The following is a 60948-nucleotide window of genomic DNA, read 5'->3' on the forward strand; positions in this document are numbered from 1 at the left end:
CTCTTGGTGAGAGCAAGAAAAGGGTAAGCAGCCCTGTCACTCACCTTCCCCTCGCAGGGATGTTTCGGACTCCTCTATCACCTCTCCAGGGTCGCGAGTCTGCCAGCTCTCAAAGCGTGTGCAGCTACCCAACGACGAGCGACTCCCCATTACGCGATTGGGTGCAACATTTTTTCTATCCAGCTGCGAGAAGTGTGCTAGCCATACAAGTTTCGGCTGGTCCTGGCTGAAAAATACTATGGCTCGACCAACCCAAAGGAGTTCCTGCAAATCTACACCACCATGGTGCAGGCCATGGGAGGCAATGGGAAGGTCATTGGACACTATTTCCCAACCACTCTGGCTGGTTTAGCACAATCATAGATGATGAACCTCCCCTGTGGGTCGGTTTGGTCCTGGGAAGATTTATGCGACAAGTTCCATGGAACCTATGCCCCACCAGGGGTCAAGGATAACTTTATCAGGTCAGGTAGTGGCATAGCGAGCCGCTGCGAGACTACATCCGATGTTTCATTGAATTCCGAAATACCATTCCAAAGATCACGGGCTAGTGGTCATAGCATTCCAGAGGAGGGTCAGAGACCAGAAGATGGTCGAAAAGGTGACCACCAAGGAAGTTCGTAGCACCACCAATCTCTTCAAGCTCATAAACAAATGCGCGCAAGATGCAGAGGCCTGAAAGTGCTAGATCGGCGGGAAGCAACAGCCGACCTCCGACCAGCCCGCTTCTTCCAAAGGGGTCAGCCAGAAGGAGAAAAAGAAAAACAAGCGCAAGGCTAGACCATCCGACGTCATGCCTGTCGAGCAATCTGGCCAACTGCTTCCACGCTTTGAGAAGAAGGGCAGAGGCTACTGCAAGATCCACCATACCGACACCTATGACTTGACTGAATGTAAGGTCATGTGAGGCATCATCAACCAAGAGCTTGGAGAATGCAAGCCCAGGAGTAATGATGATAGTGAGGACGGGGCCAACCCCGATCAGTTGGCTCTAGGCTTCCAGCAGACCGAGCACATGATCCACCATATCTTTGGGGTGCCACAATGTATTCTTCGAATAGAGAGTACAAGTTGGTGGTCTGTGATCCTGTTCAATGTGTCAGACTTTGGGACCACTTACAATGTGATCCTAGGGTGAACAGCGATGGCCCAGTTCATGTATGTCGCCCACTATGCATATCAGGCAATCAATATCTCTAGTCCCAAGGGAGCCATCACTATTTTTGGAAATCCAAAGATAGCCTTGCACTGCGATAAGAGGAGCCTCAAGATGGTCGAGCTAACTCCCAGGTCACATCCTGAGAAGACTGGACCCAGTTGTTGCTCAGTGAAGGTCCATGTCATCGCCAATCCTAGCAATTAGCTTAAGGCAGTTTGCATAGACAACACCGACACATCCAGCATGGTCCAGATAGGGGCCAACCTTGATCCCAAATAGGAACTCGCACACACCACTTTCCTCCAAGAAAAAATAGATGTCTTTTCTTGGAGTTCATCTGATATACCCGGAGTCCCTAAGGACGTGATTGAGCAAAAGTTGTCTGTGCGACCTGGCACGCAACCAGTCAAGTAAAAGGTGCGTCGGTTCACACCTGACCGAAAGGAAGAATTTCATGAGGAAATTGACAAGCTCCTAGAAGCAGGCTGCATCTGAGAGGTGCAGTAACTAGAATGGCTGGCTAACCCCGTCATGGTCCGAAAGCCTAATGGTAAGTGGAGGATGTGCGTCGATTTCACCGGCCTCAATAAGGCGTACTCGAAGGATCTCTTCCCTCTTCCCTAGATCGACCAGCTTGTTGACTCAATTGCTAGTAGCACTTTGCTAAGCTTTTAGATGCCCGTTTGGGGTGCCATCAGAATAGTATGAATAGGGTAAATGAGGAGAAAACTACTTTTGTAATGCCCTTTGGGTTCTTTTGCTATGTAAAACTGCCCTTTGGTTAGATAAGCAACGATGCCACTTACCAATTATATATTCAGCTCATCCTTTGACCACAGCTCGGTATAAATGTCAAGTCATATGTTGATGACGTAGTTGCAAAGAGAAGGACCAAGGATGACCTGGTTGCAAACCTCCAAGAAACGTTCGACAACCTTCGAATGTACCGCATGAAGCTAAATCCGGAGAAATGCACGTTCAGAGTCCCATTAGGGAGTTTGATATTTAGTTCATCCCCTAAATGGCTATCAAGTCCTAAGCGTTGATCAATTTTGTGGCGAGTGGTCATCCTTTGAGCCCGAGTAGGAACAACAATAAGAGGCGAAAGAGCATTAGACCATGCACTTCGATTGGTCGTTCACAGTGAAGGGAGTAGGGCTGGAGCGGTCTTGACTTCACCTACCTGTGACACCCTCAGGTACGTAGTTCAATTATGTTTTCATGCTACTAACAATATTGCAAAATATGAGGGTGTCTTATCACGAATGAGGGCAGCCTCCGCACTTGGTATAAAACACCTGCTAACGAAAGGGGAAATGCTACTAGTCGTAAAACCAAGTGCAAAAGGATTTTCAATGCTCTGACCTGACAATGATGTCACACCTCGCTGAAGTGAGAAAGCTGGAGCGACGCTTTATCAGTTTCGAAGTTAAGTGTGTCCTGCGCAGCAAAACTTCCTTGTCGATGAGCTGGCCTGCCTAGCTTCTTCTCATGCACCTGTCCTGGTCAGAGTCTTTGAAGAAAGACTCACATGAGCATCCACCACGATCTCAGGCTAAGGCGAAGGGGATGCTCTGCTTGGAAATGGAGCACTCGAGGTAACGCCTTTGGAGGCAATGCCTCCTTTGGTGTAGTCCTCGAGCGGCCATCATGTGGTCGCCTAGCTTGATTCAGGTATGACATGGATGGATCAAATCTTAGTATACCTTCATAATCCAGCAATCCCTGATAATAATGCGTCAGCAGAAAAGGTCACGTGACAAGCCTGAAGATACTCCCTGGTAGAGGGACACTTTTACCACTGGGGAACAGTGGCCTTTTACTGAAGTGCATACTCAGGAAGAGGGGAGCGCACTGCTCCCTGATATCCACGGAGGCATATGTGAAAGCCACTCTTCATACCACACTTTAGTCAGAAAAGCATTCTGATCAGGATTTTATTGGCCTACGGCCATCCATGATGCTTGTGAGCTGGTGAAACGATGCGAGCCGCGTTAGTACCATGGTCGATAGACCAACCTGCTAGCCCAAGCACTGTAAATCATACCACTCTCTTGGCCCTTCCCTGTCTGGGGGCTCAACATTGTGGGACCGTTCTCCAAGGCCCCTAGCAATTTTGAATTCCTATTCATGGCAGTAGATAAATTCACTAACTGGATTGAGGTCGAGCCAGTTAGGAAGATCACCACCGTGGCAGCGATCAAGTTCATATGAGGGCTAGTAGTGCAGTTTGGCAGTCCAAATTGTACAATCACAAACAACGGGACTCATTTCATTAGTAGCGCTTTTAGAGACTACTGTGAAGAGATCGAGACCAAAATATGCTATGTGTTGGTGGCACACCCCCCAGAGCAATGGGCAGGTCAAAAGGGCAAATGAGATGGTATTGCAAAGGGTCAAAACCTGAGTCTTTGATCAGCTTCAGAGCTACTCCAGACGTTGGATGGACGAACTCCCCACAGTACTCTTGTTGGTGCGAACGACCCCTAGTAGAGCCATAGCTGAAACTCTATTCTTCCTAGTCGTTGGTGCTGAAGCAATGCTCCCCTCCAAGATCACCCTCCAGTCTCCTTTAGTAACTAGCTACTCAGACGACTCTAAGACGAGAGGATGATGTAAACCTGATTAAAGAGTTCCGTGATCGCACTCTAATTCGAGCAATCCGATACCAACAAAGCCTCAGGTGCTACCATGACTGCAAGGTGCGGGAACAGACCGTTGTTGTAGGTGACCTCATCCTAAGAAAAACTCAGAATAAGACAGGTCAGAATAAGCTCTCTCCCAAGTGGGAGTGGCCCTACACAATGGTTGAGGTTTCCCTGGTGTAATCAAACTAGTGATGGAGGATGGCTGTGAACTGCACAATTCTTGGAACATAAATCAGTAGCGCAATATGTGTAAGGCTGCTTGAGCATGAGCATGTTTGTCTATTTTGCAGGATCTCCCCGACAAGACTGAACTGCCCTCGGGTGTAAGTTTTTATGACACAAATACCAAATGCTCTATTTTGTAGGATCTCCTTAACAAGAAAGGTCTCCCGTTGGCTTGTAAGTTTTTTCGATTCAAAAATTAGACCGCCTGATCGACAGCTTTGCTAACGACTAGACAGTCGGGGGCTAGAATAGTTTAGGATTCCTTTTCTTGCTGCTAGTCTTTTTGCCTGGTCGCTCATGTGGTGAGTACCAAATCGAGGGAATGAATGAAAACAGCCGCTCACGCAGTGTCAGGAATATGGGTTGCTGAGGGATAATGACCATGAGGTCACAAGTCCTTACTCGGGTCGAGCGCTAGTCGCCACCGAAGGGCTTGTTCTACTAAAGGCTGTCCTGGACCCTACAAACCTATCTAGCGAGCGGTATGGAAAGCATTGATCCCCTCTAAGAAATAACAAGCTTACTCACCACAAGAACACAGGGAAAAGTTATACAAAAGTAGATCCTTATATTAAAAGGTGACCACTCAGGTAAAGCCCAGGGACTGGTTCTAACGATTTTATTTAGTGCCCCTCAGTGTACAAAAATGAGTCTGCATGGTCCTCGAGCTCCGCTCAACACTGCCAAAGCCTACAGAACCAGAGCAAGGTCAAGGTCGGAGAAGTGATCACTGACACATGCAAGGGAAAGGCAAGTGCCAAAGACTCCGACCTCAAAAAGGTGGTCGCCGACGGTCTCGTGAAGCCTCTGCTTGAGGTCACCTACCACCTCAGAGACCACCAAAAACCAGTCGATTTGACCGATCATGGTATCCGGGAGTGGGGTAGACATGAATGCCGGTGGTCCGGAGCAGCGAGTCAAAGGGGTTCAATGTCCAATTAAGGCAATCGTAGAAATACGCTCACCACTGGTCATTTTCTCTTATCATCCGTTCCAAGTCCCTTTGCACCACAATCAGCTCCTCCTGACGAGCTGGTCAGAAATAAGTCACAGAGCACGCAGGAGTCACCTAGTCAGGTATTACTTGGCTAGTTTAAAACGTGCAAATTTCTCGTGGGTTTCCCTAAACTTTTTTGCAAAAGTTTACATCACTTTCTGGTCTTTGCAGGTCGTAAAGCATTAGCTTTCATCAAACGAGTAAGAAACACCCCTCCCAAGAAGGAAGTGAGTAGATCATTCGCTCTAGCCCTCCGTCTCGGGCGTGACACCTCTCTCTTGTAGTTCATCTAGCTGGTATTGCAACTACCGTTCTTTTCTCACATACCCACGACTGCTGACTTTGTAGGGATAGAGGTTCTTCTTCAAGTTTGCTTTCTTCACCTCACCCAACCTTTGTGCTTAATCCGATAACTTGTACTTCGCAAAGACTTGCCAATGATATACTAGTTGTGACTATTTGCGAAAATCTGACATTGTACCTTTCTACACATACGTCCTGTTCACCGTGCCCTTCCAATTCTTAAATGAAAGGCCTATGATCATTAGCATCTTATACTTAACTACTTTTGTATTTGTCACTTTAGGAAAGTCAAACTTCTCTAATATCTTTGGCCACAAGATGTCATTCTTGATCAAATCAAGAACCACATGCGGATCACCTCGTTCACTAGTCCATAATCTGTAGCTGATGGGCACATGATCCTTAACAGGCACCACGAAGATCACTCTACAATTTTTCTCTCTCAATCGCGAACTCAAGTTCACACTTGGCCTCCCTTTTCTGACTGCGCAAATAGTTGGTGTCCTCGATGGTCATGGTCACAGGCTCAGAGCGAGCTAGAGGTTTGGTCAACTCAGGGACTTTACAACCACAACAACGACACAAGGCCATCAAAGAAACAAAAAAACTTCATTCAAAGTATGATACAAGCCTATGTTATAATATGATATTTACTCTTCAATGGTCTCCACCTGGAAGAGAGACCCTACATACTCCATCGCCCCTGACACTGCACTTGCAGCCTCGCCTCGACTTCAGGACTGACAGTCATGACCTCATCCTAGATGGCCTCAAGGTTGAAGTTGGGGTTGTGGCTGCAGTAGCACTGGAGCACATACCCCGCTGCATCTTTTGCCACCTTCACCACATCCTATGTAGCCCTCACCACTAGGATTATTGGGAGCTGGCTTGATGGCGTAAGCCTAGCCCTGCGTGGACTCTACCTTCGACTCATTGGCTTCTAGCCTGACGCTCCTTAGAGGCCTCCGCATCACCGTGAAGGCATCCCGAAGAAAGCTATGGTTCATATGCTCATCCTCCATCAGCTTGTGTCACACCCGGTTTTAACGACCAACACCAGATGCGGCTTATGTGTGCCCAAGATGTTCAACACACATAAGGACGTCACAGGCGAAGTAACAAAAGCAATACTTTTATTAAATAACGTTAAACTCTTACATCAATTAACATATATTGTCTTCTATGAAGACATCTGCAGCGGAACAGAAGCACTAGTGCCCAACAACACCGTAGGCAACCGACCAGGAGACACGCGCCTAGAACATTACAACCTCGTCTTGATAGTCTTCAACATCTTCACTCACTGAGCAACAGCATACATGTCGCATGGTGTAGGAAAAATAACAAGTGTGAGCACATGACGCGCTCAGCAAGTGTGGGAAAAATAATGATATGCAAGCTTATATCAAGAATAGGCTTACAAATGGTATTTTTGCGTAAATGCGAGTAATGAAAACATATTTGGACTCAAAAGAATTAAGCAATTATTAAGTGAATGTAACCCATACAATCCAACACGCAGCATATAAGGCCCCCCACCTTGCATACCATAACCGTCTAGTACTCCCTGTACTATAACCAAAATCACAACCATCTAGTATTCCCTGTACCAAAACCATAACCACAACCAAACTCATAATCACAACCATCTAATCATGTGAGGATCCAAGTCTCTCATGACCATGAGAACGGCTGATATATCAGATTTTACACTCTGCAGAGGTTGTACAACTTTCCCACGAGTCGTGATTTCATCACCTGCAAGCAGAGGACTAAAGTCTCCATGTTGCAATGCCGGCCAAGCACTATACACACGCCAGTGGTATGTTGCCAGGAGATCACTACGAAGCCTTTACAAAGAATCCTCCCAGTATATGTCACCAACACTCCAGGTTTCACCGCTAGGTGCTACCACCTAGAAGCCCCCTCTTGTGCCATGTGGTTTCTGAGAATTACCTTCCCTCATCCATGCCTCCCATCTGGCCCACACAATACTGGAAGAACCCTAATTAATCGGCTAACCCTTCCCATATCAGTCTCGTGTTTGTATGGAACTTCTCGGGTTGTCGCTCCACGAACCGGTCCTTACTTAGGTTACTTGAGCAAACACTAAACCAACATCATAACCATGACAACCATCAAAACTACTTTGCTCAAGGCCTAAGGTTCCACGTTGCTAGACCATTAACCAGTTAACCACTATTGTTGCATATGTTCATTAGTCAAGTATATGGCACTTCCCAATATCTCAAAGGCATGGCTAAGCAATCTACTCAACAAAGACATCTAACCATAAACCATCTAGGTTCCAAGGGATGATAAGGGAAAATCTAGGAAAAATTCTAACATAGGTGACTACCCATCATATTGACTCTGCATGCAATTTTGTAAAACAAAACAATTAAAAACATAGGTTCAATATGATCAAGGACACTTGCCTTTTACCCAATGCTGCTCAGTGTTGTCGAAATCTTGGTCTTGAAGTCCCGCGAACTGCTCCAGAACGTTATCGACTAATCGCGAGAACTACCGACAAACAACACAAAGGAAGGCACTAAGAATAACATACCAAACATCATTAAAACACTTTAAAAACACTATGGTTGGATAGGGATGAATTTAGGAACATTTAGACACAAGAATCACCTAAATCGGAGTTAAGATGAAAAGAGAATGAGCTTTCGAGAGATGGATTAGACTAAAAAGAAAGACTAATTTACTGGAGTTATCTTCCTATAGGAAAAGAGTTTATTGTGCAATTACTGTGTCAGGCTTGACAACATCCTTATGCAAGATTCAAGAAGTTTAGGGCAGACTAGACTTCGCTGACTGGGCTAAGGAGAATGATGTGGCGTTGACTTGGCATGCTATGCAAGTACCATCTTGGATTAAAGAAGGGATACGCTGAGATCTAGTATCGATCACCTATGATGGATCAAAAAGGCTAAAGTTTACGCTTCTAGGTTTAGGATACTACTGGTGACTATATGTAGCGGTGGTGGTTCGGGTTTTGTCGGAGATGGCGATCGGGCATGTGGCCACAAACATCGATGTCGGCTTCAGTGGCGTTTCAGTGAAACGAGGGAAGCATGGCGTAGAACGCGTAAGGACTAACTCAACGGTATGGTTGGTTTTGGAAGGGGTCATCCGAGGTAGCGGCAAAACAGCGATGACTGATGCTAAGTTTGGTGGTGATTGCGAACAGATGCCGGAATGAAGACGCTCGCGTTCTAGGAGATTGGCTATGAATTTTGAGGAACCGTTTGAACAAGGATGTTCATATAATCCGGGAACACAATGCTATGGCATGGTTTTGGGTAGATCATCCACTGAGAGAAAGAATGATCAGCAGACATGAAATAGGTCATGGCTGCGATATGCTGTGGTTGGCAATGGCATCCTGGTCGTGTCACTGCACAAACGAGGATGGGCTCCTAGGGTAACGTAGAAGACTCCATGGGACACGCCGTGATGCAGTTGGTGCATCCATACAGCTTTCGGATTGACAGGGGACGCGAAAGCAAATCTGATGCGCGTGCAGAACACGTCCAGAAACCGGACAGCGGGTATGTCGACCTTGATTTTGATAGTTTGGCTAATCTACTGGCCGACCTGGTTGGTGAGGGCGTGGGAAACATCATGGGACATGCACCGGTGAAAGAGCATGGCAAACAATGCACTAGTTGGCCGGGAACATCGATGTCAATCAGCTATAGCGCGGCTGTCTTGCGGCTGTCCGCGACGGTGACGACCGTGGCGGCTTAGATCGGGCTTTGGCCGGGGCTAGGGTTTGGCTAGGGACTTAGTATGATGTTAAAACAGTAATAAGGAAGGATAAGAAGGGGTCCTCACGTTGCTTTGGTGGTCGAGGAAGGAGAATTTGCGGAGAAGACGTAGTAGCACATCACGGGCGGCGGCGGCGGTGGCTCCGGCGAACGGCGGCGCTCCGGCGATGCACGGACAGAGCAGCAGCGACTTCTAGGGCTTGGGGGCATGGAATAGAAGTAGGAGAGGGCGTGTAACTCATATATATATGGCTAGGGATGGCTGGATGAGGTGGAGTCCAAACCGAACACGAATTGGATTCGAGTTCGAGTCGGTTACGGATCCTTTTTCGCAGCTCTGTATTCCGAGGATGATATCTCCATCATCCAGACTCCAAATTGGACTTTTCTTGATTCTAAACTGTAGTACTCGAAATGATCTACAACTTTGGTAGTCATTGAAACTTCTGAAAACGTCATCTCGATTTCCAAAAATACGCCACAAGATAAACTGTTTTAACTCGGACTTCTCTGCGTAGCACTGATTTCGAGGGCCATAACTCTTAGCTTTGTTATCCAAAAGAGGACTTCCATAGGTTCAAATCGAAGCTCTCGATGAGACCTACAACTTTGGTATTGTAAAGATTTGCATTTGACGCCGTTTTGAATTCCAAAACGTCATGAGAAGTTGAGGCTGTCCAGGACTCCGCGAAAATTTACAGATTTCGTGGATCCTTTGTTAGGCCATCTAGAAGACTTGGCTAATGGTTTGGACTTGAGCAAAATTGAGCCCAAAGACACTGTAGGTATATTTAGGGTTTAGAAAAGAAACTTTTACAGAGAAATTTGAATAGAGTTTGAATTTGAATTGAGCTTGAAGTGAATTTGAGAGAATCCAAAAGATAAGGTTGAACAAGAATAGGAGTAGATGAGGAATTTGAATTTAGATTTGGGTAAAATTTGAGAAAGATGAGAGATTGACTTTAAACAAGAATTTGGATATTATTTGAATTGAACTGGAGAAGGATCAAATATGATCAAGGATTGAATAGATGATGAATTCAAAGATTTTGAATTCCAACCATTAAGATCCTTAACTTATTCACTACTGAGTTTTGTAAAAACCTTTTCAAAATCTTTTTCACTCAAAACACTAAAGAGAAAGAAAAGAAAAAGAACTCTAATGCATTTACCTGGCTCCTAACAAAACTCAGCATGTAATTCACAGAAAATAATAACCTATATTGATTGATTGATTAAGAAAATAGGTTTTAAACCTATACTACTAGTGAAGCTATTCAATACTCTTGGGAAATTTTAGAAATTTGAGAAATCTGAAGATCAGGGTGCTACAGGTGGATTATGGTTGTTGCTGTTGTTGTCCTCATAGCTATCACTGATGTTCCTTCTTGTGTTAACCATCTGATAGGGATTGAGGCATAAGGATGGAGCAAGAAGAGAAGGGACTAGAAGGAGAAAACCCAGCTATACTATTTACTATAGAGATACATAAGGAACGCTGTTGTTAGCAAATGCTAAAGCATCACACAACGCATTCCAGCACTGAAACAGAAAACCCAAATCACACAAGGCACACCACACAAGCACACACTACTAACAGCGCTCTAACGTTTACGAAGATTAGGGAAAATCCTCTTATAACTTGAAGAACTAAAACCGGGAGCAGCACGGAGGTAGATCTTCATGTCTTTAGTGTTGTGGTAGATGAATCTTCCTTGTTATGATGGATCTTCATCTTTATCATATAAATCTTCACTTAAGGTAGGAGCGCCAATAGATATCTTAAAGTGCATCCTCCTGGAATAGAGTAACTGGGATGGTTCAACAACTAATAGTTTGAAAAAAGGAGTGTCGGAAATTCATTTTTCTCAATAAATTGAAATGGGTAAGTAAAGAGAGAAACTGAGAGGTCAGAAAAGCATAGGGACGGATTTTCAAAATAGACTTTTAAAATATGACCTTATGGCACGACCATTCTATCTAGCCTTGCGTTCTACGGCCAGTATGGCTCTGATATCACCTCTGTCATACCGGTTTTAACAGCCAAAACCAGATGCGGTTTATATGTGCCCAGGATGTTCAACACAGATAAGGACGTCATAGGCGAAGTAACAAAAGCAATACTTTTATTAAATAACGTTAAACTCTTACAGCAATTGATATATTATCTTCTATGAAGATATCTGTAGCAGAACAGAAGCACTGGTGCCCAACAACACCGCAGGCAACCGACCGGGAGACACGCGCCTAGAACGTCACAACCTCGTCTTGATAGTCTTCAACATCTTCAACTCACTGAGCAACAGCATACATGTCGCATGGTGTAGGGAAAATAGCAAGTGTGAGCACATGATGCGCTCAGCAAGTGTGGGAAAAATAATGATATGCAGGCTTATATCAAGAATAGGCTAACAAATGATATTTTTGCGTAAATGCGAGTAATGAAAACATATTTGGACTCAAAAGCATTAAGCAATTATTGAGTGTAACTCATACAGTCCAACACGCAACATACAAGGCTCCCCACCTTGCATACCATAACCGTCTAGTACTCCCTGTACTATAACCAAAATCACAACCATCTAGTACTTCTTGTACCATAACCATAACCACAACCATACTCATAACCACAACCATCTAATCATGTGAGGATCCAAGTCTCTCATGACCGTGAGAACGGCTGATATATCAGATTTTACACTCTACAGAAGTTATACAACTTTCCCACGAGTCATGATTTCATCACCTACAAGCAGATGACTAAAGTCTCCATGTTGCAATGCCGGCCAAACATATACACACGCCAGTTGTGTGTTGCCAGGAGATCACTACGAAGCCTTTACAAAGAATTCTCCCAGTATGTGTCACCAACACTCCAGGTTTCACCACTAGGTGCTACCACCTAGAAGCCCCCTCTTGTGCCATGTGGATTCTGAGAGCCTTACCTCATCCACACCTCATATCTGGCCTACACAATACTGGAAGAACCTTAATTAATCGACTGTTGTGCACATTTCAGTGATGCAGGCCATTGCTTCTTCTGTTGTGCACATTTCAGAGTACGAAGAAATAATACTCACATTATTTCCTATTTTCTAAAAACCATTTACTTATCTCATATTTAATTTTTTTGTAGATGGATGATTATGGGTTTCAGTACTGAATTGACCTACTAATAGATCCACACATTCAAGAATACATCCGTCACCTACACATCAGAATACATCCGTCACCTACACATCATTATCGAGGAACTATAGGAATAATTGCGCCAAGAGAGATGCAGCAACGTCAGAAGACGTTATATCCCACCTCGCATGGCAGGTCGGAGGAACAACTGGGAGTATTTAGGATGTGTTCTAGCGGTCAGCCGAGGATTTGATTTTGTATTTGATATGTACTCTGTTGTTCGTAATTGAATAAATTGTATCCCCGTGTCGTGTTGTCATCACATGGTTCATGCTAGAGCTGTAATTAATGTTAGTCCCCTACCTGCATTGTTGTTTTGAGAATACGTAAGACTTGTTACAAATATGCATCATGAAAGAAACATGTAAGTTACATATGCAATGGTAAAATTCACCATACTAACATAGTAGAATACGATAGCAGAATAAGGTAGTAGCATCATAAGATAGTAGCATCAGAGTAACTAAACTACTCCGTAAACTAGTGCCTAAACATAAAAGCTGAACAAATGACAATTAATCATAAAAGCAACACAGATACTCCTCCCCTACCCTGACCCCTCCCCGGCGCCCTGTCTCTAGCACGCTTACACCTACGTGCTGGCGCTGGAACGTCGATCTCGTCCTCCTCCCGAGGATGCTCGTAGGTGCAAGGTGTGTACCAATCTGGCGCATGGCACTCATGTCTAGTCAACTGGGGACCATAGATGCTTTTTATCTCCTGCTACGTAGTCTGAGTGGGATGTGGTGCACCGTACAACTATGATGAGCCCAGCACTTCTGAGGCCCCTACATAATCAAAGAATGGGTTCCCGCTAAAGTGCGGCGTAGCCCCGGAACCTTGTGTGGTTGTATCGATACGGATCAAACCTGCATTTATATCATGCACAAACAACTGAGTATTGGTGGAGAATGCGTAATGAATCTAACATTATAGAAAAAAGAGCCGTGACATACCTAGTGTGGGAATACACACAGGCGTGCCAAAACCAGAGCCTCATGCATGCATAGGATGCGGAGGCTGAGGAGTATCGTAGGCATGCCAGGTCAATCTAGGGCCTCCTGTGAACTACGGGTGGCCCATCCAGAGCCTTCTGCCTGCACAATTAGTCAAATCGACACCATATGGACCATTATGCATTTTACCATTTGCACAGAAACTATAAGATTTCTAGCGTAAATGTGCAACAATATTACGAAGAAAAAATTACGTGCAAAATATTTAATTTTAATGAAATAAAATATTCTCAGCCTAAATAAAAAAATTCTTATAGTAATAAAATTACCTGATCCGAGGGCGGAGGCTGAGGACTAGCATATTGCTGGTGGACGAAGACGGAGAAAGGTCGTGGGGGTCGCTGAGTGGGACGCGCAGCCCAAGGGTTGCATACAACAATGTTGGGCTGCCGGCACGATGTGCACTCCACGATACGTTGGGCCTTCGTGGAAAGGTAGGATTTTTTTCAATGATATCATTGATCACCATCCCACATGTGCCTTGCTCGCGCAGTCTCATAGCTGAACTCGTCGCCTCCTCATGAATCTCTCTCGTGACATCGAACTGCGGTACACGACTAATCATTGGCAATAGTAGTAATGTGAATGTTGAAAGCCGTAAGAATTTGAAATTTTCACGTACCGCAATGTGTAGCACAACTCCTGCGTGTCCTGGGTATAGGGCAGAAGTGCTAGTAGAGGAACAATGTGGGGGGTCCACGACATGAAGAAGATGTGTGCGTGTCCATGTACTGTACCACAGTAGGTACTGCTGGTAACTGTAGTTGTCATAAGGGGCACCAAACTCGATCACGTTTGCAAGAGCATTGCCCCACTACTGCACCCAGGGCTGCAACCTGATGGTCAGGTCAACCATGCTCCTTGGTGGTCCCTTAGTCAACAACCTACAATGCAGTGTCAATTACAGGAAATCAATACACATAATAAAATGGGGTATGTGACATTACAACTCATGTGTGTACGGAAGCAAGAACACTCTCTCCCAGCGGGATCAGGACCTCCTGGCGCCATCCAAACTGGCGCATCACGCGGTGCACAGCATAGTCTTTGATGAATACGTCGAACACCAGTTTTTTCCTCATCAGCCAAAATGCTGAGTCCCTGAAGCACAATTCGGAGATCCCACGACCAGCGGATCGTCATAGCACGAAGTCGACGGTGTACGACTCCCAAACGACCATATCAGCCCTCAGGTGGTTGAACCTCTTAGTGAAAGCCTCATACGCTGAACGAACCTAAACTCCTGCCCACTGCGGCTGCAAAATTATAGTTCATCTAAGTTAGGTTATCAATGTTACAACACTAAAATTTTAATGGTACTATGAAGGGCGTACCCGTCGGTGTGTCCACAGTGATTCCATCGTAGGCTTGTCGATGTCATCTCCAATGTACATCTCTGAAGTGTAATGCATACGCACCACGAGTGGTCATCTAACCTGAAAGTGCTCAAACAACCACATCTGAAGCATAAGAGGCATACCCGTCAAGTTGGACATGTTGTGTGTCCTCACACAGGCATCGCACAGCGCGCGGTAGGTGGCGCAAAGAACCGCCGAACCCCAAGACACCTGAGGCACATCGACGACTGCTGCATCAGCAATAGCCCAGGCATAGGCTATCCAATGTGCATCCACAATGTTGCCATGGCTGGAGGTGAATATCACCCAACCGAACAACCACAGCAGGTAAACCTCCAGGTGTCAAGCAACCTGGTACTCCGTGGGATCCTCGGCCATCCTTTCCACCTGCATAATTCGATTGATTGTTATTACCGATAATAAATAGAGAAAGGATGTGCAATATGAAATTAGAGAAGCAACAAAAATATTACTAACTCTGAACTGCTCCAACCATTGCTTCTTGGGGCCATGCTTTTGATGCTCCTCAATGGGCGACACGTTCAGTGGCTCGGGTATAACTCCCTGAAACCTCTCAAACAAGTCCTACTACCAACCAGCTGGAGTGACCGAGGGACAGATCAGTTCACCAGAAATCGGTAATCCGATCAGCATGAAGACGTCCTGCAGCGTGACTGCCATCTCTCCAAACGGCATGTGGAACATGTGTGTCTCCAGCCTCCATCGATCCACCAAAGCTGAAATAAGGGAAAGGTCATACGGGAACCAACATGACCGCTCCATCAGGCCCCCGTCCTCCTGACCCTCAGCCACCTGATGCAGACCCACGTCCTCATCTATGGCCTGAAGCATCTGTGCAAGCGGAAGAAGTCCTGGGCAACCCAACCTACAAATACATGACCTGATTAGTTACGATAAATTAAATCATCTATGTAAATTGAACAATTTGTACAACATGTCAAACTAGTCCGGGTGCAGTCGCCAAGCCGTCTTTGGTGCATGAATCCATAAAACAGGAATACTCGAAGCATCACGTGTGGCGTGTAAGAAGCCACAGTGACGCTTGTCCACAGAACGATCGAGAAGCTCGTATGATGCCTCCATTTCTTCAAAAACAGACCAACATAGAACACATAATTATTGTAAATTGATGATCACATAATTAATACGTCAACAACATAAACCATACACAAGCTACTTTATATGATAGAGAGAACATAAATGAAAACAGTTAGTTTTTACATCAACAACATAAAAATTACACAAATAATACATCTGAGTTTTTACATCAAGAACATAAAAGTCACCCAAATAAATAAAGAAACACATTGTTCCTAAATAGCATATCCAGCAAGGTCTACCCCAGTCCCGTGCACTACTTGTCCTCCACGTGAAACTCTCCCACGTCTACTACCGGTGGATGGTCCTGCTCCAGCATCGCCACGGTTAGAGTGTGGGCATTCCTTTGCCTTGTGACTATACTCATCACACTCACTACACCTCCTGACAGGGTCACCAACTTCAGCTTCATTCATATCATTACGAATACGCTTAGTCTGCGGTCGACCACCTTTTCCATGGGGATGTCTAAGTAACATCACAGGGGGCAGACATATCGGCATATCTCTATCGTAAACTGCGAAGTCACCATGCGCACTGAATCCACGGAACTCTTCAGTCCAAGTCAGCACCATATTTTCCTTCAAGTAAAATGGTGACACATATACTGAGCTTCCCACACCCACTTGTGATAATGCAGCCAGCAAATGAGAACATGGGACATGTAAAAGCTTTGGTTTGTTGCAGGAGCATTCACACCATCCATTGAAAACTTGCCCTGCGTTCACCTCATGAGTGACAATTCTGGTATCGCTCCCCACTCCTCCTTTTGATCTCAGGGTTATCTCGAAGTGGTGCTCATTGACGCCCATGCTACGAACCATATGTTGTACTGCCTTCGTGTTCTTCTTTTGGAGGTACTCCATCATCCATTGGGCGTACGGTGTACGCATTGTTGTACAGTGACTCATAGCAGCAGCATGCCTCTTCTGGTAGTAACCAATAATACCGTACAATATTCCCTCAACGAATGCAACAATAGGGAGTCCACGCAGCCCTCTGATGACCCAATTGTAAACCTCTGCTATATTGGTAGTCATGACACCATACCTACCAAATAACATCAAAACAAATAGGTATCAAGTTTCAAATATAATAGCTCACACTATACATATTCGATAAAGACATGGCCCAGTACACGAACCTAGCACCTCTGGTGTCATAGAGTAAGGACCACTTCTCCTTTGGCTCTGTCTCAATCCAATGCAAGAAACATTTGATGTTTCTTGCTGACCTTCTTCTCATATTAGGAGGATCAATGCCTTCTCCAAGAGGAGGCAGCGCCTTCGGTACAGTGTCATCACCAGTAGACAGCTCCTTATTTCTCTCCTGCACATGCATCCTTGTTTCCTTATCCAACTCCTTCCACAAAACATCAAACTTGTGAATTTGGTTCTGGTTGCACAGCCTCTTGAACATGTCCATCAGTGCTTTGCTCTTGAATTGCTTGTGGAAATTTGCTCCCACGTGACGCATGCACCACCTATTTTGCAGGTCATGCCAAGGGAACAGCTCACTTGAATCTTCTTGCAGTGTCTTTATAACAGATAAGATCCCAACATGTATGTATTATGCAAACGTTAGGTCGATCACAGACAACCCCAACCTTAAGATGCCTAAAAAATCAGAGCCAGCTCAACCTACTCTCACCTTCCACAAACACAAATGTCAAAGGAAGTATCTGGTTATTTGTATCAACACCAACTGCAGTGAGAATCTGGCCTTTGTACTTCCCAGTCAAGAATATACCATCCACGCAAAGCAAAAGACGACAATGCTGGAAGGACAGAATACACTGACCTAAAAAAAACACCCCGGAAAATCCTAGGCTGGTTTTCATCAAGTTCAGTCTCCTTGAAAGCAGTATATGTGCCAGGGTTCCTGACCTTCAGAATTTCAAGCACGCAGGCTAGGTTGCAATAAGAAGCCTCATATGTACCCCCACCGCTTTTCCAAGGCTTTCTGCTTTGCATGCCAAGCCTTTTGATAAGTAATCTCATATTTCAACTATCGTAATATTGATCGTTGGATGAATGAGTATTCCATGTCCCGCTTCTGAATAATCTCAATGAACAATTCATTTGCAACTAGTGCAGCAGTGAGGTTGCGGTGCTTTCAACCAATATTTTCTAGCATACAATTGTGTTGAACCACTCTTGAGGCTACCCAATGGGTCGAATGCTTCAACTTGTATGCATGAACATAAAAGCTGTATCCAGGAGTTCTGCACTTCACACTATACTTTCCTGGGCTTGAGACAGCAACAAATATCTCTCTATGTGTCACTGCCCACTGTACCATTGCATCCTTTATTTCAGACCAATTGGGGAACACCTGATTTAGGTGAACCATACTTGAACCATATTCCCAAGGGGAGTCATGGTTCTCCTTAACTTGCATCCTCGCTTTGTCAGGCAAGTTCCATTCATCTGGGATGACAGGATTAGAGCAGTCATCGTCTTCATCATCCTCATCATCACCATCATCTTCATCTAGATTTACAGATTCTAATAAAGATTCTTCCTCATGAATTACGTTAGGGTCTACGTTCTCGAGCTCCACAATGATTTCTTCAATTTCCTCCCCTATATCAGCCTGACCCTCCTCAACCTCTGTCGTCTGCCTATGCACAACAACCTCTGCCTCAATCATCTGCATTTGTTCAACTTTCTCCGTCGACACTGCATGCCCGCATGTATCCTCTTCTTCCACTGGAGTTGCTGCACTGCTACTGTTATCCGCTTCTCTTGGACATGGTTGCACCAGGATATTGAACTCAGCCCGATGCCGAATACACCACTCCAACCATTTCAACCACTTGTCCGTCCGATACACTGGCTTTAACTCCCAACAAACTGAATTTAACGTATAAGTCCACATGCATTACACTATAACAGAATAAATCTGAAGGCCAAGCTGAAAGTATTGGGTGAACCACATTTTCATCTCCTTCATCCTTGTACCCTTAGGGTTTGGGTGCTCAAGGATGGTAAATAGAAAATTGCTCAAATCAACACCTGCTGGACCGTTACAGATTTGACCATTTCCATATAATACTCTAAGATTTATAAAGTTTGACATAATTGTCACTTAAAAAATATATCAATTAGAAATAAAAATAAATTACATTCATACATTACGACTATCTTAAAATTGACTAACGCAATAACCATGTCGACCCAGCGTTTCTTGTCCTACAATCAAAAAGTACTATAGTCTTCGTTTCCTAAAATCTAATCCATATTATTGTCCTAAATCTACATCGGGGATATCGTTATTAAATAAATATATTACTAGCACCAACAAATTTAATATAATTAATTCGCAACAACTTAATAATTAATACCATTTGATATTAGGAGTCTTGCGAATTTTCAAAAACATAATGTTCATTGAATTTTAAAATTTTAACATAAATACTTTGGTGCTGCATTGCTTTTTGGATCCTCAATTTGTTTTATTGTTTTCTGTTGCAAACCACTAGTTCTAAGTTACAAATAATTCAATAAATACCGTACTTTAGTGTAACGCATAATAATACAATCTTATAATATAATCTTACATACATCATCTTAACTAGAGTACCGATATCTAATTTTTGCACGCACATATGTTTTATTTTCTTAACCTAATACTAAAATAATGTAATACAAAGATTTCTACCTAAAATAAACATTTACAGACGCCAAATTATTTTTCTACTCCCTAATTCAATGTAAATACAAATAGATTGATAGACATACGTCTAAAATCACAATAAAAAGGAAAAAATTACCACAACGATTCTTCTTCCTCCTCCCCTTCTCCTTCCTCCTCCGCCTTCTCCTACCTCCTCCCTTCTTCCTCCTCCCTTCCTCCGCCTCTCTTCCTCCTCTCTTCTTCCTCTTTTCTCTTCTCTCTTCTCCTCTCTGCTGGTGTGCTCCTCTCTGCGCGGTCGCACGACCCGCAGAAGCAAATGAGAAGGCACGGCAGCCATGCGGGTGGAGAAAATAGTGTTTTCACTGTACGGTACGGCGAATAGGTATTATTTTTAAATTTTCTTATTTTCAGTATTATTTCTGTAATATCCGTACATAAAAAATAATATTTAAAAATCGATCAAGATGAGCCTTTTTGTCTCGATTCTATTGTGCTGTGCCACCGGCAATTTGGTGTGGATAGTTGTGTGATGCGAATTTGTCTGTTCAGCTCAAATTGTTGGCCACAAAGAATTTGAACGCGGTGAATTTAAATGGGACATTCAAGCCATATGCATTGATCACTTGTGGCAGAGAGAAGCTTTTCATGTGATCACACTAATTCATTCAATACTTTTGTGTATATTCTTTTCTTCTACGCTATCTATTAGAAAACATGTTTATTTGGATTATTCGAGTTGTTTCAAGTTGTCACACATGGGTTTGGAAGGAGTTCCATTTCCGGCCTATTTCTCATACTTCAAAATGTGGCAAATTGTAATTTTTTGGCCTTGGCTACATTCTATCTTCCCTTCGAAAGGACACAGAGTGATACCTAGACCTTTGCTAAAAGAAAGGGTATTTGGGGGCAAAAGTGATAACTCTGTGATGTTTTTTATTGAATTGAAGCTTGGAAAAGAAAGGGATAAACCTCATTGCCTTTGTAAAGATGTACATATTATGCGTATTAAATAAGCTAGGTTCAAAGGAAAACACTATAAATGAAACATTATTACCTAATTTTTTTATAAGCTCATGGGTGGTTTGAGATATTTTCAAAAAAATGGGGCATGTAGGGTTGATTAGAGATAGGACAATAACAGGACAAGCTGACTTTTGATCTAGCAGTGCCAATCATAGGCAAGGTTCACCAATTTGTTTGACATTCGAATACCGGACCCCAAAAAGTTTCTGAAATTTATGACTATCATGAAAATCACTCAAAATTCAGTGAGAATTCACTCAAAATTCAATCAGTCAGATTTGTAAATCAGAGGAAAAAATCGATCAAATCAACATTTGGTAACTACTCAATTTGGACTGAAAACCAGCCGCACTACACCGAAAACCGACCACATTTTCCGCATTTTGAACAAAATTTTTGAAAATCGTTCGGGTTTACCAATTTACCGAGTGAATTTCCCGAATTGCAGTGAAGTTTAACAAAAAACCAAAAAAAATGGCTCAACCTTGTAAAATCAATAAATAATTCATCTGAGTTTCAAATCAAGTGAAAAAAAAAATTTGGTTCCTTGTAACATGATCTACATGATAAAAGTATTTATACTCATAAAAAACCTGAATATTTTCTGTGAGAAAATGTATTTGCTAAACCTAATTAAATGCATAGTTAATTTTTTGCTAATCCAAAAATCATGAAACCAATTTGTTAGTCTTCTTACATGATCCTATGTCTTTTAAAAATACATGAACTCATGAAATAGTTATTGTAACATGCATGATTGTGTAAATATGTTGCAACTAGATTAATTCATAACTAACCCATCACACCTCCAAAATTAGTGAAACCACTTTTATTAGTTTACTTATACTATTATTTATGTAGGAAAAATAATGGTAGACATGAAAAAGTTAATTACAATGTTGTTTATTAACATGTTCACTTTATGCTTGTGCACTTTGTAAAAACCATGAAGAAATTAATTAAAATCTAAATGAAGTGAAACCAATTTTAAAGATCCTCTTAATATACACCCTACAAATAAAAAACATGTGTTTGCATGACAAGATTTTCCTTAACATGATGGGCCAAATCATCACGTTCATCCGGCCTATTTCAGCATTTTTCTTTTTTTTTAACTTCCTCTTCATGAAATATGATGCAAACAACATTATTTTTGAGAAAAAAATTCACAGAAGCTCTTAGAATTATCTCTAGTATTTTAAAAAAAATGTTATTTTTTTGCGTTTTTGAATTCAAATTCGAAAATCAGTTAATCTCTAAATATGGGGCGGACCAAATTGGTCGATATTCGCGATATTCAAGCGGTTTTCAGCGAATTGTTGAACCCTGGTCATAGGTAGCAAAAGAGAGGAAACAAAGGGTGACTCCCCTCAAGATTGTGCCAACTGCTAAAAGTCTTGTGAAATCAGAGAGACTTGTAGGGAATTAGATTATTGTAATAGGGATGTGTAAATAATTAATGCACATGATATCCTGAGTTTGTTTAAATATAGGTTATTGTAATTTTTTATATTGTAGTTTGTTTAAACTTTTGAATTTTATTGTAATGTTACTGATTTCATATGTATACTCTAGTCATAATATCATTAATTATATGTGTGTTAAATGTCTATGTTTATTGGTGGGAGATTGGGGTACACTTAAGTCTTATGCATGGAGTGCAATTTTCTGGCACGACTCGGTGATCAAGCCGTGCGGAGAGGATAGGATAGGATCGTAGGACCCATCGGTAGATAGATATTGTTTTCCCACTTGGATCGCCATCGCGAACGAAGCCCGTCAGTCCCTGTCCCTGTCCCTGTCCCTGCTCCTCGCTTATCAATCCATCGGCAGCTCCTGCGGAAACCGGGGCACTTGCCGCACACAGCTAGCCATATTACCACAATGCCCCGGGCTTTTTATCCGAATCTCTCTCCAAATGGAGCAGCCCCACGCCCCCACCGGGGGGCAACACCGTCAGGCGTCAGACTACCATGCACGGAAGAGCCACGTCAGCTAAGATTCTCCCTCCATATACATAGACAGCTCCTCCTCCGCCTCTCATCATCAGCATTCAGCACTCAGAGAGTGAGAGGTTGAGCTAGCTGTTAACTTGAGTTAGTTTTCCAGCTCAGAAAGCCAGGATTACACATTGCAGATACATGGAGAGTGGATCCGGACCAGCTTCTTCCCCGCGGCGGGTGGTGGTGGCGGTGGACGAGAGCGAGGAGAGCATGCACGCGCTCAACTGGTGCCTCACCAACGTCGTCTCCGCCGCCCCGGCCAGCAAGGCGCCGCCGCCCGCCGTCGTGCTCGTCCACGCCCGCCCGCCGCGCCCCCTCTACCCGGCCATCGACGGCGCCGGTGAGTGATGAGCAGTGAGCACAAGTGCACAACCGCCGTTTCGTTTTGTCTTTTGCTTCCGTAGGATGCCCGCTCACGGACCGCAAATGCAGGGTACGCGCTGACGCAGCACGTGGTGGACAGCATGGACCAGTACTTCGACAAGGCGGCCGACGCCGTGGTCGCCAAGGCCCGGAGCATCTGCACGGCGTTCCCCGACGTACGCTTACGTAAAATTTGGTAATCGTCGCCGACGGCAAGTATATGAGAATCTCATCGCATTTGCACGGGGCGCAGGTGCAAGTTGAGGCGCGCGTGGAGAGAGGCGATGCGCGCGACGTGATCTGCAGTGCCGCGGAGAAGGCCGGCGCCGACATGCTCGTCATTGGCAGCCACGGCCACGGCTTCTTCCAAAGGTTAAACCACCATTATTTCTAGCTACATGCCATCTGAGCCACACTTACGCATAATATGGACAGATGCTACTCGCTTTGGATTTTGATAATTTGTCTGCTTCATGCAGGGCGTTGCTGGGGAGCGTGAGCAACCACTGCGTGCAGAACTGCAGGTGCCCGGTCGTGGTCGTCAAGAGGCCCGACACAGGCGACAGGCAGCACGGATCCTGACGCACTGCATCCACAATCCTGGCTTTGTTCCTTGCTAGGATGAAATCATCCGTGTATAAGTGTATGTATATAATGGTTATGGTCGTTCTTGTTGGTGCTTGCTCGAGGATCGATAAAATCGTCCGAGTAAAAATGTATATAATGTTATTGGTCGTTCTTGTGTACGTATACCTACTGGATTATATACAAATGTAGTGTATGCGCATACATGTTACTTCATATACACGCACGTATAATAATAAGATTTCGCATTACAAATATTTAATTGAAATATACTATGAAAAATATGGTAAGGGTTGCTTTGTTCAGTTGCTGCTTGTGGTCTTCACTCTTCTACACGTAAGAAACTAACTATAGTGACTCCGTATTAGTAAAGACTGACTAGAATCCATCACTAATGATTCATTAGCGACGGATTTAGTGGTGACGTGTTACTAATGTCATCTTAGGTTAGGATCTGTATCAAACCTGTCACTAATGACAGATCATTAGTGACGGGTGAAAATATCACCTATCATGACAGGGGTCCATATCCATGTATACATATGTGTGCATACATTGATTTTATAAAAAAATTGCCTGATGTTTCCTACAACCATTTGGGATAATCCTTCTCTGATATAGCCACTGTGGACAATAAATCTCTCAATCGTCTCAATTGATCTTGTGTCCATCAAGCTACCTTCTGAATGACAAGTGCCAGTGTTGATTAGCAAGTGTGGCCACCGAAACTTCTTGTTCATAACATTCAGCATTAAGTTCAGGGAACTTGTTTTTGAATCTCTGTTTGTTTAGTCTTTCTTTTTCAGTTTGTGTCTATCTGCTCAGTGTTTGTTTGTTTGCTTTCTTCTTCTTTTTTCTGTTTGTCTTTTCTTGTGTTATACTGGTTTGTTCCTTCTCCTTTTAATAAAATGGCATGTAACTCTAATGCGCGTCTGAGAAAAAAAAATACTTGCCACACCGTGAATCATTCCAGAAATCAGTATTGTTGCCTCTACCTATTACCATAATTCTTCCTTTCAGATAATATTCTTTGACTTTAAGCTTTTACTTTAAGTTGAAGAATATTGAGGTTCTTCACATATTTTTTTCCTTAATGTCTTGCCATAACCCATCTGAGTGTTCTAACTTTCACCACCGTTTACAAAGAAGACTAATGTTCAATTTCCTTAAATTTTGTATTCCTAGACTGCCCTTCTTTTTTGGTTTACAAATTTTGCTCCACTTGACAAGATGATATTTCTTTTTTGTGCCCACCTTGCCCAAAAAAATCATTTCCTTGTTCTGTCCATAGACATGTGGTAAATACGTGCATCAAGGGATGGTTAGGTGACTAACCTTATCTGCAGTTGTGGACTGCGACAGCAGAACCGACAAGTCCATGTCCCTGTTGGACCGCTACTGCCTTGAGCTGGCCATATGTCAGATTCCCAACAAGCTGGTCAAACGATAAAAATCAATCCCAAAGCACCATCATCTGTCTGTGTATAACATGGATGAGAGACCCATTGATTGATGAATAGTTTGAAGCACATCTGATCTGAACGCTTATCTTGGCAGCTCAATTCTAGGCGCATGCCTCACCTTATGGTAATTCTAGCAAAGCCGCAGAGAAGAATTCCAAAACGTTGCACCAATCGCCCTGTGAATTTTCGCAGATCTCTCATTTGCTTGTTTTGTTTGTACATTTGCCTTAGTGGACAAGACAAGTGAGAAGGCTTCCCTTTTGTAAAATATACAAAATTTGCATGTAGGTTTCCTTGGTAACTGTCAGATAAGTTGCAGCAATGAATAACAATCAGATATGAAAATCCAAGTGCATCAATTTTGACAATATTTCCTCGCCCGCCAGCTCAGTGTAGGTAAACATGCTTCCCAAAATTTGCATCATGCCTACTCAGTTATTGTATTGTATATTCTCAAAATTGCTCATTTGGTAGAGCCTTCAGCTGAGAAGCTGCTCATCCGGTCTCAAACCTCGGTGCTCATAGGTCGTGTGATTATGTCACTAAAGATTCGGTATTCCTCTCTCTTCAAGCAAAGCAATGAGGTTCGGTATTCCTCTCTCTTCAAGCAAAGCCAAGTGGATGTCTAGAAGCGAGTTTTTTTTTATCAGGTTCATCCACGGAACCACTGCCCAACGTGACATATGACTAGAAGCTTATGCCTCTCTGGAAAGCGATGTGGCATCAAAACTCACGAGTCCTTGTCATGGCAGCGACGACCCTGACCTGATCCTTGTGCTTCCTTGAGGATTCCAACCAGTCGGATGAAAAGTCACCCTGCCGAAGCATTGTCATCTGGCTGAATACTCAGATGAAAAGTCTAACTAGAAGTGCTTATCTTCTGCAGGATAGTTTTTACTAAGTCACAAGCTGCAAATTAATATTCCAAAACGTTGGACCGGGGCCCCTGTTTGACTAAGTCCACGGCTCTATCAGAGCTTCCATACAAAATTCATTGGAGCACTTGCATCTGCAATACAGTAGTACCAGCTCTGCTCGTCCCAACTCTGAAGCTAAGACCATCTCTGCAACCATGGCTACTGTCCTTTCAGCTCTTGCCCTCCTCTCTATGCTCGCTCTAGCCGTGGGTGCTGCGCCTCACGATACTCTCCCACTGAAATCATCTCTCGTCGTAGAAGAGTATGAAACCCAAATCCTACAGTCATCGGATGGCACATTCTCCTGTGGATTCTACTACATCTACACCAACGCCTTCACCTTCTCCATATGGTACTCCAATTCGGTTGACAAGGCCGTCGTCTGGAGCGCGAACCGTGGCAGCCCGGTGCATTCCTGGGGCTCGGCCATCACCTTGCGCAAGGATGGAAACATGGTCCTCACCGACTATGACGGCACGGTTGTGTGGCAAACTGACGGTAAATTCCCATACCCTCAATACGCTCAGCTACTGGACTCTGGAAACCTTGTCTTGAAGAACTCCAGTGGTGACATTGTTTGGCAAAGTTTCGATTCACCGACCGACACATTCCTTCCCATGCAACACATTGTGGGTACAACAAAGTTAGTGTCTACCACTCGGTTGCTAGTTCCTGGTCACTATATCTTTCGTTTCAGCGATCAATCGATATTGTCACTTATATATGATGAGACTAATGTTTCCAGCATATACTGGCCAGATCCTGATTACCAGTACTATGAGAATTATAGAAACCTCTATAACAGTACCAGGATAGCAATCCTTGATGATTCTGGGGAATTATTTTCAAGCGACTTAGCTAAGAACCATGTGCTTGATGCCTCTGATAGAGGCACTGGGATTAAGAGAAGGCTTACCTTGGGTTATGATGGTAATCTTAGGCTCTATAGCTTGAATAACTCTGACAGAACATGGACAGTTTCATGGATTGCTGAATCTCAACCCTGCATGACTCATGGTTTGTGTGGTCCGTATGGAATCTGCCACTATTCGCCGAGACCAACATGTTCTTGCCCACCTGGCTATAAGATGATCAACCCAGGTAACTGGACACAAGGTTGCATGCCTACTATAGACACATCATGCGATGGGGAACGGAATGTGACATTTTTAGAACTTCCAAACACTGATTTTTGGGGATCTGATCAGCAACGTATTGAAAAGGTGTCATTGCAGGTCTGTTGGGACATATGCATAGGCGACTGCACCTGTAAGGGGTTTCAGTACCAAGAAGGAAATGGAACATGCTATCCAAAATCTCTTCTCTTCAATGGAAGGTCATTCCCGACGCCCACTGTGCGCACAATGTATATCAAACTCCCTTCAAGTTTGGACACATCAAAATTCCCCGTTCCGCGGTCCAATATGCTTGATTCTACACCGCATCATCTTGAATGTGATAATGTAAGCGCAACACCCATGGAACTATTTCCTGGTTACTGGAATAAGACTAGTGGGGAGGAACCAAAATGGCTTTACTTCTATGGGTTTATTGGTGCCTTCTTCGTCATTGAAGTTTTCTTCTTCGCATTTGCATGGTTCTTTGTTTTGAGGAAGGAGTTGAGGTCATCACAAGTATGGACAGCTGAGGAAGGCTACAGGGCGATGACTGATCATTTCCGGGCATTTAGTTATAGAGAGCTGGTTAAGGCAACTGAAAAGTTCAGACATGAGCTTGGGTGGGGAAGTACAGGGGTTGCCTACAAGGGAATATTGGATGACGGTCGAGCGGTAGTCGTAAAAAGGCTGGGAAATGTAAGGCACAGCAGAGAAGAATTCCAGGATGAGTTGCATGTTATTGCAAGGATTAACCATATGAACCTAGCAAGAATATATGGCTTCTGCTCAGAAAGATCCCATAGGATGTTGGTCTTCGAATACGCTGAGAATGGATCGCTGGCTAACGTATTATTCAAAAACAAAATCTCTTTAAAATGGGAGCAAAGATTCAACATTGCTTTGGGTGTTGCAAAGGGGCTGGCCTATCTTCACCATGAGTGCCTAGAGTGGATCATTCACTGCAACCTAAAGCCCGAGAATATTTTGCTGGATCAGGACTTGGAACCTAAGATCACCGACTTTGGGCTGGCGAAGCTTCTCAGTAGATCCGGGTCTAACCAAAATGTATCACGAGCGCGAGGAACGGTAGGTTACATTGCTCCAGAGTGGATATCTAGCTTACCCATAACGGCAAAGATCGACGTGTATAGTTACGGAGTGGTGCTTCTTGAACTGGTGTCAGGAACACGGGTTTTCGATCTGGTCAAAGGTGAGGACGAGAAGGTGCATGTGATGCTGAAGAAGTTTGTTAAGATGCTTTCGTATAGATTGAACAGGGAGGAACCACTGTGGTTAGCAGAGTTTGTAGATTTCAGGCTGGGTGGTGAATTCAACTACTCGCAAGCGAAAGCGTTGATCAAGCTGGCTGTCTCGTGCTTGGAGGAGGAAAGGAAGAAGAGGCCAACGATGGAATCAGTAGTCGAGAGCCTCCTTTCAGTTGATGTAGCTGGAAATTTATGAAACAACAATGCGCTGAAGGAAGGATGGAAGTATCTTTTCTGATTCTTCCTTTTAGACCAGTATCTTTTCTGATTCGAAGACGCCACGGGATCTCTTTTTGGTTGTTGTAAGCACCATACTAGTTCTTGCAGTATTAACTTCCTATGATAATGTATACTATATCGTTGTATCTAACAGTGTTTTATTTACACCTCATAAGTCATAATTGTTCCAAGTTATGTAATAAATAGTAATGGAATAGTACTGGTCATGTATTTTCTAGCTATGTGCATATGCAATGCACAAGACCAATTAGGCAGTAAGATAAAACTTGAGTTTGAACAGAGATCTATCATACAAAGGAGTGAAATATGTTCAACACTGTAGACCCTAGCGTTACATGGGCTGCATTTATCACCAGAGTCCTTTAGGGTAATAGCTCGTACCTAGAGTGTAGAAACTAGTGGATGGAATAGCAGTATGGTTTGTTACCATATCATTTTCAAATATCCAAACTCAACATAAAGTATAATTTATAGCCAAACATTGAAAATATTTGTGACCGGAGACACTATATCACAACGCTGCCCTATACTCATATCCTTAACGATAATCATCGAGCACAACTGGTACGTGGCAACTCCACCTAGCAGGTTCCAGCAGCGCTACTATACCCTTGTGCTATGCTTAAATGAATTCCGATGTACCACATGACAACATCACCCAGTCAGGAAAACAGCATTTCTGGATTACTGGCAGGACAAAAAAGGCATGCCGTGAACATGAGAAAACATAGTGGATATCACAGGCAACACGGCATAATCATATTTGGGATTAATCAATTCTCATGAAGCTGCAAATTCTAGTTCCAATTCAGCAGTTTGTAACTGGTTTCGTAAGGCCAACTAGGCAGGCAACATTAAACTTCAGCACCAACAGAGATCTGCTTTGATCATACATAATCCAAAACTGTAGACCCCAGCGATACAAGAAATTCATTCATCACCAGAAGCTCCTCCATCTTACTCCTCGGCCTCAGCCTCGCCACTCTTCTTGTTGTGCTTCCTCGAGTACCTCAGGTTCCTCAGGAACTTCGGGTCCATCTAAAAGAGATCAACAGGAGAAAACTTAATCCCAATGGTACGTGGCAGGATTGAGTGCAAAATAAATGCAAATCGTTTAAGTGTTCAATTACAACACACAATGAAAAACGAACTGTGTAAGTCATACTACGAAAGACATTGCACAAAGCACTTTCTGGATCAAGCCATCAAGGAAGAAGTACAGATTTATCAATCGGGGCTTCCTTTTTCAATATTGCCGAACAAACAGTTATTATATAAAAACAGCAGCAAAGAATTTGTCACGACAGATGGTCTAGACAAACTGAGGCACAAAAGGCTGAATGGACAGAGCAGTCCTAGTCGGCATTTAACACAGCTTCTGCTAAAATAACAAAGACTTTCCCATAAAATTTAACTTGCTGAAATTTACAGCAAAAAATCTAATAGTTCCTAGCACTTGTCCAGTAAAGCATCACGATTTAGAGCAACCATACCACACGGTAGCATAAAACTAGATCGAAGGGTACTATCTACCAATCTATCATTGCATCATACCATGGTACAGAACCTCTAACAGCTGCAATCGACCTTAACTCCACAAGAACAACAGCACATTTCGACAAAAAGATAATAAACCACAAAAAATTGAGTGACTAAAACCACATAAGAAATGGATTATGATGAATTAGTAATATCTAGCATAGCGTCACACCATAATACTGAACCCCTAAGATTTGCATGAACAGCAGCAAATCTAAGGCAGTCTATTAAACCACAGATTTTATGGGGTGCGTGTAATTTAAATCTCGGGACGCTGCAGAAGAGAAGCACGTACCCCCTTGGTGGAGGTCTGGAGATGGCGTTTGGGCTTCTTGATGCCGTTCTTGTGCGCCTTGTACGACTGGTTGTGCGCCGTGTGGTTCTTCGACTTGGCCATCCCGGATCCCTCTTCCTCCTCCTAATCACCTATTAACACCGGGAGAAGGCAGAAACCCGGCCAACGAATCGGTAGCGGCGAGTGAAGAAGATAGTGCGCTATGATGGAGGAGGAAGGGCTCTTGGCTCTTACCGGCGTTGGGGCAGGTCGGCGGCGGCCAAAGAGAAGCTAGGGTTTCGAGGCTTGTGAGGCCACGAGGGCTTGGGTGTATATAGCAGAGGTTTTCGCGAGCCCATGTTTGGAAATGCGCTGCAGTCCCATTCGCGGCCCACGCCTCATCGACTGTTTGGATAAACCAGGAGGTGGTTCGGATAGTTGCATTTTGGTTGTTAGTTTTTATAATAAATTAGTTAGAAAAATTAGTTAAATCTGTTTTTGTTTTTAGTTTATTTTAATTATAACCGTTTTCTTAATTAATTAAAAAATATCTAAAATTAAGACTAGAAGCCAACTGTTTACGTAGTTTCTGACTTTTTAAAAAAGAAAATCCTCTAAATTTATGATTAGATCATCTCCATCAAATACTTTAAAAATTCATCCTTATAATACTATTACAGTATCATTTATACTATTACAGTATCCTTTATTTTTTCATCCCCAACAACTACTCTATTTTATACTTTCTATTACCTTCTATCTCTCTCTAAGATTAGAGTCATCTCCTATAAAAAGTAATACGAGGCTCCATAGCCGCTACATATTTACCGTCGCACTGTTGCTGCAGTAATTAGGCTGCTTCCCTATACCACCGAATGCGTTAATGGCTGTACCAAGCAACAAGACTAGAGTGAAAATCTGGTGGTACAGTGGTTTAAGAGTCTGCTAGAGCTAGCCTTAAAATAACATGGCACGTACTACATAATGGCAGAAGAAACGAATCTTCCATATATATATATATATATATATATATATATATATATATAACAAGTATATTTGGTACTCCGGAAGTATGTATTATGATATATGTATCTTATTATATAAGAAGTATCTCGTGTGATAAATGGTATGTACATAGAGTATGTGAGTATATAAGATAATCTAAGTGGTATATATAGTTTTTAGTGGTTTGCACATATTTTTTGATATATTATATTTTATGTAGAAATATAAAGATATTATCAAAATCTATTAAAATTGATGGATTTTTTTATTTTTTTATGTAATTCACATTAAGTATCTTAGAATGAGTAAATAAGTATACTTATAGTGATAAAATAGTATATCCAGTTTATTTATATGGTATATTATAGTAGAGAGTATATACTTCCGAGAGTACAGACTAGTTTTTTTATAACAAGTTATCCACTATGATTTTTAGATATTGGGGGGTTTAACAATCGAGGCAGGTTACGTCCGAATAAGTTTATTTTGTAAGATCCTAACTTCTTGAGATCTCATATGTCTCTTATATCAGTTCTTAGACTACGTAGCTGATATGTATAATAACAATCGTGACATCACAGTTAAACTTTGTATATAAGATATTAAGGTTCATAGTATAAAAAGTTAATAACTATATGATATATTACAAATTTAGCCTAACGGTCAACAAAAGCACATCGGAAAGAACTATCCAAGACACAGGCAGTTAGGGCGTGAACGTGCCTTCATCCTCGACGTAATTGATAGTGACTTTCTCATCTAAATGATAGCAAGAGTGAGTACGGAAGGTACTCAGCAAGCTATATAGTACTTCAAATTGTTGATAAATGTATAAATGGTATTTTAAGGATAAGGCTTTACGGTTTAGTTTTAAGCGTAAAGCAGTTTTATGCAGTCGTTCAGTTGTATTCTAAACTTATAGCTTTAAAATAGTTTGAAATAGTTCAACACTAGGAAACAAGTCATATCTCGGGGTTTCCGGTCCTGAGAGGGGCTACACCTTACTCCGCAATTCTATTATCATATCTGGTGTACTTCTAGTACCACACAAATTCTGACAGATTAAGCTAGTAACCTCATCACATTGACATTTAGTTCACATACTCACTCATTAAGACACGCACCTAAAGTCTAATCAAGCGTGATCATACCTTCTCATATCCATGACCGTGAACACGGCTATTCGAATATGTTTACACTCTACAGATATTGTACACTATACCCACGCGATATGCTCAACCTCTAACTGTTGCAAACGGAGGAGCGAACTATACTAAGATACTTCAATCACCTTTCCTATCTTGTACTAAATGTCAGCCCCCATTTTAAGCCATTGGCCGGTTCTTGAAACATTCAAACAAAGAGACTGATGATCACTTGGCCCCTCGCTGCTCCCTATCCTCCTAGTATGATGTCCAACCCAGTCCGGTGAGAGAAAAGTCAAGTTCTGTCCATATAGGATGCATGGTTGCATGAGGGTGACTCGGCATGATGGCATAAGATTTGGTGCTTAAACATGCAGGGTAGGTATCTTCTGACAGTAAGTACCATAAAGGTAACTTGAGTCCCTCAAAAGCATCTTTGATCGAAGGACCACTCTACCTGCCCCCGCCAAAACAATTTTCACCCATTTTTACACATCTTCCATCATATCCCACATGATATCAAGGATTTCATAACCATCACAGAATTCACAACCATCAAGCATTCATGGTATATGAGTTAATATTGATAACAGTAAATTGTTATCTCTGAAGAGATATATTCTAAAAGCGACGTCTCCAAGCAGACGTATTCAATCTTAAGTATACTAGATATGAAGGTGTCGTCCAACGTTAATATAGATAACGATAGATAACTCCTTGGGTTATATGTATTCTGGATGATAATATTTTAGGCTGGGTAATTTTTTGATAAGAGTAACTACCATAAGCAGTTTGTAAAAGTGCAATACATAGCACATACAATAATAAGTTCAATTTTAGTTGATCATGTAGATTATTTGAAATCATAGGTTCAATTTGATCAAGGAGGTATGACTTTCCTTCTTTGATGTTCTCTTCTAAATCTTGTTCGAAATTTGGATCTTCCTCGCTCCTGACACTTCCCGTGTAGCACTCACAATACTTTGGTGGCTCTATAAACCCGACTACGATCAATAGTGAACTATACTAAAGAAGAACAAATAACAAAAAATGAAAATCCAAAAGACTACCGATGGATACCATAATAGGATAGATAGGTAGATCTTGAATTTTGATGAATTTCAGTGAAAGAATTGTTGGAATCGAAGCTAGAACGGAGTAGTTATGGTTCCCGAAAGATTTAATCTAAAATTAAACCAGAAAATATGAAATAACACTATTTATGGGTGGGACCCATGTGAATAGTAACATGGCCCACATGAATAGTACCCCAGATTGTGCAAAATGGGCTGGGACTGGGCCGGACTTGGACTTCACAGTACTACGACCCACTCGGTCAGGTCAGCTATTTTTAGCGGCTGCTGAGCTGGGCCGGCCCACTAGGGCACAGCCTTTGGGCGGCCGGGCCGGCTTAGCAGGCTAACCCGACTTGGCCAGGCTGCCTAGGCGCGATGCATGAGCTTGCGGGCGTTGGGTAAAGCTGGGTGGCAAGGGGGATCAGGCGGCGATAATCGATTGCAGCGGAGCCGCGCCAGGGAGCTCGCCGAAATCACGCTCCCACCGAGGGTCCTCGAAGGCAAATGGTCACCGTACCTCTACACGCGATGGCTAACCAATCTAGGGGTGTATCGACGGCGAGCCATGGCTGAAGCAACGCCAAACGGTGGCCGAAGTAGGTCTAAGAGGCAGCGTAGAAATTGGGCAGCACCTCCCTTCTTCTAGTGCGCCCCGGGCCACCCGTAAGCCTACAACTAAGTCTACACGGCTAACACGGCATGAAAGCCAGCTCAGGAGAGGGCTAGGGTTACCGATGGTGAGTAATGGTGATAGCAGCGAGGAAAAACTCACAGCTGCACAATGCCATGCAATGAGAAGGCATGGGAACGCTGACATGCTAGCTAGGAGGTTGCGTGAGGGAACGGGGATGCTAACCGAGCACAAGAACAATGATGGGCAGGATGATAGTTGGTGATGCATCAAAGTGGCGGTAACGATGCTGCTTGGTCCCTAGCTGGGGTGGGCTCCCGTCGGGCTTCTGGTTGATGGAGAGTGGCACAGGGATGACGGTGAGCTTGTGGGGCTTCTCAGTTGCTCGTTGGGGGAGAAACAGCGGCTACAGAGCTGCAGTGGAGAGCAATGGCACGGCGGCGGTGGAAGGGACAAAAGGGGAAGGAGAGAGGCCGGGGCTATGCCTTTTATAGCCCTACGGCTCGTCTTGAGGCGGTGCTGGGCATGTGACGTCGTGCGATTATCGGCGAGCAGCGTAGCGGTGAGGTGGCGTGGGGTGCCCACCTTAATCCCTGTGGCATGGCTACACTGTGTCGTCCATGTGCATGCACGGGCGCGGAAGTCGCACAACTGCAAGTGCATGGACAGTGTGCTATGAGGGTAGAGAGAGAGAGAGAGAAGAGAGAGAGCGAGAGAGCGGAGGGTTTCATGGCGCATTCAATGCGCTGGCCATTATATTTCCTGTGGGAGAGCGGCAATCACGGTGGCGGTGCGCGGATAGCACAGCGCGGCGATGGGCTGGAAGAGGGAGACGACGCGAGCGGCGAGTGGATGGGTGACACGTGGACGGCCTAGGCGCAGGAGAAGGAAGGGGAAAGGGAGCTAGGCTGGTTGGGCTGGCTAGATGGGCTACACCGAGAGGGGAAAAAAAGGCGGCCCGAGAAGGGAAAGAGATTAGGCCCTAGGTAAAATAGAGAAAAGGAAAAGGATAAATACTTTTGGGATAAATTCAAATGAGAGATTTGAATTTGGATTTGGGAGTAAAGCTCCAAGATTTGGAAGATGATTTGAATCAAAATGATTTGAATTCAAATTGGAGTTGAGCTGGACGGAAACTAAGAGTAGATTTGAATTTATGAGACATTTAAATTCTAATCTCCACACCAAGAAGCACAACAACAATAAACCAAATGCATATGAGTAAACTTAATGCAGAGGTTTATTTTGAAATTAAGGTGGTGCATTTCGGAGTACTTAGCCAACCTAATATATATGAATATATACATAATGGTATATATATACACTCGTATACACTTTACTTGATGTTTATTTGGTTTAATTAATTACAAAATTTTTAATTTGAAGTGAATTTTGCAATTAAATAATATGCTAAAACTGAAAGGACAATGATGTCGCCTAGAGGGGGGTGAATAGGCATTTTTACAAAAATTCGTCCCCTTTTACCATTGGCTTAAACTTGCAGCGGAATATAAACTAACGGGTTTTTCAGAAGTGAAAAACCTAAATATGCTACGCTCAACTAATGCACAATCACCCTAAATAAGTGTGAAAGTTTACAATCCTAGGGTGATAAGAATTACTTAAATCTAGCGAAAGATGTGCAATAAAACTTAAATTGAAAATGGCTGAAAATACTGTTCATATGCCTGAAATTAGTGTTCACCAGATACCGGAGTCTCCAGGTTGTACAGGTCCGGAATCTCCGGTAAAGTCTGGATTCTCTGGATTCTGTACAGAACTGAGCCCGAAACTGAATATAAAGGATGGGTAGAGAGTTCTAGCTCAAACTAAGTGATATCGTGTGTTCCCAGAGATGATTCCAAGTAGATTCACGGAGAACCTACACACAAATACACACAAACAAGTGGATCGAGCAATATGCACAAAGATTTGAACAAGAACTTAGAAGTAAGGAAACAAGAGAGGAGACACAAATATTTGTTTCCCGAAGTTCGGATTCACCACCGTGAATCTTACATCTCCGTTGAGGAAGCTCCAACGAGCCGGGTCTCTTTCAACCGCTTTCCTCGATCCACTCTTGATTTCTTCCCTTGCGGAGGTGAAATCGAGCCCTTCACAAACTTTCGCGGCAACCCACAACCTTGGGTGCTCATCGGCGACGCCTAGCCGCCTAGGAGGCTTCACCTCCAAGAGTAACAAACACGACGATGAACTTCTTGCCGAGAACTCAAGTGCTCAATATTGGATTTAGCTTACTTGCACTCAATCTTCCAATCTCTCAACCCAACTCACTTTTCTTCTCAAATCACACACTAGAATGGAGTGGGAGAGGTTCTTTTGGCTCTAAAAATGTATTCTTTCGTGCCCCTTGCAGCAGCCCCAAAGGATGGGGTGAGTGGGGTATAAATAGCCCACTCCAAAGAACTAGCCGTTATTGTTCTGACACACCTACCCTGGAGTATCCGGTGAATACCGGAGTATCCGGTCTTAATTCTAAAAACAGCGTCAGAACGGTCACAGAACGTGTCAGAACTAGCCATTAGGCTCTTTTCTGGACTTTACCGGAGTATCCGGCCTACACCGGAGTCTCCGGTCGGCACTTAACACAGAAAACAGCCCTAGGGACTTCCCGGAGTCTCCGACCACTCCAGGTACTGGAGTATCCGGACTTCACCGGAGTCTCCGGCCACTCCAGGTACTGGAGAATCCGATCTTCACCAGAATCTCCGAGTACAGCACAACTGACCTCCGAAAAACGGCGATAACTTTTGATCCTGGAGCCCGATTTTGACGATTTTGGACTCTATAAAAAGCTTATTCAGAGGGCTATACATCCAAACTGAATTCATGACCTAAAACATATAGGATCAAACTAGAAACACCACAAAACCTATTTTGGACACTTCCACACTTTCCGTTTCGGACTCTTAACAAGAAACTCTCACTTTGAGTTTAGTTAGAAACTCTTGAGCACTGAGACACGCCAATTAGCTCACGTTGCATCCCTCTTAATAGTGCGGCATATCTATACTCAAATTCAAAGATAAAACTCATTTGAACCACTTTGAGCATTTGAAAACTTTCAAGTACCGTTTCTTACTTTCAAACCTTTGAGGGTTGCCAACTTCTATAAAATCTTCACTCCATCTCTTCTTGATTCTTCATATGATTGATGTGAATCATCCATAGCTTCCCATGGCCTCACACGGTCCATCGGCGCAAAGTCTTTACTCGCTCTTCACCACCGTCTTGGTCCTTCAGTGCCAAGCCATTTGCTTGCACTTCACCACGGATGGTCCATCGCAGCCGAGTCTTGCTTACCCTTCACCGTCTTGCCATAGAAAACCACTGTGTATTCAACATCTTCAAGGAATTCATTTTATCAAATATGGAGTCCACTCTTGTTCTTCACTCTTGGCATATATGATTTCAATTCAACTTATGCCTTCTTATGGATCCTAACCCCAACTCACTCTCAAGCACAAAGTACATGGGTTAGTCCATAAAACCTAAATGACAACATTTATACCTTAAATTACTTGATCTCCACAAGTAACTTATTAGCCTTCATGCATATTGTCAATCTTCATATAGAACCTAACCCCACTCATTCTTAAACACATAGCACACGGGTTAGTCCATAAAACTCTATTGACAAGTCATACCTTTAGTTACTTGATCTCCACAAGTAACTTAGCCTTCAAGCTTATTACCAGTCTTATTGAGCTTCTTCTTCTTCTTATGAGCATCACCAAAATCTCAATGACTTTTGATGCAATTCTTTGGACTCATGGCATTTCTCAAAGAATCCATGCTTCATCGTTTATGCATCTCCTATGGAATAACCTAATAGCAATTCTCAATATGATTGTTAGTCCATAGGCATTGTCATCACTTACCCGAGCATCACCTAGAGCTCATTCATCTTGATGCATTTTCAATCTCCCCATTTACCTAGAGCTCATGCATATGTCTTATCCATGCATCACCTATTGAACAACCTACTAACAATCTCAACAATATTGTTAGTTCATAGGTATTATCATTAATTACCAAAACCACACATAGGGGCTAGATGCACTTTCAAAAACTTAGGACATTACACACCCTTAAGTTCCCCTAACTATAAGGCAGGGAGAGGCGTACATCCAAACCAAGCAGAAAGAACGATCCAAGCCAATAGGTAACTCGCGCCTTTAGATCTCCGAAATCGTGAGCCCATCATCAAGTTTAGTTGGATAGAAGATCAACACCCTCAAAGATCCACAACAGAAGCAATCCTTTACCCACCTAGACCTTCAGTAGTAGATACACAGAATACCACATACCACATTGTACTTTGTGATGCTGAGAATAATCAAGGCAAATCATGACATATGGCTATTATTTATCTCGAAGGCTTGAACCTACATAACTCTATGTCTCTTCGTGATATTCTTCAATGACTACGAGCAGGTATCCCTATTTCGTATTTACATACTATAGATAATCGAGTACAAATCCTCAATAGTTGGCATCATCTGTGGGGATACAAGAAAATCAGTTGACATCAGAAGATATCGCCCTTCTCGACATGGCAGATTATGATTTTAGGTCCTTTAGCGACTTTGGCCCTCGCATATATGTCAAGTTGGATGAGTTGCTAGAGATCAATCGGTCTCCGAAGATGCTAGAGATCAATCGGTCTCCGAAGACGATTATGACCGGTTGACTTCCGAGTCAATCGACCAAGTTGGCCTCCTAAGCAACCATGTTGCGGGGTTGGATCACACGACCTCCATGCATGTTTTGACTACCGGTGGTATAAGATACCAAAGAATCCATGGCTCATATGAGGAATTTTCAAATGATGAGCCCTAATTTACTGAGTTTGATGCTTCCTCTTTAGATTCATCTTGCGATGAGGAGGAACATCATGAGGTTAACATCCTAGAAGTCGGGAACAAAGGGAACAAGGATGATCCTAAGATCCCATCTAACCCGTCTGCCATAGGCAACAAACCTATTACCACCATGCCATAAGGGGGCTTCTTACAGCTCCTACCATAGGAAAAGACAACTCATCGCTCTGCCTCCTCTGACGAACCCCCTTGTGATGACTAGCCTGACCCCAGGTCATGACAACGGGACCCTTCTGATCCCTAGGAACCTGTTTGGCTAGTTTTCAGCACTTAATATGCATCCAATATGACATGATTGCTAGAGTGTGCCAAGATCTTACTTTTCAGCTCCCCCGAGGGATTAGGAGAAGCCAGAGTTGCGCGTTGGATGAAAGAGATGGCTAGATGTATCATTGGAGCTCAGCAACTGGATGAGGCTTTCACTCAATAGAGGAGTGGCACACCTCATGGTAATCAGTGCCCGTATAAAGGAGATGAGTCATGGCGCGCACTAGAGAATCTTTCTCCTCACCCCCAACGAGACCCTATTCTTAGGACCCCTATGGAGAACTTGATAGAAGACGCGCACCATGAAGTCAATAGTCGATACAACAAGATGAGGGATCGTGGAGAACCTCTGAAAGACCTCATCAATTACCAAAAACTTAGTGCTGACAAGCTTTTGGAGGGTGGGATGATGATGTTCAGAGAAATCATGTGGTTACCGGGTTTTGGGCTTTCACTCCTCACCTCAGGTTTGTGCGCTGGTCGTGCAGATTCCGACCTAGTTTGATTGAGAAATATAACAGAAATACTAATCCAATGGAATTTCTCCAGATCTACATCACAACTATCTAAGCAACTAGGGGGATGAACAAGTCATGGTCAATTACCTCCATACAGTTCTTGATGAGTGGCCTGTTCGTCGCTGACCAATCTGCCTTCGGCTTCGATCAACTCATGGGAACAACTATGTGATGTTTTCTTCCAGGGAACGTACAAACACCTCGGGAAGGAGGATGATCTCCACTGCTTTTGATAGGAATCCAAGAAGTCACTCTGAGAGTTCACCCAAAGGCTCAACACAATAAGGAACATGATCCTAGAGATAACGGATCCCTTGATCATTCACGCGTTTTGACAAGGCGTAAGAGATCATAGGCTGATCGAAGACATGGCCATGCGACCTCCTCGAGATGTTAGAGAACTCTTAGAATTGGTTGACAGTTGTGCATCTGCCAAAGAGGCAATCGCCTAAAATCGGCCGATGGACAAAGGTGACCGATTGCCTCAGTCAAGCAAGAAACCCGAAGGCTCCAAGTCGACTGAGAAGCGCAAGTCTAATAAGATGTAAGACATTGCCAAGAAGAAGAACCAGATCGGGGAGCACAACATCATGGCCACGTCCCACGACAAGACTTACACTTCCCACATGACCTCAGACAAGGGGAAGAAGTCAGCATAGGAGGAGAATTCAAAGAAGTGATTGTGTACCTACCATGAAGTGGACACTCATGATTCAAAGTTCTACCGCACCAGGATTAAGCAGCTTGAGCAAAAATGGCAGAAGGGACAATATTTAGGGAACGTCTCCAGCTCAAAGCCGTCCGAGGAGGACGACGGTGATCTTCCATTCCAAGAGGACCCTCACGAGGTAAATCTCATATTGAGAGGGGGGGGGGGGTCATCTAGTTATGAGTCCAAAAGACAAATCAAGAACGCTAAGTGGGATGTCCTTGTCGTCACTCTAACACTACCCAAGGCCCTTAAATGGGTAGAAGTAGCCATCTCCTTTTATTAGTCCGATTGTTCAGGAGTTGTTGATCAGCCAGGTCATTCTCCAATAGTGGTCAAGACAACCAGCAATAATTGTAAGGTAAACCGAGTACTCATCGTGGAGGGATTTCCTTCAATATTTTGTTTCTTAGTGTTCTGCATAACATGTCGATACCAAGATCCAAGATCGAGCCGATGAAGTATGCATTCCATGGCATTATCCACTTCGTCCAAGCAACTTGAACAAGTCTTGCTACCCGTCACTTTCAGGAATGCCGAGAATTTCCGAACGGAGAAAATCCAGTTCAATGCGGTCAACTTCGATATGGCATACAATGCCATCCTTGGTCGACCAGTCCTTGCTGCCTTCATGGTAGCAGTCCACTACGCATACTAGTCCATGAAGATGTTGGGTCCGAAAGAAGTCAACAATGTCTAAGGTGACAAACATATGGCGCTGAAGTGCCACATTAAGAGCCTCGAGTTGGCAGGGTAGATGCCCTTTCATGAGTAAATTTATGTGGAGGAAGAACCCAAACCCTCAAAGCCCAACGTTGTTTGAAAACGGGTTGACAAGGTCAAAACTGCTCTCCAAGGTCTAGCATAGCTGGCTCGGTACGCCTAGCTACAAAAATATGTAACTTTTTATCAGAATATGATTTCTAGGATACTTACGATGATACCCACAGTGATGAAGACCATCTTTAAAAACATCAAAAAAAAAGGAGTGACTCGAAACAAGAGGGCTAAACAGTAAGGTAACAACACTTGCTTCTATCCTTTTCTTTTCACCATCTTAACATTACAGTTTTGTTGAGGAACATACGCTTTGCTCCCAGTAACCCTGACGGTCCAATCTAGCTATAACATCTTGCTATCGATTGCGTGGTGCTAATAATGTATTGTTCTCTAACTACTGAGTGGACTGCAAACTTTAAATATAGGATGTGGTGTGTTAATTTTTAACTTGACACTATTCACTTCTTTTCACCTTCTTAACATTACGATTTTTTCATTAGTCTTGCAGCTGCTTTTAGCTTTCTTTGGACATTATACGTAGTTGTTCTAATTAGGACTTCTAAAACTCTAAATGTATAGAATGAATTTGTGTCAATCCTCAGCTGTGAGGAATGATGACGTCCTAAGAGGGAGGAGTGAATTAGGACACTTAGAAACTAATAGCTCCAAAAACTTCACAAGATAAACCTATCTCAATTTCTATCTAAATGTGTTCTATGTTTATCTATTGTGTCTACTCTACAGCTCAAAAGGATTGCAACCTACTCTAGCAAGGTAAATTACAAGTATGTAAATATGGAAACGTAAATAGGGTAGAGAGACAAACTTGACACAAGGGATTTTTATCCCATGGTATCGGTCGCATAGAAGTCACCTCTAGTCCACGTTAGAACTCCATAAAGACTATGCTCCCAGTCACCAAGTCTATTCCGATCACGGCTCTTGAGATATCAAGTCACCAAGACAAGGCCTCAAACACGATGAGCCACCAAGCCACTAAGGCAAGGTCTCACCACTAACCTCTCTTCTGGTCATTTGTGGATTGTTTTCACTTTGGAGTTTTAATCACAAAGACAAGGGCCTCCGCATCCCCACATAATCTTCTTGTCATCGTTCTACACCAAGTCGGAGGGTCAACAAGTTACCGATGAGTTACCAAGACTCCAAAGTGATGGCGTACCTCTCGGTACACCATTGGATAACTCCTTGATCCACTCTCTAGGTCGCAGCACCTAGCAACACTTCTCTAGCCTATAAGCACTAATCACCCTCTAATCTTGTGCTTAATCACCTTGGATGAACACTTTAAGGACTTTGATGGTTTGGATGTCTTCTCAAGTGTATATGGGCTTCTCTGGACTCTAGCAGCTTCAAATGACTGAGTAAGTGGGTACATATAGCCTCAAACTCACCAACTAGCCATTGCTCCCACGGCTCAACTTTACTGTGAACACCGAATGATCTGGTGATAATAGTAGTACAAGCATCGGACCATCCGGTGTGTACATCAGTGGATACTAGCTGTTAGAACCCGACTCAAATATATTATGAACACTAGATTGTCCAGTGTATCCTTCACTTACATCACCGGACTATCCGATGTGTTGTCTTGCGCTGGTGTGTAAACTCTCTAATCATTGGATCTTTCAGTGTGTTGACCTTCATCCACTTTGACATCTTTTTGGAAAACACTTCGGTGTGTTGGCTTCTTCATCACCGAATCATCTGGTGTGCTGAAATATTTCATTCCCCTATTTGCATAGCTTTTATTAAATACTTCGGTGTACTTACTCTTCTAACACCGGATCATCCGGTGTACTTAACTTCAGTTTCCTTCAAAGATCAACTCTTCTGTTAAATACTCTGGTGTGCTTCTGCTCCTATCACCAGACCATCCGGTGAGTATAACACACACAGGAGGAATACTTCAGTGTGTACAAAGTCCTGAGCACCAAACCATCTGGTGAAGACATTTTTCCTGGGACTTGTCCAATTCAGTCCAAAATTTGTTCCAGTTTTGGTGGCTTCTTCATGTATTGCATCCATGGTACCTACTAACATAAATTCTTGATAAACATTTAGTCCCAATGAATATGTTGTCATTAATCACCAAAATCACAATCATGACCTAATAGTGCTATTTTCGCTACAATCTCTTACTTTTTGGTGATTGATGACAACACAACCAGCAAGAAGCAAATGATATCAATTAAAAAAAATACATGATGTTAAAAGTTCATAAGAGCACAGCTCTTTGCTTGGATGCATGGTAGGAACAAAGATACCGATTGTTAGGACAACCATGTTCTTACCAACATTATATCTCTCTGCTATAATTTTCCTCAACATTATGTCCCCATTTTTTTTATGACTGTCATATCGATAGTTCTTCATTTTTTTCCATTGCCACTATCTCCCTTAATCAACACATGCAAGAGTTTCTTCACCTTTGTCAACCTGAGATGCATCCCCTTTGTCAACAATTTACCCGAGATAGTTCATGCATCTTGCTTACTTCTCTTGTAACTTGCTTTGGTCTCAAAATTCTCTCCCTTTGTCAACAATCTCCAAAAAATTACAAACACATGTTGAACTCAAGGAAAAATGTTAGAGCACTTGGGAGAGAGCTTCATAAAATATGATCCATATGAATGATACTACTTATGAAGAATTATGAGGAATTGGTACCGATTTAAAAGATATACCAATTTGTAAGAATAGGAGGCATCGATATCAATTGAAAAAGACAAACACGGATCAAAATTCATGAAACTCACATGATATAATATAAACTCACCCTATATGTGTGCATATATATAATGAGAAAGAAATATATACACAACTAGACGATAAGTAGATGTAGGAAGTTTAAACCATATCATGCATGAAGGTAGCTTAAATGTAGAAATGAATTGATAAAGATAACAATTGAAACATTTAAGTATTGCATACTTCTGAGGACTTGTTGATCACTCCATAAGACTACAAAAGATATTACTTGAAATACATGTTACTCTCAAAATCACAACCCATATGATATGCTCCCCTTAAATGTGTGCATACAAGTGTATAATACTTGTGAGAGATATGCACTTGCTATTGACAACAATTGAGGGAGTATTGAGTTCTGGCGAGCACCTCGCAACCGTAAAACACAATATGATGAGCCCGAAATCGTAAAAACCCAGTATTCGTAACCGTAAACTCTATGACTTTAACCGTAGAATTTCGTATTGCAAGCCATATAATGACAAGTCTTTTATGGTTACATCAGAGAACATACTACTTAAAACAAATAATGTTATCCATGTCGCATAATAGTGAAATATTGCATAGTTCCTGCACCTGATTCTGTTCCTTCAAATACATGATTTCAGAAATTGTACTACTAAATTCTATATTGTAATAATAATGAATATTACACAATACCTACTAATAGATGATTGTACATGTATTGGATTCTACAGTTAGCACTACTAAATTCTACGCTAATATCTTTATGGATGACTGTAGTACGTTGTCGCCGCCATCATCACCCTTGTCGTGGGTGTCCCTATCACCATGACTGCCTGAGGAGGAGAGGAGGATAGGTGTACAACAAAGCCTGTAGTGTTGGGGATTGTGCCGAGAAGATCTGATCCATTGGATTATACATTTGCAGTTACTGCATAGATCAAAACAGAGATAAAATACAACATTAGAATCTGCTCCAATGAAGAAGCCCAAAATTGACTAATCTAGCCAACAACTATATGTAATGGATCGATCAAAAAACCATGCCCGATTTACAGAAAACCAACAAAAATAATAGACCTAATTAGTCACCTCTGCTCAGATCCATTACATGGGCGAGCCACTTCCACTCATATCCACGCCCTTCACTCAGATCCGCACTGATGGCTACCGGATCAAGGACATTTGCCGGTGCTTCGTATCATGAGGGTGGCCAGCAGGGCCTGTGCAGTGCTTGTCCTACTAGTTGGAGGAAGAGGAAGACGCCTCATGCCCGATCTTGTCGTGCCCGCCACTTCCCTACGCACGGGCAACACTCGACGATGGAGGGAGGCCGGATGCGACCTTCCATGGGGGCTGCCACCAGTGCATCCAACATCCACATCTGTGTGCATCATGGCCTTCTTGGCATCCATTATCACTGCTGCCGCCGCCGATCTAGATCTAGATCTGAGCATTGGGTATGAGAGAGAGTTGGATAGGAGAGAGAGAAGGGATGGAAATTGGAATGAAATAGGAGGAAAGAGGGGGTGGTTTCGTTTTTTATTCACGGTGGTCGAGATTTTACGGTTGCGAGGAGCGTCTATGTGTTTTTTACGGTTGCGGGTGGTGGTAACGTCCAGCGGTAAAAAATGAACCTATATACGGTTACAATAACTAATGCATTACGGTTGCAGGCTAGACTGGGGAGCAACGTGTTTGTTAGTGGGAGGTTACATATGTACGGTCGTAATGAATAAGAATTTACTTATAGAAAACGATGCGTTTAATGGTAACATCCAATCGTAAAATAATGAACAGATATATGGTTACAATAACAAATGAATTACGGTTGCAGGCTGGGTGTCTGGTTGGAGGGGTGGTTCAGGGGGTCAGGGTCGGAGGACGTGCGCGGCCAGGGTGTTAAATAGCTATTTTTAGCGCAGGAAGTAGAATAGAGAATAGACACACACGTGTAGAAAAGGTCAATTAGAAAATACTACTGGGTTGATCTTGAAACCAGCAATGTTTGAGCCTCCCCAAGCAACAATAAGAGCTGCAAGGTAGCTACCTGAGTATGGATGATAGTTGCAGCAGTAGCAGACACGAGGACGCGGCACCGCCGTGGGTGCCCAGCGAGGCCACGACGTTCCGCTGCTTTGCGTCTGCTGCGGATTCGAGACGATCACCACAGCCGTCCCAGTTGTCGTCTGGTAATGGGGTGTCCGCGGCGTCAGGAGGAAATCTGTATGCCTCGGTTTCCTTGGCCTTGCTCTGTTGCTTCCACATAATCAAATTCCTGGAAATTGCAAGGAAGAACACGTCACCGCTATTGTCGAAGCTATCGAGCCACCACCGGGCGTTGGCACGCGCGTACCACATGCAGGGATAACTTTCTAGTCCAATTACTTATTGGCCGCACCATCTACGGCGTTGTTATCACTGATCTGGGAACCCCTCTTATGGTACCATGGATGCCAATTCACACGGTTTCGAAAGCAAATCGTTGTTTTTGGAATCAAAGAAATGACATGCAGACTGAATATCCCCAAATTGCGAAGTCACAGTTCGGGCTGAATGTAAGATACTTCCCAACACGATACAGCAAGCAATTGGTATTACGATTTACGAGCAGTGCTGCAAAAGCAGCATGCCGAATAGGGAAAGGCAGACAAATCTAAGGCATATAAGTAACATCACTGTTGTTACAAATCCATAAACATCTAGCTACCTCCGATGTCGAGTGATACAAATACCAGCCATACAGAACAGTCAAGTCAATGCCTGGATACAAGATCAAGGTTATCTGCAGCAGGTTGCAAAGCCAAGCTCTAATCATCAAAATACCCCGATCATCATGTGAAGAGATCTCTAAAACAAAAGTAAGACCCAACTGACCAACTAATTTCCAGTCCAAGAAAAAGGAGTATCCATGCGACACATGTTGACATGTCAGTTCAAGGTTCCAAAACCAACTCAAATCACCTAGGTAGCGAGTCTCCTTGTACCAAATGTTTTCGGCAGTTAAAATTCTCATTCTGATGAATTTTCATGGAGCAAAACATACTCCCGGCTGCAGGAGAAAAAAGCATTGACAGGTGTGTTAACAAGAATATTCTTGAAACGGTTTAGAGAAACATCGTATCTAGTATGGAAAAAAAAATGGCCAGGCAACGACAATGAGTAAAACACCGAAAACTATGAAGGTAGAACTTAAGTATCAAACTCAGTAATTCCTACCGCAGACCAAAGTTACTACTACCTTCAGTCGATGCCATCCTAAATTGCGTGCAGACCACTATCATAAATAATATATTTAGATGTCACATAAGAATGATACTAATAGACTCATCATAAAAGATACTACGATATCATCATAATTTTACTAGCTTTTGCTAATAAATGTCTAGAAAGGTACTTTCCAAAGGTAGGCATAAGAGATCGTGCTCATATCCTAAATGGCAAACCAGAATGGAGGTAGTAACACTGAAGAACAAAGATAAATGCCACTTTCTAAAATTGATACAATGGGGATAAACCAACCAAGCAAAGACAGTTGCATATTTTAACCAGAAAACAAAATAGTATTTCTTCAATAGTCATGATCATACCTACTATTGCCAAACTTGATGGTATCTTTTTCAAAGAGTTCATAATAACGGCGAGGCTCAATACGATTCTCCTGCGGAAATAGAGCACATTCGGAAACAATGAAATTCACATGAAGGAGAATAAGTTCATAATATGACCAGTTTATCTGAAAAGAGAAACATATTCATCATTAGAAAACTTACATTAATGAATGTTCCATTCGTACTGTCAAGATCCATCAGATAAGGACTATTAGACAAAGCAGCAAGATGAAGCGTTATTAACACATTTCAATCAGACGAGGCATTATTGATAATACAGGAGTAGAGTATAAGTAGTGTCTGAAAAACTAGGACATGTCAGAATAAATCTTGAGCACCATGTCACAGCCACCATTTCTGGTGTTTTTATTCCTTGTTATGGTGTTTTTATTCCTTGTTAAGGCCATTAAAGTCATCAAGGTCATTAGGGCCATTAAAACCACATTAAGGCCAGTTTTTAGACTTGTTTTACTTGTTACATAGGAAAAATGGAGAAAACGCTGTGACAATTGCAATACAAAATTCTTGGGTGTTTCCCAAATGTTCTGGCGTGTGTTCATTGTGGTTGATTAAAATATTTGGTACCAGAGCACGTATTGTCGATCCAGATGCTACTATGTCGTCGTGGGCTCCTAGGGGCGCGCAGTCAAGGACTCCTCCGTGCTGAGGCCGTCGTACTCACCGACACCTCTGCACCGGCCGTGACACCGTGACAACAGTGGTCACAAGGTGGTCATGAAACGCATCGTCAAGGAGGCGTCAGGCTCGATGGTCTATCCCACGGTCACCCGGACGAACTACACCGAGTGGGCGCTTATGATGTGCGTTAACCTGCAGGTGCAAGATCTTTGGGAGGCAATCAAACCCGGCGGTGGTGACTACTGTGACAACAAGTTAGCGTTATCCGCCATTCTTTACGCTGTGCCGTCAAACATGCTATCAACTCTCGCCGTCAATGAGACTGCTAAGGACATCTGGGACGCAATCAAGATGATGCACGTCGGCGTCGAGCACGTCAGAGAAGCGAACACAGAAGTTGCGACACAAGCTCAGCGAGATCAAATTCAAAGATGGTGAGTCCGTCGATGACTTCGCCATGAGGATCACGAGCCTCACCAACAACCTTCGAGTCTTGGGGGATGAAGTCACCAATGTTGAGGTGGTGCAAAAATTTCTGCAAGTCATCCCAGAACGTCTCCAGCAGGTCACTATCTTCATCGAGACCTTCCTTGATCTAAGCACGCTCTCGATCAAGATGACTGGTCGCTTGCGTGCTGTGGAGCAGAGGTACAAGCTCAGCTCTTCAGGCGACAGTGGCGAGCAGAAGCTACTCCTCACTGAGTGAACTAGCTCACATGAAGAAGTGCGATGGCGAGAGAGGATCCAGTAACTGTGGCAATGGCGGCTCCCATCGTCGTTATGGCAAGAACTGCGGGCACAGTCATGGCAATGAGCCACGCGACAGCAACGCCAACAGATCCAGCCAAGGAGGTGGTCAGAACTGCGGCAAATATGTCCATTGGGCCAAAGGATTGCAACAGCAAGCTAAAGCGGGCCAAGGCTCACCTGACGTAGGGCGACAACGACGAGACAAGTGCTTTAAATGGCTAAGACTTGTGTCACACCGCCTATCACGTCCACTCCGCCATAACACATCGTGCCAACATCCCCTCCACCGCAATGCAACCCTCTTCGATTGGTCGAGGCGAAAGTATTCATGCAGGTGGATCAAAAGGACCGCAACGATAGACTATGGTACCTCGACACCGACGCCACGAATCACATGATCGGGTCACGCGCCGCATTCTCCGAGATTGACTCCGGAATCTGAGGCACCATCAAGTGTGGCGATGGCTTCATTGTCGACATCAAGGGGCGCGGCACGATCATGTTCACCTGCAAGACCAGCGAGCATCACGTGCACATGAGGGTGTACTTCATTCCCTGGCTCACCACCATCATCAGCATCAGCTAGCTTGATGAGAACAGCTGCCAGGTGCTGGTCGAGAGCGGCGTCTTGCAAATCAGGGACTCGGATCAATAGCTGTTGGTGAGGGTGAGGCGCTCCCCCAACCGGTTGTACATGCTCAGCCTCGACATCACACGACCGATGTCTGCCGGCAAGAGGCTCAGATGAGGCATGGTGTTGGAACACAAGGTACAAGCACCTCAGCTTCTAGTTCCTACGCAAGCTCTCCAAGCAGGTCGCAGATTGATCACATTGATCAAGTCTGCGACAACTACCTCGCCAGGAAGCAGAGGTGAGCATCCCTCCCCAAGCTGGCGAAGAATCGCGCAGAGCACGTCCTCAACCTTGTGCACGACGACCTGTGTGGGCCCATCGCGCCCATGATGGCGAGTGGGAAACGTTATTTCCTCCTGCTCGTGGGCGACATAAGTCATTACATGTGACTCGATCTTCTCGCAAGCAAGGACCAAGCGCCAGCGGCAATCAAGCAATTACAGGCAACAGTGGAGGTGATGGAGACAAGGCGCAAGTTGAAGGTCCTCTGCACCAACCGTGGTGGCCAGTTCACTTCGGTGGAATTCGACAAATACTGCATCGTGCGACGTGCAGCGACAACTCACTACTCCCTATTCTCCGTAACAAAACGGAGTTGTTGAGCGTCGCAATCAAACAGTGGTCGCCATGGCCCGAAACATGCTAAAGGCAAAGGGCCTCCCCAGAACATTCTGGGATGAGTTGTCTCCAACCGCCATCTTCATTGTCAACCGTGTGCCGACTTAGAGCATCGACGGGATGACACCATGCGAGGCCTGTCATGGCGAGCTACCAACGGTGCACTGTTGGGGTCGTTGTTAAAGACCCTCGATGGCCCCTTAGCTCCGCTAGCCTATGCCTATGGACCTAAGCCCCCGAAGGCTACTTTCGTACCTCCGGGCTTCGAGGAAGCCTCAGCGTCCCGGAGCCATGCCTCTCGAAGCCCTAGCCTCCGAAGCTTGGGCAGGCTTCCCAAAGGCTACAGGGTGAGTCATCAGGTCTCAAGAAAGATCTGCCAGAAGGGGAACACAGGTCATCCTTCCCTTCCAAGGATGTAACCGGCATTCCGTACTAAGGCTAGTGGACGTCATCCTAACATTCTGTACCAGGGAGGACGCCTAATACACGGGACAGCGCGACGCCGGGCCGCATTTGGCGACCAGCCCTGCACCGACCCCGAGGTTGGTTCAGCCCATGTATTTGCCGTGGTAGATATTATCTCCTAAGTAAGGTAATATGTAGTTTTACCTGGACTTGCACCATGTAATTCGACCGGTCCTAGATCTTTGTTAGTAGCGATAACTTGTACGCTACGCCAGGGGTAGCCGTATAAATACAGGACCATGACCATCAGGCCAAGGACCAATCTTTTCTACTACCAATACATTTTCAGTGTCCCTCTCAAACTTCATCTCCAAACTTAAGTCTCCTCCTTAGAAGAAACTCTCGCCATACTTATTAGAGCAAGACAATCTCTAGCTCCAACATGCACTTCCTCCGCACCTTCGACTGTGTTGCACATGTCAAGAACGTGAAGCCTCACCTGAAGAAGCTCGTGACCACAACACTCCGATGATCTTCGTTGGCTACAAGAGCGGGTTCAAGGCATATCAGGTGTAGGACCCATCAGTAAGTGCGTGCACATGATGCGTGACATTGTGTTCGATGAATCAGCATAGTGAAAATAGAGCTTAGGGGAGTACAAGGTGAACGGCAATGACCCTTTCACGGTGGAGTATGTGGTCACCAGGGAGCCTATGCGCGACACATGTGAGCTCCCCGAACCATGACCGAACACCTTTGCCGACGACATCTGCGGCTACGACGGATCAAACTCCAGTGGCGATCGAGCATGTCACGCCACCCATGCTCCAGGCTTGATGCGGCTGTTGAAGAAGACAATCCCCAACGCTACTGCACTGTCGACAACATCCTCGGTCCGACCACGCCACAAGAGCACACACCGCGCTAACTCGACCTCGACGAACTTCACATGGTGAGCGCCGAGGAACCAAGCACCCTCGCTGAAGCAGAACAAAACGACAACTGGCAAAAAGCAATGCAAGAAGAGATGGACTCAATTACTAACAACAAAACTTGGAGCCTTGTCGATCTCCCTACAGGTCATCGTGCGATCAGCCTGAAGTGGGTGTACAAATTAAAGCGCGACAAACAAGGAGATATTGTGAAGCACAAGGCGCGCCTCGTCGCAAAGGGCTACGTCACGTCCAACGACAAGGGGTGGACGTCGATGAGGTCTTCACCCCTGTCACCTAACTGGAGACAGTGCGGCTTCTACTCGCCATCGCTACGCACCAATCCTAGGAGGTTCACCATATGTATGCCAAGTCAGCATTCTTGAATGGTGATCTCCGAGAGGTGTACGTTGCGCAGCCACCCGGCTTCATCAATGCTTCATGGAGACAAGGCTACGTGAAGAGCACCTCATGAACTCCTGAGCAGACTCTGGACTCACCCAAGCAGTCAGTGAACTCCATAGCGGGAAGGTAACCCTACCAGTTGGTCTTAAGAGAGGGGGTGCCTATCAAGGATCTAATATATTTCCCACGAAATATGAAAACCAAAGAAAAGGAATACGTGCAATGGGAAGCACCCAGAATAAGGAATCATGGTGAACTTCCCGATAATAGAGGGCATGTCAAAAGAGGCACAATGGCAAGCAAGACTAACTTCCTACCTTTGATAGAAGATCCACCGCCCTATCAAACGCTTCATGGAGGCGCCATGTGAAGAGCACCTCGTCGTCGTAAGCACATACTACGCTATGTTATAGGGATAAGAACACTAGGTGTTATCTACACGGCCGGGAAGAAGAAGAGTGTGGTCATGTCTGCTGGGCTGCAGCGATAGTGACATGGCCAGAGACATCGATGATAGGAAGAGCACCTTCGGGATGATCTTCCTCAACAGCAACCCCATCACCTGGCAGCCACGCAAGCAGAAGGTGGTGTGCCTTGTCATCATGCGAGGCCGAATGTATCGCCGCAGCCTTCGTGGCGTGCCGGGGTGTTTGGCTAGCGCAGCTTCTAAGTGACATGCTCAGCTCAGAGCCCAGTGTACCAGTCTTGAAGTTGGACAAGTCCACAATCGGTTTGGTCAAAAATCCAATGCATCACAACCGGAGCAAGAACATCGACACTCGTTATCATTATATCTGAGAGTGTGCGGATAAAGGTCTGATCGACATCGAGTTCATTTGCACGGATGAGCAACTTGGGGACATCGTCACCAAGCCGCTCGGCCACGTCAGGTTCCATGAACTTTGTTCTAAGATCGGTCTCCATCAAACTCAATAAGGAGCAGCAAGATTTAGGAAGAGAATAATGTTAGAATAAATCTTGAGCACCGTGTATCAGCAACCATTTGTGGTGTTTTTAATTCCTTGTTAAGGCCATTAGGGCCATTAAGGTCATCAAGGCCATTAAGGCAATTAAAACCACATTAAGACCAGTTGTTAGACTTGTTTTACTTGTTATATAAGAGAAATGGAGGAGAAAACGCTGTGACAGTTGCAACACAAAATTCCTGGGTGTTTCCAAAGTGTTCTCACATGTGTTCATTGTGATTGATTCCAACAGGATAATCATGCAGATTTTCATTAATAAACATAACCGATTACCTCACTTTCTTTGCCATCATGCCATCTGGTTGCTCCTTCTCTACAAGTCTGAAAAGAATAACATGAATTAGTCACAACATGGTTTATCAATAGACAACTGTAAAAGTATAGACATACCTATATTGAAGAACTGCATGTTGCTTGCTGCAGGAGGGATGGTCTGTGGGAATGTCTGCAACTTTCCTTTCTCTTCCGAAAAGGTAACAGCTCATCCGATGAACATACAGTGGTTCTATCAAATCAGACATCATCAGAAACATTCAGGGTCATGGAGCGCGAAACAGAATCATTGTGTATCACCAAGAGAAGTGTGTAAATATGGATCAAGTGCTATTCTCAATGTTTTCCCATACAACTGGCAGAATCCAGATTATTTAAGACTGTTTTGCGTCCTACATTATTTTGAGTTTAGGGGCAGTAGCTAGAAAGCTAGATCAAAAAAAAAAAAGGTGACCATAGTAAGACATGCAGGAACCTGAATGTCCAGAGGTTTTCAGATTCATTGGGGATTTTGAACTGCTGGTTGAGTTCATACAAGAGCCAAAATCCAGTTGGATGCCTACATATGGGTTTACTGGCCAGTTCCATGTGGTCAGTATTTGTTTAGTACAGAAATAATTTGTTCAAAAGTAAGTAAAAAATGACTTCAGTTCATTCACTCCAATTCAACATCAAATATGATGAGTTATCCCTTATCAATGAACTTTCAGTTAAGACCACAAATATTAATTCCTCCACAAAGCCAGAATGCTGTTTTTTACAGGTACAGCTTAAGACAATTCAAAGAGCCCTTTTCACCTCAAAGAATATGAAAACAATTATTTTAATTCAAAGAGCCAGAATGCTGGAACTTTGCGGGGAGGGAGGGGTTGTTTTGACAGTCTACTCTTCTCTCCCAACTCAAGGAGTACATGTCTCCTTTAATAAATAAGACAACTACTACCTCCGTTTTTGTTACTTGTCGTTTAGGACATCGACACGGTCTCCAATACATATGTTTTAATGTTACTTTTTATAATTATTTCTTAATGAATTTTGTTAAACATATAATCATATGAAAGTATTTTTCATGCTGAATTGACTAATATCATTTGTGTGTGTGCCGAATCCTAGCAATTTTGTGTGTATTTATGGTCAAAGTTTTTGAAGTTTGACTGCACGCATTCTAAAACGACATCTATTTGAGAATGGAGATAGCAACAGACAAGTCTACCAACAAACTGACATAATCTAATGTAACAATCGAACTAACTCAAGCCCATGTAAAAAACACTTGGAGATAATTGTTGCAACAGGCTTAATCTAGTCAAACAATCAAATTAACTCAAGCTAATGTAGAACACTCTAGGAGATAACAATGCGGATGTGGCTAATGGGTTGGAGCTCATGACAATAGATATTTGCCACCATAGACTGGTAAAAGTGAATATATTCTTTCTTCCTCCCTTGGAACAACTACTGAATTGATGCATAGAATCATATAGAACAAATATTGTATTCATATAAAAAGTATAAAGTAGAAAAAAACTATCATTCAGTGGTTCACCACCCTTAAAGACATAGAGTCGCCATCTAATATCTGTCTACAAATATTGTATTCATATAAAAAGTATAAAGTAGAAAACAACTACCATTCAGTGGTTCACCACCCTTAAAGACATAGAGTCGCCATCTAATATCTGTCTTGCGTGCCTCTGAAGGTTCTGAATATAACAGATTCACACCTGAAGTGGGAACAAAGTGTCATCTCTAAGAACAATGCAGTATTTGCATGCCTCCATCTAATTGGTGGTCTCGCCATTATAATAACTGAATGCATATTTTCACGCAGACAAAATTACTATTGAGATATAAGAGCTTCAAATAAGCACCTGCAACTCTATTGGTCTCCTCAGCAAGCTTTCCAGACAATTCAAATGATGGCTTTTGCTGCACCCAATAAGAAAAACCTTAAAATGGCAGTATGCAACAAATAGGAAGATAAAGTAAATAGTCATGGCAAATATTTAATATTTAAGAAGATAAAAAGGCACCACATAAACAGAGAAATTGTAATATTCTTCGAATAAACGAAAAGCTATTATCAGAAATACTCATCATGGACAATGCACCACCTTTTCTTTTGCTTCAAGAGCTTCGGCAGCAGCATTCATTATTGCCAGAGAATCAGGATCACCACTCCTGACCAAAACAGGAAGGCTTCATCATTATTAAATGCATAAAGAAACAAGTATAACAGCGAGAACGCTGCTTACAGCAATAGCATGCCATCAACAGGATAATTCGCTATATAAGCACATTTGAGAGTATAATGCTTTTAAACTGACATGCACATTATCTAATAGCAGGATCAAACAAAAAAAAGTTAATCTATCAAGCCCACTAGAGTAATAATCAAAGGATGGACCAAAGAAAATGTGGTGTCACTTCTTCCCACAATCTACAAAACTTGGCATAAAAAGTTTACAGTAGTTAAGGTGTTACTAAAATGACGTTTTCCCCCTAAAGAGCGGTAGAAACAGCAGAGCATTGAGGGCACTGCCCTCATTGTGATTATGTTTGTTGTTGACTTTTGTCATTTTTTTTTAGAGTGGTAAGATGGCAGACTAGCACAAAGTGCTGCCCCTTGATTTTTAGCATAGTAAATCAAAGATGAATAGCTGTTCTTGCTAAAACATTTGTTCATGTACAACATCAACTTAAATTTTGCAGCAAACAATGCTTCTATTGAGGATTTAAAATGCATATAGAATCACAGCGTTAAGGGGACATGGGAGTGGTTAGAGTATTGATCACTCACCAGGATGCTTCACCCTGTCTAAAGTTCATATCCTGAAATGAACCATAATAACTTTCAGATTGCAGTTTACAGGCCACATATAATAGCAAACACAAAAATGCTATTGTAGCATTCAATAATGAAAAATTAACTGGAAACTAACTATGATCTCTGAAATATCAAGCCAAAATGATTGGTACAACTAACGTAACCTGTAAGTTTACTGTATACATGCATAGTGGAGTGTGAAGACTACTGATTTCACAATCTTCAATTAATAGTCCATGGAAATGGAAACAAATTTCTGACTTCGAACTTAGTTGGGTGGAGACTATCATATTGCGACTAGTAACGAGAAACAGTCATGCAACAAAAGACACCAAGCCAAGTACATTCAATAATGAAAAATTAACTGGAAACTAAGCCAAAATGATTGGTACAACTAACATAACCTGTAAGTTTACTGTATACATGCATAGTGGAGTGTGAAGACTACTGATTTCACAATCTTCAATTAATAGTCCATGGAAATGGAAACAAATTTCTGACTTCGTACTTATTTGGGTGAGACTATCATATTGCAACTAGTAACGAGAAACGGTCATGCAACAAAAGAACACCAAGCCAAGTACATATGTCGAGATCTAAAGCACAGGGTCAGATATCACCAGGCACCTCAACATGTGCTGCATTTCTGGACGCCCTTGGTGATGGATGGGATTCATGTCTGCCCCTATGCCTATGTTCCTCTGGTGACCCTGATCGACCATGCCTGGATGATCTTCCTGATCCCTCATTGCTCTCCTCTCTTGTAGAATCCCTTCTGTAACTATGGTCCACCCTTTGATCCCTTGAAGAATCAGCTTTCCGGTCCTCCCGATCAGACCTTCCACCTCTTGAATCATGCCTATCATCATCCCAGCTCGACAAAGTCTCCTTTGAAGCACCAGACCTATCATCCCTGCCAGCTCTTCTATCCCTCGAATGATCCTTTCGATCATCACGATCAGATTTCCGATCTTTGACAGCACCTCTGCCATCCTCCCGCTCAGCCTTCCTATCTCTGGACGCGTCCCTTCCCTCATCATGCTCCCTGTGCCTCCCTGAGTCCCACTCTTCCCTGTGAGAGCCCTTGCCGCAGTCACCCTCGGTTACCTTCTCGACCTCCCGCTCTCCCTTCTTATCTCTCCACGCATCCCTCCCCTCATCATGCTCCCTGTGCCTCCCTGTGTCCCGCTCCTCCCTGTGTTTCCCTGAGTCACGCTCCTCCCTGTGAGAGGACTTCCGGCGGTCACCCTCGGTCACTTGCGCCACCTCCCGTTCCCCCTGAGCTCTCCTCGGCCGCTTGGTGCGTGGCGACGGAGACCGTGACTGCTCCCGCGCATGTTTCGGCGACCTCACCCGTTCCTTCGCCTTCTCCCTCGGAGGCGACCTCTCCCTGTGTGACAGACTGGCCTTAGCAGGAGACCGCGGCGACCTGACACGCTCCTTCACCTTCTCCCTCATAGGTGACCTCTCCCTCTCCCTGTGAGACAGGCTGGATTTAGCAGGAGGAGACCGTGCCCTAGCAGGCGAGCCCTTCCTCCGCGCGGGTGGGCTCCGCCTGCGCGGCGGCGTGCCCCGCTCCCTGTCCCTGGCCGGGGAGCGCGACCTCCGGGAGTGCTCCTCCCTCCGCCTCTCCACCGCCGAAGCCATTCCTGACCTGGAGGTACACATTCACACCATCGATTCAGGACGCGAGAAAATAAATGAGTAGTGTCGCGACGGTTTTTGCAAGGCTCCTCGCGAAACGAGGGAGGGGGTGCGGGGGAGCTTACCGGAGAAGGCGGCTGGATGGGGCCTGCTGCTACCTCTTCCTCGGCGGCGGCGGCTGCTGCTCCGTCCCCTCCCCTCCCCGTTCTCTGCTTCAATCGCCTCATGGGTGCTTGGATCCAGATGGTTAGAAGAGGGAAAAGAATGCCCCAGAGGAGAAAAAAAGCCCAAGTTCCCAAACATGGTCGGAAGGGCCCCTCAGATTGGGCTTCTTCTGGGCCTAACTCAAGCCAGAGAGAGAATTTTTTATATTTTATTTATAATACTTGTAAAATTACATGCCCGTTTGAAAATTTGGTATGAATAGACTATCGTCGTTTATTCAACAAACGAGAACAAGATGTCAATACCTTGTGGGCCCCACAATCAAACTAACCTGAATTAAATAAGAACGGTGACTTGGTAGCCACGTCAAGGTGTCAACAGGCGACACCTTGCTCCCGCCAATTAAACAGGCGAGACTTTCGTTGCAGCTGATTCCCGTGAGCCTATCAAAAAGGTGTTTCTCCTTGAACGGATGAGATCTTTTCGGTATAAAAAGTGTCACGTGCCCTCATCCAACGTCAGTCACGCCATTTGCTCGTTGCCCAACCGAGAGAGGCAGAGAAAGCGTTGAGAGGGATGAGAGGAGGAGAGGGGAGGGGAGGGAGAAACAAGAGGGGGGGAAACCCTGTCAGAGAAAAAAGAAAAAAAATTGCTTCAGTTTTTTTTTACAAACCTGGTAGAATAGTCACTAGTTACATAAGTTAGATGTTAGATCTAGGGTTTGATATAGGTTACAATATAGATTTAAGTTTAGAACTAGCGTCAGACATAGTTTAGCAATTAGATGTAGGTATATGTTAGCAATAAGATATAGTATTTAGATATAGATTAGGTATTGGATATAGTATTTAGATATAGCTTAGATAAGACTTAGCTAATAGATTTTGGATTTAGAGGTTTTAGATGTAGCGATCTGGGAACTTTTTTTTTGCAATGTAGAGTAATTATTGGACCATGTTTTTAATCAATATTGCAATATTGTAGATGTTGGTTTACATATATATTTTTTTCTATCGAAATAATGGTAGGGTTTTATGTCGATGTTTGGCATGCATGTTGGATAAGTGGCAGTTTATGATTTTTTATATGAACAATGAAATATTTTATGGTCCAGAAGGGGTAATACTATCGATTTCTGAGTTAATAGACAAGGATAAATTCTAGACCTATGCAGAAGAGTATCGGACATTTGTACGGCTAGTTGATGCGGGGTTTCAAAATAGATTTTGAGGTTGAAGAGATGACCGTTAGCATTTTGGACAATAGTAGAAGAGATGTTGTGTATTGAGAGGTGTACCTGCTCAGTGAAAATCAAGTTTGGAGGAGGCATCTGCAAGATGTAGTGGGAAGATGTTGGTCACCTATGTTGCTTGTGCAATGAAAGAATAAAAAGGGAGTTAGGAGACGCAGGGTGGGGGTACGTGGAGGATGATGAGAAGGAGGAAGAGTGTGAGGAGGAGGAGGTTAATGAGGATGGCAAACCGGATGCTGAACAGTCATCGATTGATTCGATTGAACCTACCGGTGAGGTAGACGAGGGGGAACGAGTATCTTCTCTAATTGAACATATATAGCAGGATGATCTTGAAACCAACGAAACTCCTAAGTATGACATGTTGGATGATAAGGACGATGTCTATGTTCCCGTGGATTAGAACAATTTGAACATTAACAACCTTATGTTGAATGAGGGGAATCAGGTGCCCTAAGAGTATATGCAGAATGAGATGACCGAGGGGGGCTAGATTCCCTACTAGTAAGGCCATGAAGGATGTTGTGATTTAATGGATGACATTGCTTCGATGATAGTTTTATGTTGTGAAGTCAAGTAAGAAGTGAAGTGCATGAAGAAGGATTACCTGTGATGGGTGCACAACTTCAAGGGAAAATGGGTTGGATATTGGGAGGTGTCAATTATGATGGACCATACTTGCACGCTAGATGAACTTGAGCCCAGCCACAGGAACATCACATCAGTCTTGGTTGTCAATGTGATGTATGCTAAGATTGTGAACAACCTGAACTAAGAATCAGCATCCATAGTCAGGATAATTGAGGGAGAAAATCTATGATTCGCCACTGAATAAGTCTCCATTCTATAATATGTTATCGAATAGCTTCAGTTTCCTTTTATACCATTGAATAAGTCATTTTGTCTACGCTATACCATTACTATCAGCTTAGCTCTGTTAAGTGCGGTAAAAAGACAAATATACCCCTTGTCCTCACCCCTTCGGTCTCCACATGCTCCTTCTCCTCTATTCAGACGCACAATAAATTTTTTGCATGCACAATAAAATTTAAACTAATTCTCCTATTTTTTAAATAAGTAAAAAAAATCACTGCAGGAAAAAAATGTGTTGGCTTTTTAATGGAAAATATTTTCTATTTTTCAATCTGCAGTGAAAATATTTTCTATTTTTTTCCTGCAGTGATTTTTTTACTTATTTAAAAAATAGGAGAATTAGTTTAGTTTTATTGTGCATGCAAAAAAATTATTGTGCGTCTGAGTAGAGGAGAAGGAGCATGTGGAGACCGAAGGGGTGAGAACCAGGGGTATATTTGTCTTCTTATCGCACTTAACAGAGCTAAACTGATAGTAATGGTATATCGTAGACAAAATGACTTATTCAATGGTATAAAAGGAAACTAAAGCTATTCGATGGCGGATTGTAGAATGGAGACTTATTCAGTGACAAATCGTAGATTTTCTCTAATTAAGGAGAAGTACAAGTACATTATCAACTACAACAAGGCATGGAGGGTGAACAGGAATGCAATTGAAATGAGGTTCAAAACCTACAAAATGTCATATGACAATCTTCCACGCTTGTTACAGACCATTGCTCGAAAGAACCTGTGGACGTATTATAACTTTGATAAGTACCCATTGTTATCCGAACCTGACAAGTATGTCCTTAAGCAAAGCTTTTTTCAATTTGGACCATGTATCAAAACTTTTGAGCATTATCAATCTATCCTCTGCATCGACGGTACTTTTCTTACCGGCGTGTATAAAGGTTAGATTCTGACTGCTATTGGGTTTGACAGAAATAACCAAGT

General features: G+C 43.4%; 5 protein-coding genes across 7 annotated transcripts; 2 read left to right on the forward strand and 3 right to left on the reverse strand.

The window, feature by feature from the left end:
* Positions 1–22408: 22408 nt before the first annotated feature.
* LOC133885934 (uncharacterized) lies at positions 22409–23616 on the forward strand. The gene is made up of 4 exons (XM_062325706.1): positions 22409–22804; positions 22897–23003; positions 23081–23199; positions 23307–23616. Exons 1-4 carry the CDS (start codon positions 22603–22605, stop codon positions 23407–23409), a joined length of 531 nt encoding a protein of 176 aa, XP_062181690.1. The 5' UTR covers positions 22409–22602; the 3' UTR covers positions 23410–23616.
* Positions 23617–25483: 1867 nt separating this feature from the next.
* LOC133885741 (putative receptor protein kinase ZmPK1) lies at positions 25484–28632 on the forward strand. The gene has a single exon (XM_062325483.1). It carries the CDS (start codon positions 25948–25950, stop codon positions 28369–28371), a length of 2424 nt encoding a protein of 807 aa, XP_062181467.1. The 5' UTR covers positions 25484–25947; the 3' UTR covers positions 28372–28632.
* Positions 28633–29150: 518 nt separating this feature from the next.
* LOC133885860 (large ribosomal subunit protein eL29z-like) lies at positions 29151–30592 on the reverse strand. Its single transcript, XM_062325624.1, has 3 exons — positions 30484–30592; positions 30250–30380; positions 29151–29453 (listed from the first exon to the last, which is right to left on the reverse strand). The coding sequence occupies exons 2-3, from the start codon at positions 30349–30351 to the stop codon at positions 29373–29375; spliced, it is 183 nt and encodes a 60-aa protein (XP_062181608.1). The 5' UTR covers positions 30352–30380; positions 30484–30592; the 3' UTR covers positions 29151–29372.
* Positions 30593–43661: 13069 nt separating this feature from the next.
* On the reverse strand, positions 43662–46465 carry LOC133884348 (uncharacterized). Of its 2 annotated transcripts, none has more exons than XM_062323724.1 (2): positions 46047–46465; positions 43662–43828 (listed from the first exon to the last, which is right to left on the reverse strand). In XM_062323724.1, exons 1-2 carry the CDS (start codon positions 46355–46357, stop codon positions 43762–43764), a joined length of 378 nt encoding a protein of 125 aa, XP_062179708.1. In that variant the 5' UTR covers positions 46358–46465; the 3' UTR covers positions 43662–43761. The 2 variants fall into 2 exon arrangements, with proteins under 2 accessions (XP_062179708.1, XP_062179707.1); XM_062323723.1 differs by lacking the exon at positions 43662–43828 and adding an exon at positions 44462–44927.
* Positions 46466–46575: 110 nt separating this feature from the next.
* Positions 46576–57983, reverse strand: LOC133884347 (FHA domain-containing protein DDL-like). Of its 2 annotated transcripts, XM_062323721.1 has the most exons (11): positions 57846–57983; positions 56704–57730; positions 56050–56081; positions 55364–55430; positions 55121–55178; positions 54881–54973; positions 53367–53481; positions 53250–53297; positions 47770–47815; positions 47587–47657; positions 46576–47048 (listed from the first exon to the last, which is right to left on the reverse strand). In XM_062323721.1, exons 2-11 carry the CDS (start codon positions 57721–57723, stop codon positions 47009–47011), a joined length of 1590 nt encoding a protein of 529 aa, XP_062179705.1. In that variant the 5' UTR covers positions 57724–57730; positions 57846–57983; the 3' UTR covers positions 46576–47008. The 2 variants fall into 2 exon arrangements, with proteins under 2 accessions (XP_062179705.1, XP_062179706.1); XM_062323722.1 differs by lacking the exons at positions 46576–47048; positions 47770–47815 and having other exon boundaries at positions 47630–47732.
* Between the last annotated feature and the right edge of the window lie 2965 nt (positions 57984–60948).

Source organism: Phragmites australis, chromosome 11, assembly GCF_958298935.1.
Source record: "Phragmites australis chromosome 11, lpPhrAust1.1, whole genome shotgun sequence".
Lineage (NCBI taxonomy): Eukaryota > Viridiplantae > Streptophyta > Magnoliopsida > Poales > Poaceae > Phragmites > Phragmites australis.

Coding starts and splice junctions, on each gene's coding strand:
- LOC133885934 (XM_062325706.1), top strand. CDS start 22,603: ATGGAGAGTGGATCCGGACCAGCTTCTTCCCCGCGGCGGGTGGTGGTG. Junction 22,805..22,896: donor CCCGGCCATCGACGGCGCCG/GTGAGTGATGAG, acceptor CCGCAAATGCAG/GGTACGCGCTGACGCAGCAC. Junction 23,004..23,080: donor TCTGCACGGCGTTCCCCGAC/GTACGCTTACGT, acceptor CACGGGGCGCAG/GTGCAAGTTGAGGCGCGCGT.
- LOC133885741 (XM_062325483.1), top strand. CDS start 25,948: ATGGCTACTGTCCTTTCAGCTCTTGCCCTCCTCTCTATGCTCGCTCTA.
- LOC133885860 (XM_062325624.1), bottom strand. CDS start 30,351: ATGGCCAAGTCGAAGAACCACACGGCGCACAACCAGTCGTACAAGGCG. Junction 29,454..30,249: donor TCCAGACCTCCACCAAGGGG/GTACGTGCTTCT, acceptor GATCTCTTTTAG/ATGGACCCGAAGTTCCTGAG.
- LOC133884348 (XM_062323723.1), bottom strand. CDS start 46,357: ATGTGGTACGCGCGTGCCAACGCCCGGTGGTGGCTCGATAGCTTCGAC. Junction 44,928..46,046: donor CAACTATCATCCATACTCAG/GTAGCTACCTTG, acceptor TGATCTATGCAG/TAACTGCAAATGTATAATCC.
- LOC133884347 (XM_062323721.1), bottom strand. CDS start 57,723: ATGGCTTCGGCGGTGGAGAGGCGGAGGGAGGAGCACTCCCGGAGGTCG. Junction 55,179..55,363: donor CTCTTGAAGCAAAAGAAAAG/GTGGTGCATTGT, acceptor TATTGGGTGCAG/CAAAAGCCATCATTTGAATT. Junction 53,482..54,880: donor GGGTGGTGAACCACTGAATG/GTAGTTGTTTTC, acceptor CTGATTTGATAG/AACCACTGTATGTTCATCGG.